The following is a 71,801-nucleotide window of genomic DNA, read 5'->3' as shown; positions in this document are numbered from 1 at the left end:
TTGAATCTGGGCCAGCCCTTTTTTAAAATTTTTTATTATTTATTATTTTTATTTTATGTGTATGTATATATTGCCTGCATGTGGATAAGTGCACCAGTGTCGTGCAATGCCGGCGGAGGTCAGAAGAGGCTGTTGGATCCCCTGGGACTGGAGTTACAGACAGTTTTTAGCTGCCATGTGGGTGCTGGGACTTGAACCCAGGTCTTCTGCAAGAACAACCAGTGTTCTTAATCTCTGAGCTATCTCTCCAGCCCCATGGGCCAGCCTTTCTAACAGTACCCAGTCTATGTTCAACCGACAGTGAATACTGGCTACTCAATCACAGTATTATTAACATTTTCAACATCACAGGTGCTCAACATTAATCTTTTACACTGAGTTCTCTAACACTGCAGATGACACTAAGGAGTTTACAGTTTCATTTAGATCTGTGAGAAAGATGAAAAAACTAACACTAATGGGAAATATGATCATGTGGTGGTCACTTGAGATGGTAGTGTTTCAGCTAGACCTGTTTATGTTGGGGAAAGGAGAATCTTGAAGGTGAAGGTCTTCTCTTGCATTTCTCCCTCCTCTCCTGCCCATTTAAAAAAAATATTGTTTTCTCTTCAATTATAATTTTTTACTTTAAGGGTTATTTTCCTCATGACATAATTGCAAGCAGGAACTGTTGGTTTCAAAGCCTTTATCCACATGGCCCTACTCATCCTTATCTGGCCACCTAAGCACTTGCCACAGCTCTGCCTTGGTCCTTTATACAGTGTTCAACTGCCTGCATGCATTTTCCACCCTCTTTATTTCTTTTCAGAGTCTTTCTGATTTACTCTTCTGAGGTGCCAGAGCATAGTGATATATGATTTTGCAGTGACTGCAGCATACTTTCCTTTTACAGTTTGGTAGACATTCTGTTCCTCACTCCACAGTCAATAGGAACATAATTCCTGTTCTCATTCATCAGCTTTACCAGTGTCTTGTCAGATCTAGATTTGAATCAGCTCTGTCTTCTTTCCGTATTGCTCTTGGACAAGTTTTTTAATTTATCTGTTATTAGTTTTCTCATCTTGCAGTGTGAACACTAATAACTATTCATGAGGTGGTTGTAACAAAGGAGATGAGTGTTATAAAGCCTCCAATAAGTTCCTGAGATAGAGTAAGTGCTCAATAAATGACTTTATTTATGTTTCTAGTCTCCCTGGTCATGACTTTAAGTCCTAATCTCCACATGGTCTCAGTAGTTGTTTGTATTTATCTGTTTAACCTGATTTTGCCTTGAGAGACCCAGTGATTACACAGACACAGAATCACACCATGATCAACAAAACACCATCTTCCCCTAATGGAGCTATGAGTCTGGTAGGGAAACTGGTCAGTAAACTCATACTTCTAAAATGCAATGGAAGGGCTGGAGATATGGCTCAGCAGTTAAAAGCACTAGCTACTCTTGTGGAAGACCCAGGTTCAATTCCCAGCACCCACATGATCCCTAACAACCATCCATAACTCCAGTTCCAGCAGGTCTGATACCCTCTTCTGATCTCTATGGACATTGCACAACACAGGTGCACTTACGTACATGCAGGCAATACACTCATACACATAAAATAAAAATAATAAATGAATTTTTTTTTTTTTGGTCTTTTTGAGACAGGGTTTCCTTGTAGCCCCAGCTGACCTAGAACTCACTATGTAGATCAGCTGGGCTGGAACTCACAAAAAATCTGCCTGCCTCTGCCTCCTGAGTGCTGGGATTAAAGGCATGCACCACCATGCCCAGCATGAATGAAATTTTTTTTTTAAATGCAGTGGAGCATGAAAACACAGAACGATGGATAATGTCCAGTGGTACTGAGAAGAAAGTCAAGTGTTTCATCTGGAAAGTGTAGGAAAAAAAATTCATTAAAGAGGTGAACGAAAAATGGAATTTCATTGAATGATATAGAAAATAGGGGCTTTTCATGCAAAGGGAACAGCATGCTTAAAGGTAGAATTTGGAGCAGCATTGTGTCTGGTGGTGACTGATTTGGCAAGCTGGCATGAAGTGGTTGCCAAAATGGCACTGGGAACTAGTTCATGGGGAGTCTTCTATGTGATTCTAAAGAGACTAGACTGGAGGTAGGAGGCAGTTACTGAAGTGCTTTAAGCAGAGAAATCCCATGATCAGGCTTGCATTTTAGAGATCTGTTTCTGGCAGCCTTTAGAGGAGTACTCAGAGTATCAGAGAAGCCCAAAGCAGGAGATTAAATTTCTGCTGCAATATCCTTAGTCAGAGATGAGGGGTAGCTGAAGTGGGGCATGATAGTGGGGGCAGTCTTTTGTGTGTGCCTTTGTATATTGTTTTACTTATATCTGTATCTTGTCTCTTCAGTGGCATTTGTAAACTCTCTGAAAAGTTCTTCAGTGTACTTTAAAATACTCCTTTGTGGGCTGGGCATGGTGACACATGCCTTTAATCCTAGCACCCAGGCAGAGGCTGGCAGATCTCTGTGCATTCAAGGTCAGCCTGGTCTACATAGCAAGTTTCAGGCCAGCTGGAGCTACAGGGAGACCCTGTCTCAAAAAGACCAAAAAAATTAAAATACTCCTTTGCAAGGCTGGAGAAATGGCTTCATGATTAAGAGCACTGGCTGCTTTCACAGAGGACCTGGGTTCAGTTCCTAGCACCCACATGGTGACTAACAACTGTCCATAACTCCAGTTCCAGGGGATCCGATGCCCTCTTTTGGTCTCTGTAGACATTGCACTACACAGGTGCACTTACATACATGCAGGCAAAACACTCATAGAGTAAAAAAAAGAAAATTTAATACTCCTTTCTAAGACCAACAAAGAGTAATATTAAGTGATGAGGAAGGACCGAATGCAGGCAAAAGATCAGAACTCATGAAAAAGGATATAAAGCTACTCTGCCATAATTATATATGTGTGTCACAGATAAGCAAATAAAAATGTAGTTGAAGCCAGACTTGATGACACACACCTTTAATCCCAGCACTCAGGAGGCAGAGGCAGGTGGATCTCTGTGAGTTCAAGGCCAGCCTGGTTTACATAGTGAGTTCCAGGACAGCTGCAGCTACAGGGAGACCCTGTCTCAAAAAGACCAAAAAAAAAAAAAATGTAGTTGATAGTAAAAATAAAAAAATCCTATGTGAAGTTCCATTGCTTCAGAATGGCCATTTAGCTATATAGAAGTTTACTGAGAGGCATAGAGTTTGGGACTGGGCAAGTGCTGTTTTAATCTAGCTTTGTGATGTTTTATTTTTGGGTTCATTATGATAAAGTAGTTTTATTTTTAAAACTTCAAAGATGAAAAAATATATTCCTTTGCCAGTAAAATGATAGGCCCATATTTCAAATACAAGTTTAATTGTTCATTGCTTCAAAGGCCTGGGAGCTCCTGGAAGTTGGGAGCCTTGCCTGGTTGGCCACACTGTCACCAGCTTCCCCCTTGCCACTTAGCACCTAAAGGACTCAGTAAATGGAAGCACCAAATTAAATGTTCATGAGCTCATGGCCAGGTATTGACTCAACTTGGAAAGACTTGCAAGAACCAGTCATCTGCTTTCCTCGGACCAGCTGTATGTACCGGTAGGATTAGGAACAAGACATTTCCTCTGTGTGCAGATAGCTGTCCTGTAAGGCAAAAGTAACACACCTAGACCTTTTCAAGCCAATGCTACAGTAGCCAGCCCCATTTCATCTTGTAACTTCTAACTAAAAGTAGTGGTCTATTCTCTGTCCCTTTAGGAGAAGCTCAGAGGTTGTTGATGTCCCCATAATTCATATTAAAATTCCTTTTCTTTATATCTCCCTTAAAGATAGAGTCAATCTGGCATGGTGGCACATACCTGTAGTCCCAGCACTCTAGAAGAGAGGCAGGGGGAATCACTGCAAGTTAGAGGCTAGCCTGTTCTACATAGTAAGTTCCAGGCCTGCCAGAACTACAAGACACTGTCTCAAAAGGAAAAGTAAAAATAGAGTCACTAATGGACCTCTCTTTCCCTTGTTGGAGATAGCCTGGAGCTTCTTTTACATTCTGGCCACTGGTTAATTGGTTTCTTGTGTCATCCTTAGCCCCCACCCCCAGCCCACCCTGGGGGAAGTTATTGGATAGATCCCAGCAGGCTTGGGAACAGCTTCCTGCCTCTGCAGCTGGGGTTATAAATAACCACCAAAGCTAAACAGTCAAATAACCACATTTTGAAAATTACTTTTAAAAAAATCACTCTGCTGTTTTAGTAGCAGTTCTTTTTCCAGCCCTATCCTTCATCCCCCCTTTTCTTCCACTTAATTTACCTCCCTTCCCTGATCTCGGCCCTCCAGGGAAGTCAATCTGAGCACAAAGCTGTCTTATGATGAAGACATCCTTTTCCATATTTGACGGGGCCAGGGCCCTCCAGGGCTGTAGTTATAGTTACATGATGTTGTTATGGCAGCAGAGGCCTCAGGGCAACATATGTTCCTCAGTGTAATTGGGTTTTCTCTAACAGACTGTCTCTCCTTGGGTTCTCCGTGCCCAAATTCACTTATAAAGAAGACCAGGGAATTACCATTATGGATGGGACTTCATTTTCTTGATTTCAGGAAAACCAAATTCCTTTTCTCTTTCTCAAAGTGGAATGCACATAGTAAGTGTGGATCGAGACTTTTAGATTGCAACCATTTCCATTTATTCATCAATCAAATATTACTGACCATCTGATATATACTAGGCATTGGACTGGGAGCTGAGTGCACACTCTGAATAAGTCATCAGCTTGAATAAGTCAAGTGTTTACAAGAGGGCTGTAAACATGCCTTTCACCTGCCCCTAGTCCCATCTGCCTTTTCAAAAATTATGAACCCATATAACACAAGACAAACTGATGAAGAAAATGAGACTTCCTTAATCCTATTGCTACCTCAAACCTCTTTTATATTTTTTTCTGAGACTTTCCAATTTTCCTTCACATGCATACATTTAACTATGTGTCCCCATTTCCATATAGGCATACTCATTGTCTACACGGCATTTCATATTTTTTTACATAAACCCCTTTATAACCAAAGTTACAATTTCTGTGTGAAATAATGTGCTCTAGGGGCTGGAGAGATGGTTCAGTGGTTAAGAACACTGTTCTTGCAGAAGACCCAGGTTCAAATCCCAGCACCCACATGGCAGCTGACAACTGTCCATAACTCCAGTCCCAGGGGATGTGACAGCCTCTTCTGACCTCCGAGGGCATTGTACGGCACGAGTGCACTTACCTACATGCAGGCAATACACGTATACACGTAAAAATTTTTAAAAAACTTTTTTAAAGAAATAATGTGCACTAATTCTCCTATTATTAAGGGCCACATATGTCAGAATGCTGCAGTGAGTGTCTGCTTGCACCCATGGCTCACTCCCAGTGTTTTTTTTTCTGCTTCATCTATGTCCTTTAGTTTTTCCCCCAAAGAGTTGTGCATATTTATAGTGTCACCACTAGTGTGAGAGCATCAACCTAAGATAATACCAGGATTAAATGTTACCAAAATCTTAAGATAAAAAAATTAATTATGTGTACATGTGTGGGTGTGTGTATATGAGTGCAGGTCCTGAGGAGGCCAGAGGCATTGATACCCTAGAGCTGGAGCTGTAGGTGGTTATGAACCACCTGACCTGGGTCTTGAGAATGGAACTTGAGAGCCCTCTGCAAGAACAGTACAAGCTCTTAACTGCTAAACCATCTCTCCAGCTCCAAATATTGCAAAATTTTTAGAGATTTTATTTATTGGGGAGGGGATGGGCAGAGCAATGGCTCAGCAGTCAAGAGCACTGGCTGCCCTTGCAAAGGACCCAATTTCAGTTCCCAGCACCCACACGATGACTAACAACTGCTGTAACTCCTGTCCCAGGGGATCCGACAGCCTCTTCTGACTTCCACAGGCATTGCATGACACAGGTGCACTTACCTGCATGCAGGCAATGCATGCATACACATAGAATAAAAATAATAAAAAATTTAAAAAGTATTCCATTTAAAAAAATCTTTTTAAAAATTGTATTATTATTTTGATCTTTATGTAGCTATAGATGGTCTAGAACTCACCGTGTAGACCAGGCTGGCACCTGCCTCTGCTTCCCAAATGCTGGGATTAAAGGCATGGGCCACTACACCTGGCCTAAAAATTTATGTGTATGAGTGTACTGCCTGCATGTATGTAAGTGCACAACATGGGTGCAGTGCTTGCAGAGACCTGAAGAGGGCATTAGATCGCATGGAACTGGAGTTACAGTCCGTTGTTAGCCACCATGTGGTGTTGGGAACCAAACCTGGGTCCTCTGCAAGAGCAGCCAGTGCTCTTGACTGGTGAGCCATCTCTCCGGCCCTTCTGCATGTGCTCTTTTTTTTTTTTTTTTTTTTTGGTCTTTTTGAGACAGGGTCTCCCTGTAGCCCCAGCTGTCCTGGAACTCACTATGTAGACCAGGCTGGCCTTGAACTCACAGAGATCCACCTGCCTCTGCCTTCCAAGTGCTGGGATTAAAGGCATGTGCCACCACGCCTGGCTCTGCATGTGCTCTTAACCACTACCACTGAGCCATTGCTCTCCAGCCCCATGCTTATTTTTTATTAGGCAAAGTCTACTGTAGCCCTCAAATTTACCCACCTCCTAAGGTGTGGGATTCCAGTCATGGACTGCCATACCTGTTTTTAATGCTGTGCTGGATATAGAACCCAGCACTTCACGCATACTAGGCAAGTGCTGTACCAACTAAGTCACACACCTCAAGCCCCTCAAAAGTGCTTTTGATTTTGTTTCTTGTAAGGATGCATTCCAGTCTTCTGTGTGTTTATTTTGTTTCCTTTTCTGTGAAATCATACTCATTCCTAATTTCTCTAATGGACTCTTGCTTTTAAGCTTAAATGAGAAATAGAGATTGGGGTGTGGGGGTGGCTGCATCGGAGCCACATTCAGTCACAGAGGCAGTATTATTAAGAAGGCACAACGTTTGCTTCATAATTATTTCTCTAGTAATTTCTGTTCCCTCTTTCTCTTTGGCCTCCCAGCCTACACTGGTGAACTCTGCCAAGGGTACATGCTATTACTAAAGAGTGAAGCTAAACAGAATGCGCAGATGACACAGACGAAAGCAGCGAGGCAGGTGATGTTTTACCTCAGAAAATACTGAGAATTCAGGGGTTAAGACCACTGGCTGCTCTACAGAGTTCAATGCTCAGTTCCCACATGGTGGCTAACAACTGCCTGTAACTCTAGCTCCAGAGGCTCCTACTCTCTCTTCAGGCCACCGCAGGCACCTGCACTCACATACACATACACATACCTTCACATACACACACACACACACACACACACACACACACACACACACACTATTAAAAAGAAATCTTTCAGGGGCTACAGGGAAACCCTGTCACAAAAAGACCACAAATAAATAAATAGATAAATCTTTAAAAAACAAAAGCTATAGTTATGGGCTCAGTGTTGGAGTTTTTACCCAGCATGTCTGAGGTCCTGGGTTCTATCCCTAGGACTGAAATAATTTTTAAAAGTTATAGTCAATCTCACCCACTATAAGAAATATGAAGATGTTTCTGTTGAAACCATTTTTGTGGTAACTTGGGAGAACCTTTAAAAAATTTCTCAACCTTAAGATTAAAAAAGAGCCGGGCATGGTGGTGCATGCCTTTAATCCCAGCACTCGGGAGGCAGAGGTAGGCAGATCTCTGTGAGTTCAAGGCCAGCCTGGTCTATGTAGTGAGTTCCAGGACAGCTGGGACTACAGGGAGACCCTGTCTCAAAAAGACCAAAAAAAAAATTAGAAAATAATCCTGCCAGCTCCTATTTTGTAAAATATGAGTCTTTTTATTTTCAGAAAGATGCTTTCTCAGAAATGGGGAGTAGGAATGGGTCCCTCTGAGTCACTTACACATGTTTATCCAAATTCCCTTGCAACTACTGTGTACCTAAATGTGAACCAACTGGCCAGCATGAGAGCTGCAAGCCACCATTAGGAAAAGCATTTTCTCCTTTTAGCACAAACTAACCTATACGTGGTTCAAATCTGCAGCCCTGGACTTTTCACCTTTGTACCAACCAACTGATTTCAGGCCAGTTTCAGAGATGTGTGGCACTGGGGACTGAACCCATTGAATGCAAGGCTAGTGCCCTAAAACTGAGCCATATATATATATATTCCCAGCCCTTCTTGCATTTTCTCTTTTGAAACAAGATCTTACTAAATTGCTCAGGATGACCTTGAACTCACTCTGTAGCCCAGACAGACCTTGAGTTTGCACTCCTCCTGCCTATGCCTGTGAGTAGCTGGAATTACAGGCCTATGTCATCAGGCCCAACTATGATGATTATCGTACCACTCTGGAAATTACATGAGGATGAATGGACATCTGGTCATTTTATTACCTGCCCAGCCTTGCCAGTAGATGTCACTACACCAAGCCATGTTCTCCAAAGATATGTCTAGGATAAAAGGAAGGACTTCAGAAAGAACAAGTTTGGCCAATATGACCTTTTTTTCCACATGGCTTCTTTTAGTGCATCTGGAAAACTAAATACATACATACATATATATATATATATATATATGCCTTGCCACAGAACTGTGACCTAACAGACCGTCAAGATCCAAGTCTCTGAGCAGAGTCTGAATTCTTATCCAGAGACCTTCTCCAGATTGGGTGGGGAGCACAGCTGCTGTGGAGAGGGAGGGAAAGCAGAGCATTTTACTAGGGGGTGCAGGTGATAGAGTTATCTAGGAACAAGGGTTATAGTCTTGGGGCTGTTCCAAACATCACTGCGAAACTGATACCTCAGGCAAAACACCCCACCCACCCTCCACCCTGCCCTTCTGTCCACATGGGCAGAGGCTGATTGATCAGTTTTGGAACTTTCTCTGCCACCCAGGAATTAGCTATACTATGCCAGGACACTGGGGAAATTCTTAGCAATTCAGACTATATCACTGCTCCTTCAAAAACCATATAAGCAGCATTAGTAATCTGAGAAAAAGAGTTACTTTTGGCTCTTTTTGAGAGAGTTCAGTGTGCCTTTCCACAGTGCGAAAGGCCTACAGGGTCCTACATGGTCAGTGTTCTCATTCTCCAGGCCCATCTCATATAATCCTCTGTCTCATGCTCTGTGTTGCAGCCTCGCTGCCCTTCCTGCAATTCCTTGGGGGGTGGGGGGTCTCTTCTCTTGCAGGACCTTTGCATGTACTCTTTACTCTGCCTGGAATATTCTTCCCCTGTATTCTGCTTCACCTATCCCCACTAATTTTTCAGATCTCAACTCAAACCCTCCTCAAGCCCTCTAGACTACATCAGGATTCTATTATTATTATTATTATTATTATTATTATTATTATTATATTTTGCCTGTTTTGAGACAGGGTCTCCCTGTAGCCCCAGCTGACCCGGTACTCACTATGTAGACCAGGCTGGCTTTGAACTCACAGAGATCCACTCCCAAGTGCTGAGATTAAAAGTGTATGAGCGTATTGCCTGCATGCAGGTAAGTGCGTCCGTGTCATGCAATGCCCACAGTGGACAGAAGAGGCCATCAGATATCCTGGAATTGGAGTTATGGACAGTTGTTAGCTGCCATGTGGGTACTGGGATTCGAACCTGGATCTTCTGCAAGAACAACCAGTGTTCTTAACCGCTGACCATCTCTCCAGCCCCATTATTTTATTTTTTATGTGTATGAGTGTATTGCCTGCATATATGAAAGTGCACCCGTGCCATGCTTAAAGATTTTTATTTTTTATTGTGTGTATATGTGCATGTCTGCGTGTGCTATGGGCACATCAGTGCAAGTGCCCAAGAAAGCCAGCTGCATTGGAATCCTGGGAGGTAGAGTTACAGGTGGTTGTGAGCCACCCCAGGTGGTTGCTGAGAATCAAACTCTGGTCCTCTGGAAGAGCAATACAACAATACATGCTTTTAAACTCTAAGCCTTCTCTCCAGCCCATGGGTCCCCACTTTTAGACTGATAGCATCCTGTCCTTTTTTCCTTCAGTTTGTAGTTATGCTATCTGGATATTTTACCTTCTGTTTTCCCAACACATACCCCAGATGGTGGGTTCCATGAGGACACTCCAGTCATCATTGCATTCATAGCATTTAATAAGGTGCATGGCACCTAGTAGGCATTGAATAACTACTGAGTACGTGAATGAATAACAAGTGGATAAAGGAAGCTAATTATCACGTGCTATACTCATTCATATAGCATTAGCATATAAAAATATAGTACCAAGGGGGCTGGAGAGATGGCTCAGTGGTTAAGAACGCTGGTTGTTCTTGCAGAAGACCAGGTTTGAATCCTAGCACCCACATGGCAGCTAACAACTGTCCGTAACTCCAGACCAGGGGATCTGACAGCCTCTTCTGATCTCTGAGGGCATTGCATGATGGGTGCACTTACCTACATGCAGGCAATATACACATGCACATAAAATAAAAAAAAATAAAAATTTAAAAAATATATAGTATTGGGCTGGGCGTGGTGGCGCATGCCTTTAATCCCAGCACCGGGGAGGCAGAGGCAGGCAGATCTCTGTGAGTTCAAGGCCAGCCTGGTCTACATAGTTCCAGGACAGGTGGGGCTACAGGGAGATCCTGTCTCAAAAAGACAAAAATATATATATATATAGTACTGAATTCTGGTTATTCTACTAAGGAAGACATCCAAATTAGTCAAAGTGGAAGCTCCCACATGAGGCCGAATTAAAAGAATTTCAGTAAGGTGGAGCTGAGTTTATTATAGTCCAGGTGTATGAAATACACAGGGATAGATGTAGATTTGCCTACCAAATGCCAAAGGTCATCACTAAAGGGAAACCTTTTGAAAACCAGGCTGCAGAGTACCCCCTCCCAAAGAGTATCGTGTATTACTCATCTACATGCTCCCCAAACCTAGTATGATACCTGACACATAGTAGGAGCTCAAGAAATGTGCATTGAACTATTTTGTTGTTGAAAGGAGATAGACTTGACTCCAGAATAAGGTAGTATGCAATTATTTACTTGGGAAACTCCAGAGGCCAAAAGAGAAAAGTGTGAATAGGGTCAAGAAGAGTTCCTTTACATGTACAGACAATGGCCACACAATGCAGTGTTTCAGGGACATTAGGGCTATTCAAGACCCATCCCTTGACCTTTTAAGATCATCCTTATGAAGGGCAATTAACCATGCAGCTCTCACAAAATGCATCTTCTTTCCACCAGCAGGAACCAAATTCTGAACTGTATAAATCATTGGCTGGTCTCACCCTACCCCAGGCTCCCATGTGATCTCCTTCCTGGCCTGCATACTCTTGGTACAGGCCCTGTTGATCTTTCGGGTATATACTGCTCTGTTTCCCACCACAGAAGGGAAAATCTCAGAAGGTGGTGTCCTTCAGTCAGAAGTAAAAATGGCTGCATCTCTCAGGGCAACCAGTGCCTAGACCTGGTATTCCTGAGTCCACAGCAGGGATGCCATTAGCCTTGCTCCCAAGATCCATGCAACCAGCACCCCTGGCATTTAGCCTACCATCCCTGGCACTTAACCCTATGGCCCCATACGAAAGGACATTTCAAATAGTTTTTCTTGGAGCCATGGAGGGTTCAAAAGAATTCTTGCACGTTAAAAAAATAAATCTTCCCAAACCAACAGCTATTGAGCTGCTCACCTCTCTTATTTCAAGATTGAAGATTTGTACAGACATCCATTAGTCTTATTCCAGTCAGTTCCACTGGTCTTATTCAACACAGAGCCAGAGTCTTGAGCCCCAGGAAAGGTGAAGGCTGTATGTATTCTGTCCCAAAGTTGCCATGACAGCATCAAGAAAATAAGTACCTTGACTGTTGTCAGCAGTGTGCTGAAGCTTCATGGAATAGTTTTCATCAGTCTTGAGTGTTTCCCTCTTTGCCTTCCCACCCAGCCCCTCCCAGCAGTCCATAAATCACTGTATTAAATACTGTCTTGAGGACCCTGTTCCCCCACTCCTACTTGGAGGCTCCCTGCCAGGCACAGGCTGCACACTAAGCAGGGAGCAAAGAGAGAAAAGCAGTGGGCAGGGGTGCCCATCACTTATCAAACAGATGCAGTGGCCAGTCACTGTGCCTGGGAGCATTTTGGCAGGCTAGGCAGGCAATGAAGCCAGGGTTTTTTGGCACTTGAGAGAGCGCAGTCCAGTTCGGCAAAAGTTCCCCTTACTTGGCTGCCCAATTTAGAGGTAGAGAGACAGAATGGAGGGGCAAATCCTTTCTCTTTTGATTTATACTGGTTGTAGAATTAAAACACACTTCCAGTCCTAGATAGATTCTTACCTCTCTTCTTTCCTACACTTCTCTACCAAGGCACCCCTCAGGCCTCCTCTGATGGCTTCTCTCTTGACCCCACAAAGAGCTCTCTCAGTTGCCCTGGCTTCTTAGGAGTTTTGGCTCAGTTGCTCTGCCAGGCCTTGATGAGTAGCCCCACCCTGCCACCTCCCTACTCTTTTCTTGGTTTCTCTTTAACATGAGCTCCCCTCCCCCATTCTTTGCTCCTCTTCCAAGGTAGGAAACAGAGAAAGATGGATTTCGCCCTAGCCTTGCCACTAAAGCACAGACAGAATAATATTTTAGTGGAGAAATATTAAGTCTTTTGCCAGGGGCAGCAAGATCTTACCAGACTCATCTCCATAAATCAGAATGTCAGAGAGTGTAGGTCTAGGGGGAGGTAGGGGGATGTCATGTCTAGTGTGGCATGTATGCCTTCCTAATGCTGACCCTCACCTATGGGTCAGGAGTGTACCTCTGACCCAGTACACTGTCTCAAGTAATGATTATGCACTGGGCTTTGAAAACAGGTGGAGCTGTCACTTCTTGCTGTGTAAACTTGCTGTGTTTCCTAACTTCTCTGAGCCTCAGGCTTCTCACTTGTGAGTTGGGGATAATTGTGCCTGCTGTATAGAGTAATCATGAAGATTGTGGGATAATTAAATGTGATAATGTATGCAAGTGGCTTACTGTCTTCTATGCTGTGTGGTAGGGGTACATGTCCTGTGGCCTGATGCTAGTGTTTCTGTAGGTCAAGGGCTCCTTGGGCTTTCTCTGGAATACAGACCCCTCATTGATTCAGGAATCCCAGAGGTTCTAATCTGGGAAAAAATCAGAATCTGATGTTGAGAGCCATGAAATTGACAGAGTTGTCTGTAGTCTGACTTTACATTCTGGGACAACTCAGGAAGCCAGAGAATTAGAGCTTTTGGGTGGGACTTCCAGAAAAGGTGCCAGTTATGTGGTATTATCAGAGTGGTGTGGAGGAAGCAAGAGCAAACTGTTTCCTACCCAAACAGAATACAAACCACTGTGTAGACTATGAGGCTCTTGCCAAACTTGAGTAGAAGCAGGAACTCTCAAAGGCAACTGGTGCAATGTACTAGAACATTCTAGGCCCCTCTGTGTACAGCAGGAGAAACCACTTACTCTGAAAACAATATTTTTCTAAGTGCCACCAGGTTACTAAGTGGGAACCGTGTTGATCTAGTACCTTGGGATTTTTTTCATTAGATAGACTTGGCTGTCAAGGCCATTTTGTTGAGCCAGAGCCATTTTGTGGAATAAATGTGTTGGGTACAGGAAATCCACAGGAAAAGCCAGGAATAGGCACCTAATTCAGTCAGGGCTGAAGAGTTGGCAGGGATATAAGCAGGCTTCATTCCTTCAGTCAAAACAGATTTACCAAAATGCTAATGAAATGTAATGTCAGGGCACCTCACCTACAAAGATCCCTCCCAAAGTTCTGCTCCTAATTCCACAGTTATAGTTGTTTTTTTCATTCTTTAAGGGGGACACTAAAAATAATTTTTTAAAAATTTTATTATTTTTATTTTATGTGTATGAGTGTATTGCCTGCATGTATGTGAGGGTACCCGTGTCAAGCAATGCCGTGGAGGTCAGAAGAGGGCTTCAGAGTCCCCTGGAACTGGAGTTAGGATGGTTCATAGCTTCCATGTGGGTCCTGGGAATTGAATCTGGGTCCTCTGCAAGACCAGTCAGTGCTCTTAACCGCTAACCCATCTCTCCAACCCCACTAAAAATAAAAATTTTTTTTTGGTCTTTTTGAGATAGGGTTTTCCTACAGCTCCAGCTGTCCTGGAACTCACTATGTAGACCAGGCTGGCCTTGAATTCACAGAGATCCACCTGCCTCTGCCTCCTGAGTGCTGGGATTAAAGGCGTGCACCACAACGCCCAGCTAAAAATAATGTTTTAAAGAAAGAAAGGCTGCTGGGCATTGTGGCACACACCTTCAATACTGCAGAGGCAGGTGAATCTCTGCAAGATCAAGGCCAGCCTGGTCTACATAGTAAGTTCCAGTCTCAAAAAAAGAGGAGGAAGAGAAAGAAAAGAAATAGCAGGAGGACAAATAAGAAGCAGAGAAAAAAAGGAAGAGGAAGGAGGAAGAGGAAGAGGGGAGGAGGGAGAGGAGGAGGAAGAAAAAAGAAGAACCCACAACAGCATCAGGTCTCACAAAACCTGTAGCCTTCCCTGCTTTCAGTCTTTTAGCCTTAAGTTTCAAGAGTGACCAGAAATATTAGAGCAACAAATACTTGACTGATGCCATCTCAACCTTGCTAGATGCAGTGGCTCGTTACTAATGCTGACAAGACAGAGCAGAGCTTATAGGACCCTTTGCCTAGAGGTGAATAGAAAGGAAAAATGTATATTTAAAAATGGCTTAGGAGACATTATAAAGCGGCCTAGAAGCTGCATGAAACGATGGGCTACAAACCAATCTCCTTAGTCCAGAGAGAATCATCAGTGTCTATCAGGGTCAGTGGAGGAACACCTGGAGAATGCAAACTAGAAGTGCAAGTTGAAGTAAATAATGATGAAGATGGAGTTATAGAAATGGGGAAAGCCTCATTTATCAAGCCACAAAAATCAAACCGAGTAAGAATCTATATTGGCAATCCACAGTTATTATTATTATTTTTTTAATGTGTTTTGCCTGTATGTATGTAAGTGTACCTGTGTTGTACAAAGACTGCAGAGGCCAGAAGAGGGCATCAGACAGAAGAGGGCATCAGAGACCCTGGAACTGGAGTTACAGATGCTTGTTAGCCACCATGTGGATGCTGGAAATCAAAAACCCAGGTCCTCTACAAGAGCAGCCCTTAACCCCCGAGACATCTCTCCAGCCCCCACAGTTATTTTATTTTATTTTTTTGCAAAAACCTTTATAGAGAATGGTTTTAGCTCCTAAAATAAGCTTTTGAGCCTATGCTTTGGGTGTAAGGGAAATCGGACTACAGACCAACATTCAAATTGCTCATCCCTTTTGTTACATTTATAATGTGTTTAATAAGATTTTGATAATACTGGATGCCTGACTTGGTGCATGGTATGAGGGGAAGAGAGAGGGGTTAGATGTGAAATCAGATAGAGAATTGCTGGGCAATTACAGTTTTAAATTTTTTATTTTATTTTATGTGTATATGCCTGAATGCATGTTTGTACACTGGGTGTGTGCCTGGTGCCTGGGAAACTAGAAGAGGGCATCAGATCCCCTGGAACTGGAGTCACAAGTGGTTGTGAGCCACCATGTGTGTGAGTGCTGGGAACTGAATCCAGGTCCGCTGCAGGAGCAGCAAGTGCTCTTAATCCCTCCAACCCCAGGCAATTACATTTTTTGAGGCAGATATGAAGGAGGTAAATGGGAACAGTGAAGACAGAACCCTAAAGCAGGAATGAAGCAAAATGTCTTCTGATTTACACACAGCCCCCCGCGAATGTACTGAACTAATATCACCTCTCCAGAGATTTTCTTCTCTGACGCTGGAGTGTCTAAGAAAGTTGGACATGGGGTACAGAGTACTTCCCCCAAGGTGCTGCTCTAGAAACCAGCCAGCTCCTGGAGGTACACAAATCACTTGGTACAGTAAACATAAATTGTATTTTTTTAAATGTTTTTATTATTTTCTATTTATATGTATGTGGGAGAGGGACATGCAGATGATTGTGGGTACCCTTCAAGAAAAGAAAAGGGCATTAGATCCCCTGGAGTTGGAGTTAAAGGCAGTTGTGAGCTGCCTGACCAATGGGTGCTAGGAACTGAACTCAGGTCTTCTGGAAAACCAGCAAGCACCTCAACCATTGAGTCATCTCTCCAGCCCCTAAAGTATGTTTTATTGTATTTTTAATTATTTTATTTTATGCGTACGAATGTTTTGCCTATATGTATGTAAGTGCACCCATGCATTCAATGCCCACAGAGGTCAGAAGATGGCCTCAGATCTCCCAGAACTGGAATTACAGACAGTTGTTGGCTGACACATGGGTGCTGGGAACCGAACCCAGGCCCTTTGCAAGAGCAAAACTGCTTTTAACCACTGAGTCATCTCTCTAGCCCCATTATTTTTTAAAAAAGATTTATTTAGTGTGTATGTATGTGTGTGGGGCTGGGCACATGCATACCACAGATTAGGTGTGGAGGTCTAAGGACAACTTGCTGAAGTTGGATCTCTTCTACTGTGTAGGCTCTGGGGATCAAACTCAGGTAGTCAGGCTTGGTGGCAAATGCCTTTCCCCAGTGAACCATCTTGTTGGCCCTGAAGTGTATTTTAATTCATTTTTCTGTGAAGGACCAACTGCGTGCTGGTTACAGCCAAAACGTGGGTTTTTTTGTTTGTTTTTTTGTTTGTTTTTTTTTGTCTTTTTGAAGCAGGGTCTCCCTGTAGCCCCAGCTGTCCTGGAACTCACTATGTAGACCCAGCTCGCCTTGAACTCACAGAAATCCGCCTGCCTCTGCCTCCCAACTGCTGAGACTACAGGTGTGCCACCACGCCTGGCTCAAAACATGTGTTTTAAGCAGGGCAAAACAGTACACGCCTGTAACCTAGCACTTGAGAGGAGAGGTAGAAGGACCAAGAGTTCAAAGCTAGTCTCTGCTATAAAATAAGCTGGAGGGCAGCCTGGGCTATATGAGATCCTGTATAAAAAAACAAAGGATACACAGGTTCTTCTTAGGAAGCTTATCTACTTTCAAAAACGAGAAATGCCATCCTAGGTACTCTAGAGTTCAAAACATGTCTTGCATCTCTCACAGTGACCTTTTAGCAATACCAAGAGGGCAGGCGTATATAAAAAGATTAGAAGGCTCGTCCTTAATCCCAGCACTTGGGAGGCAGAGGCAGGTGGATCTCTTCCAGTTCAAGGCCAGCCTGGTCTGCATAGTGAGTTCCAGGTAGCTGGGGCCACAGAGAGACCGTGTCTCAAAAAGACCAGAAGGCTCTCCCACTTAGCATGGATCTCTCATCTACAAATTTATCTAAATCCATTTGTTGGGGGAAAATGGTTAATTTAAATATAATTTATACATCATAAAATTCAATCATTATACATGCATAAGTCTATGTTTTTTTTCTTTGCAGTAAAATTGTATAATTGTGCATCATTACCATATCCCAGTTTAGGATCATTTCACCACCCCAGAAAGTTCCATTGGATCCATTTGTAGGTAATCCCTGATCCCACCACCAACCCTAGGTAACTACTGATCTGCTTTCTGTCTCTATAAATTTGCCTTTTCTGGACATTCTGTACACCTAGAATGGTGTAATAGGTTTAGTCTTCTGTGCCTGGCTTTTGTCATTTGGCATAATGTTTTCAAGTTCTAGCCATAGTGTAGCATGTATTAGTAGCCAGTTCCTTTTAATTAATGACAGTATTCCACATACATTCTTTTAGATGTTATTTATGTTTGGAGGTAACATTGAAGAGAATGCATTGAAGCTTGGTCCCCTTATCCTGCCTCTATCTGAGTGATCTTTGGCAAGTCCTTCTTTTAGATATCTGTTTCTCTATAACACAAGGAGATTGAATCATATACAGTCTGTGATGTCTCTTCCAGTTATTTTTTTCGGGTATAATACACAAAAGTAGACAAGTTTATCTTTAACAATTATCCCATTCAGGCCAGGCATGGTGGCACACGCCTTTAATCTCAGCACTCGGGAGGCAGAGGCAGGCAGATCTCTGTGAGTTCAAGGCCAGCCTGGTCTACATAGTGAGTTCCAGGACAGCTGGGGCTACAGGGAGACCCTGTCTCAAAAAGACCAAAAAAAAAAAAAATTATCCCATTCAGGCCAGGTGTGGTGGGGTGCCATACATCTTTAATCCCAGCACTTGAGAGGCAGAGATAGGTGGATCTCTCTGAGTTTGAGGCCAGCCTGATCTACATAGCGAGTTCCAGGCCAGTTGGGGCTACAGGGAGACGATGTTGCAAAAAGACCAAAAGAAAGAAAAAAAAAATTATCCCACTCATAGCGTATCCCTAATTATTATTAATTCTCTTTTTCTTTTTGTGGTGCTGGGGTTTGAACCTAGGGTCTCATACATTCTAGGCAAGTGTTCTACTACTGAGCTATATCCTCATCTTTCTTTTTCTTTTTTTCTTTTGAGACAGGGACTCACTAAATTGCCCAGGCTGACTTCAAACTCACCCTGTAGCCCAGGTAGGCCTCGAACTTGCAATCTTCCTGCCACAGTCTCCTAAGTAGCTAGGATTATAGGCCTACTGTGCCATGCTTAGCTTATAATTATTTTTAAATTTTTTTTTTTGGTCTTAGATAAAACTGGAACGTTGACAAAGAACGAAATGACTGTTACACACATAGTTACTTCAGATGGTCTGCATGCTGAGGTATTCTTTAGCTTTTAAATTTTTTTATTAAAACAACAGTATACCTTTGTTGAGAAACTTGGTGTTTTATTAATGTATGTGTATGACTGTATTGCCTACATGTGCACCTGTGTTGTGCAATACCCTCGGAGGTCAGAAGAGGGCTTCGGATCCCCTGGAACTGGAATTAGGACAGTGGTTAGCAGCCATGTGAGTGCTGGGATTTAAACCCTCTGTAAGAGTAGCCAATGCTCTTAACTGATGAGCCATCTCTCTAGCCCCACTTTTTAGTTTTTTTTTTTTGGTCTTTTGAGACAGGGTCTCCCTGTAGCCCCAGCTGTCTTGGAACTCACTATGTAGACCAGGCTGGCCTTGAACTCACAGAGATCCACCTGCTTCTTCCTCCCGAGTGCTGAGATTAAAGGTGTGTACCACCATGCCCAGCTTATTTTTAAATTTTTTAAAAATAAAAAAATTTATTTTTTGAGGGGGGGGCACACGTGAAGATCAGAGGACAACTTTCGGCAGGTAGTTGGTTCTCCCCTTCTACTATGTTGTTCCTAGGGAATGATCTCAGGTCATTGGGCTTTGCAGCAGGCTCCTTTACCTGATGAGTCATCTCACCAATCCTGCAATTACTTCTTAAAGCAATCCAATTATATCATTTTAAAAAATCTACCCAGGCTGGTTGTGGTATTGCACACCGTAATTACAGTACTCAGGAGGTGAATCTCTGTGAGTTCGAAGTCAGCCTGGTCTACATAGCATGTTCCAGGTCAGCCAGGGCTATATAGTAAAATGCAATCTGGAACAAAAACAAGAACAAAACCAAATAAAATCTACCCTGAATCAGGCATGGTAGTTCAAGCATATAATCTTAGCACTGGGAAGCTGAGGCAGGAGGATTAAGCATTCAAGGTCAGCCTAGCTACCTAATAAAACACTGTCTCAAAAAACAAACATTTAAGGTGCCCCCGTTTTTCCCATTTCTCCCTTAATAATACCCTTCTCCTATGTTCCCACCTCTCTTGAGCTCCTTCTTTCCCTTTATCCCCTAGGTTCCTTGTATACCCTTCCCTCCCCCCTCCCCTTAAAATAACCCCATTTTTTTTATCCATATCTCCCTTGTTAACACCTGTTTTCTACCATTCTTCTCTTTCAGATTCTTTCTTTTCCTTTACCTCCCTGGTTCCTTTTCATTATCCTGGTTCCTGTATTTATGTCTGAATACAAACTAACTTATAAGGACTTGGTGATAGGATACACAAATGCGGGAGAACATACGTTGTTGTTGTTGTTTTTTTTTTTCTGAATCTGTGTTACTTCACTTAGAATAACACTTTCTAGTTCCATCCATTTACCTGCAAATTTCATGATTTCATCTTTCTTTATTGCTGAGTAAAACTCCATCGTATAAGTGAACCACATTTTCATTATCCACTCATCAGTTGAGGGACACCTAAGTTGCTTCCATCTCTTAGCTATTGTGAAAAGAGCAACAAACATGGATGTACAAGTGTCTCTGCAATAGGATGAGTTTTTGGGGTATATGCCAAGGAACAGTATAACTGGGTCAAATGGTAGGTTCATTTGTAGTTTCTTTTTTTTGGTCTTTTTGAGACAGGGTCTCCCTGTAGCCGCAACTGACCGGGAACTCGCTATGTAGACCAGGCTGGCCTCGAACTCATAGAGATCCGCCTGCCTCTGCCTGGGATTAAAGGCATGTAGTTTTTTAAGAGTTCTCTATATTGCTTTCCATAGGAATATTGACAACTGATTGCTGCTAGATAAGAAACAGCTGATCTTCCTAAAACAAGGATCTCTAGATAGGTTGACTAGATTCAACAGACAGATAAGCACTGGGGAATGGCTGGGGGTGCCGACAACACAGTGGACAGTAACAGGGATGACACTGTGGGAGGGGGGAGGTTATGGGAGGGTGCCATTTGGGAAGTGGGTATATAGATGAATAAGATTGTGTGGGATGTTCTGTATGATATATACACACAAAAAAATCAATGAATTAGAAAAAGACATATTTGAGGAGGAAGCATAAAAATGTACTTCATATTAAATAGCAGAGATGATAAACATTACCAGTAAAATCTACCTGATGACTTTATATCCATACTCAGGTACTAAGGATCCGAGTGTAACTGACTGTGACTAGTAATAATCAGATACATAGAGATTAAAAACACATGTGCAGCGCTCGCTTCGGCAGCACATATACTAAAATCGGAATGATACAGAGAAGATTAACATGGCCCCTGCACAAGGATGACACGCAAATTCATGAAGCGTTCCATATTTTTCTAAAAGTACCCTGAATCAAGATGAGTGAGAAAGCATCCCAATAAACACATTTTGGATTTAAAAAAAACCCCAAAAAACACATGTGCAAACATCTAAGTGTTAGTAGCATTAAAAATGTAGGAAATAGCATATTTTAAAATGAAATGGATATCTTCTTTAAAGGGTAAAAAACTCATTCAATTTTATGTCTTACAGGGTTTATACTGAGTTCAATATTGTGAGAAAAAATTTTTTTTTGTCTTTTTGAGACAGGGTCTCCCTGTAGCCCCAGCTGTCCTGGAACTCACTATGTAGACCAGGCTGGCCTGGAACTCACAAAGATCCTCCTGCCTCTGTCTCCCAAGTGCTGGGATTAAAGGCGTGCACCACCATGCCCAGCTACAGCCACTTTTGAAAGAGATGTATCCTTGTTCTGGGATGTGTTACTGAATATGTTAAAGCTGTAATGAAATGCTTCTTCTAATCATGTGGTTATTAAATAAAAATTAAAACAAACAAAACAACAATAATGGAGGTACATTTTGTATTTTTATGGAGAGTCAATAGGTTACCCAGTGTTCTAGAATTTTAATGTTTTTGATCCCACATCTATTCTCTGCTTATTTGAAAATTTCTACCTTACCTTCTCTTGTTAAGGACAAGGAACTTTTACTTTTAAAAAGTTGCAGTTGAACAATAAAATTAGATTTCCACCAAGAGCAAAAGGAACATTAAGAAATGAATGTCCTTTAGTTCATGTAAAGGAAGAGAATAAGAGAGAGAGAGTGAGAACTAACAAAGGAGACAGAATGTGTGGGCCACCGTGAGGGACAAAATGTGTCAAAGAAAGTACGGAAGGTTGGAATTCAGGCCAGCTGGTTATCGTAGAAGTGAGAAGGAAAGAGTACAGGGAGAGAGAAGCTCCCAGAATGGGAAGAGGTGCTAAAGGATAGGAACCCCCCCCCCGGTTCTGTCCCCATAACCTCATTCATTTCCTCAACCCTCCTTTCTAATCCCTCTATGGCTGCTCTGCTCCTTTAGCTCTGACCCCATTTCCTCAGGATTTAGTTCCCAGAGGAGTCAGGCCTGACATTTCAGACAGAGGCTGAGGAAAGGAGGTAGGTCGGAAAGAGACACTGTGTGTCTGTGTCATCTTATATTCTGTTTTATTATTTTGGAGCTATGGGGCTGAAGACGTAAGCATGCAGACATTTACCAGGAAGTTGAGAGACAGTTCCCTAGGGAATGAAGACTATCAAGACTTCGCTAGTCTCTGCTGAACAGTGGCTACTAGCTGTCATATTTTGGAAGGCAAAAATTTCATTCTTGGAGCATGAATGAATGCAGAGGGCAGAACTAGAGGTACTCTGGTGTAGGCATGGAGAGGCCTTCAGAACTGGGAAGGTCTTTTTGGCTGTATCCTTTCTTGATCCAGTGGCCATCAGGATAAGGCCTCCCTGATGACTCTGATTGGTTAGAGTTCTCCCAGAACCTTTTATCCTTGGTAGTCCCTCAGGATCCATCAGCTTTTAAGGCTCCAGGAGCTTTATAGAGCCTGCCTGGGGAGTGGCTATACCTCTGACTCATGTGTATAGGAAAAATAACTCCAGTTCATTGAGTGGCAACTTGTGGCAGTTGTGAACATCCCAGGAGCAGTCTGGGGTCAAGGGGCCTCCATGTTTGCTATTAGAACCCCTTAAACAATTTAGTGTGCTATAGGTGAAAGACTATCGATTCAATTGGTGCAGGCAATTTATTCCTCTTTTTTGATGTTTTTGAGTGCCTGATTCTGACCCAAGGTGCTTTGTTTTGAAACAGGGACCTATGTATCCCAGACTGGTCAAGGATGATGAACTACTGATCTAATCTTTTTTTCTCCACTCTTCAGTGCTGGGATTATGGGCATATACAACCATGGCCAGTTTTATGTGGTAGTGGGGATAGAATCCAGGACTTCATGCATGCTAGGCAAGCACTCTATCAACTGAGCTACACCCCCAATCCTCTGACCCAAAATCTCTGAAAGCAGAAACCAGGTTATGACTCTCAATTGGAATAGTATCTAGCCCAATGCTACTCCTACATACAAGCTTCAAGCCTGCTGGGCTGTGACCTTCAAGTTAGGAACCACATGTTTTTTTTTTTCTTTTTCCTTTTAATTAATTAATTGTGGTGCATGTGTGTGTGTGTGTGTGTGTGTGTGTGTGTGTGTGTGTGTAGGTTCAGAGGACAGATGGGAGACAGTTCTCTCTTTCCACCATGTGGGTTCTAGGGATTGAACTCACCTCATCAGGCTTGGCCACAGGTGCCTTTGCTCACCGAGCTATCTCCCCAAACCCTGGAACCACATCTTGAACATGATTGCTATTCTGTAGTGCCTAACTCAGACTCTGACCCATAGTGGTCATTTCAACAACTCTGTAGAGTGAATAAATGGCAATAAAACTGGTAAGGATGATAGTAGAAACAATAACAGGCAAAAAGATGCTTTGTATAGAAGGCATCTCCCCTTAGCATCGCCCAGTTTCTCTGAAGCCTTGACTGTGGACTCTTACATTAGTAAAAGCAGACAAGGGACAATCTTCAGATGAGGTCTTTATCTTCCCATCAAGCCCATGCCAGAGGAAGCTATCAGGGACAGAGATGTGAACAAGAGACAGCTGGTTGGGCATGATACCTAGTAAAGAGAGAACAAGAGTTCTATGCATGCCTGCCCTCTATGCCTTCAGCTAGGGGCAACTTCAGTGTCTTTTGCTAGCAACTTATCAGGAAAGACCATAACTTTCTGGACTCAGAGATTCAATTCTTCAGCTGTACCGTCTTTAGTGGCATTTTTTTTCCAATGTCCAGGCACTCAATCATGTTACCTTAGCTTTGGAATGAAGTTTAAACCTTGTGTCTTCTAGACTACTCATCTAATTCTTCTTTCCAATGTGTGAATATATCTATTAAATAAGGTGACAGTTTACCCTTAGGCTAAGTCTGTAAGGATGATGAAGCAGGGGTGATTCTGGCACAGAGAGAGGAAGCCACTTGCCTAATATGTTTCAAAATACCTCAACCCAAGGCTTTTATCACTATCACACATAAAGCTCAACCAATTAAAAGCCTCTCATCATTGTCTGAGACGTATAAGGATATATGTACATGTGAGAGGTCCTAAAATAGTATGTATTATCAGACAAAAATTCAGGAGGCCACCCAGTTCACCCTTTTGCTCTCAGGCAACCTCAATGGTATAGAAGTTGAATGTTGGTTGGGGTCAAAGGGCCTAGGCTGTAAGTCCCAAGTCTTCTGTTTACTAGCTGGAGGATTTTGGGCAAGTAGTCTAGCCACTATAACCTCTTACAGAGAGAAGACTAATATTTTTCATTTTCTACTTTCTATGTCTAATGTAAGAAATAAAATGATGCATGTGAAAGATGTAAAGCACAAGACAGATTTCCACACAGACCTGGATCTTTGGAGAATCTATATAAAATATAAATAATAATCCTTTTATGTTCATGAAAATGTTTCATAAGTCTAGAGATCAGGGCTCAGCTCTATAACCAGGCTGCCTGGGTAACCTTGAGATGTTGCTTCTCTCCAAAGCCTCAGTGAAGAAATGATACCCCCTTCACAGATGTGGTCATGAGCACTAAATGAAATCATATATGCACAGTACTTGACATGTACCTGGCATAGAGAAAAGAATTCAATGAACTTTAGCTGTTACTATTATTGATTTTATTAGTGAGGGTGTGAGGCAGGGCAATGCAATAAAATGTGATAGAGGTCTGAGCTAGGAATCAAAATGACTCACTTTGAACTTCAGTTTTCCTACTTGTACCATGACAGGAATTTGTGCCCTGCCCCCATAGTCATGAGGATTTTTCTGTTCTGCTTCTTCTTTTTTTTTTTAATTTAAAGACAGAGTCTCACTATGTAGCCATGGCCGACCTGGAACTTGTTATGTAGACCAGACTGCCCTCAAACTCACAGAGATCTACTTGCCTCTGCCTTCTGAGTGCTGGGACTAAAGGCTGATACCACCACACTCAGCTCTTGTATTTTTTTTTTTTTCAGTCTTTTTGAGACAGGGTCTCCCTGTAGCCCCAGCTGTCCTGGAACTCACTAGGTAGACCAGGCTGGCCTTGAACTCACAGAGTTCTGCCTGCCTCTGCCTCCTGAGTGCTGGTATCAAAGGTGGGCGCCACCATGCCTGGCTGTATTTTTTTTTTTAAGTGTATGAAATTGACACCCCCCTACCCCTGTGCCAAGAATCAAACCTAGAGCCTTGAGCATGCTAAATAAGTGTTGTACCACTGACCTCCATTCTGAGACCTGAGATATTTTTTAACCTGGGCTAAGTTGATAATATGAGTTTTTCATCAGTTCATCAGGGTTTGTTCATTCCTATCGAATTTGATAAGATTGTCCTCCTCATGGAAAAGGAGTACAGCTTTCTTCATTTAAAAGAATCTGCATGTCAGATCTTGAAGCAAATCCTTCCAACCTGAGCATAGTGTCTTTGCAAAGAATGTCTTTCTACAGAATGTTCCATTGCCTCAATTTGTTCTGTGTACGTAAGCTAATTTTAATATTCAACCAACTCTTGAATTACCACTTTGAGTATGATCTGCTTTCAATATTAAAATCCCCTGGTGACCCTCGCAGCACGCTTCCAGTTTACCTCCTTTTCTCTGATTAGTTAGTGTGGCTTCAAGGGAATACCTTCCTTTTAACATTAAACCGGGCAAAAACCAAAAATAGAAAGATAAATCGGTAGCAGGATCAAAATTAGAATTCATAACTAAATAGAATCTAGAGGGAATAAGCCAATTACTTGGATGGTCCCTTATCACAGACAATCCAGGGTTGACTGATTTTGCATTTTTTTTCCACATATAGAACAAAATGCCGAGAGTAATATTTTTTCTCTTGAGAAGGAATACATTTAATAGTACCTTAAATACTGTCTCCTTCATCCCCCAAATACCTTTATATATATTATAGTGTGTGATTTGCACAACTGCATAACTGTATATATTCTCTTTGGGGATCATCCAGACTGATTTGTAGGTCAGAGAGCAGTGAGCAGGGAAGACCAAGATTTACTAATGGGGTCACGATCAAACTTGGGGCAAATTTCTCACTTTGTACTGCCGAAGTTGACTTACAATTGATGGCTCCGAAGGGAAATTCCCGTTAGGAGGCTGGAGAGATGACTCAGCTGTTAAGAGCACTGACTGCTCTTGCAGAAGACTGGGGTTCGAATTACACGGCGGCTAACAACCGGCTGTAACTCCAGTTCCAGGGAAATCCAACGCCGTCTTCTGACCTCTGCGGGCACTGCATGACATGGGTGTACTTACATACATGCATGTATAACCCTCATACACATAAAATAAAAATAAAGTTAAAAAAAATTAAGTCCCAAGTTAATTTAGCAACAAACAGCTGTTTTTATTAAGGCTGAACCAGCCTCCGGAAGAGATTCGGAAACGTCAAAAAGACAAATGTGGGTGTCATATGAGGCAAGGTGGCCCTTAAATGCACGGAATTCAATGCAAAGTTCATGCAAATGACATGCAAACGTTGTATTAATTTGTAGAATCTCAGCTTGGAGTTTGCAAGCAGCAATGAAACCTTATAGGGATTTAAAGCTGATGTTTTTAGACTTTCTCAGTCCCACTACAACTCAACTGCTTGGAGTCTGACACTCCGCCCCCTATAAAGATTTCACTAGTGCTTGATTCCAATCCACATCCAGCCCCCGCCCACTAAAAGCCTGATGTCACGTGGCATCATATTTGCATACTACCTGGGACAGCGTGTGACGCTCCCACTCTCTGAGCCTTCTCATTGGCGGTTCTGCAAAACCAGCCCTCTTCCTGGCGGACCAATTAGTGGCCTTCAGGACGTAAAAAGATTAGGAGGAGGTGGGGTCTTGGGGGGGGGGGGTGGATGGCTAGGCACGTCAACCAATCATCCTCGGAAAAGAAAGAGCCCCGCCGTGGATTGGTTGAGGGTGAGGTCCTGGGCCCCTGTAGGCCAATTAGAGGTCTGGGCTGAGGCCTGGCTCCGCCTACAGGGCCTATAAGTAGCGGTGCAGGGGTTGGGGGCTGCGTGGGGCTCGCTGTGGGGCCTAGGCGGAAAGTAGCCGGGCGGGCCATGGCTGGGGCCGCAGCGGGCGGCAGAGGCGGAGGGGCCTGGGGGCCGGGGCGCGGAGGGGCCGGGGGGCTCCGGCGGGGCTGCTCTCCACCAGCGCCCGCTGGTTCCCCCCGGGCCGGGTTGCAGCCGCTCAGGGCTACGGTCCCCTTCCAGCTGCAGCAGCCGCACCAGCGCCGGGACGGGGGTAGCCGTGCAGGTGAGCCGGGTCCGGAGAGGGTGCTGGGGGAAGGACCCGTTGGGGGAAGGGGTGCGTTTGAGGGAAAGGGTACCAGGAGAAGTGGACCCGGATGAGGGAAGAGAAAGGGGGCGCGCAGCGTGCGCGAGGGCGGAGAGAGCTAGGTCAAGCAGCCGCTAACTTGGGGAGCAACGCCAGGACCTTTGGTGCTGGGAGTCGGGCCGAGAGGTGAGGACCGGGCAGATGGAGGCTGATTTCGGGGGGCGTAACCGAAAAGTGGTCAACAGTCGTCCCGGACTGAGAAGCGCAGGGGTCGGGGCGAGAAATGATGGGGGCGCCCTGGGCCGAGGGCTTCGCTGGGAGCCGGAGCCGGTGGGCGCTGGACGCTTGCACGGGGAGGGGGAGGGGCATGGAGGAGAGCCCGGTTGAGCCATGTGTTACTTCTCCAGCTTGAGTTTGGCCCCAGCGTCCTTTCCTACGGCTCTGGAGTTCTTTTCTCCACCGCTTCACGTGCGCTTTCCTTTATGCCCCCTCCTGGAGTAGATTTGATCTCAGCCCGTTGGAGTAAGTTAGTTTAACGGCTTTTACTGTGGTGCAAACGCCCCGCTGTTCCCGATTCCCTACATTCCTCTCGGTGTGGCCCAGAAGTTGTATGTTCCCAGATCATTGACCTGCTTAATATGGCTGTCTCATTCCAATCATCTTCTGCGTGTGTGCATGGGTATAGGACTCAGGCAGTTTGCACCCTACTTCTCCCCCTCACACCCTCAAGGTAGCTTTGACCTGAACATTCCCAGCCAACGTGGCAGTGGGGTGAGGGCTACAATCAAGTATGCTGTGGCAAATACTCCACTTTCTGAACAGTGCCGAAATAGTTTCTTAATAGCAGCTTGATGTGGTGGGTGTGGGGAAACGAGGGAGGAGCAAGTTTAACCTTGCTTTCACGCCCAAAGCTGTGATGGGACCCACAAATGCAGGCAATTCTGGAACGGAAAAGGAACCTACTTGCATGAGGAGGTTGGCAATAAGTTGAAAGTGAAGCTTGCATTTGATTCACACCAGATGTGAAAAGATCATTGCACACTTCCTAAGCCTGAGTCTGTACCACATGTACAGAAGTCGTGGTCCCTGCCATCTTAGCGCTTGGCAACTTCTCTAAACCCCTCTCTTAGGCTTTTTAGAGATTACTGAGCTTAGATGTTACATAGCCCCCTCCTGAAGGTATTGCTGCTACAGGAAGGAGTCTGCTAGGCAGGAATGGGCTTCATCAGGTCTTTGAGGTAGAAAGCCAAGTCTGTCTGGACCTCACTGTATGTGTTAGTATCACATCCTGGAACACAGAAACTTGGTCAAATCTGGTACCAAGATGGCGACTGAGTAGTAAAAGTATGTGTAGAATCTGGTGGTGTAGAAGACAATACCCAGACAAACTCATGCCTATCATCAACTATAAAGCAAACCACAAAGACTACAAACCTGTTGGTTTTGTTTGGGCTTCCCTGAAACCAAGGAAAGTTAGCAGAGCAGCAAGCGCCAGAACCTTAGTCACTTTTAGTAGAAATCAACAGAAAGCTTTGCCTGTGTAGGAGCTAGAAATTGTTTAGCAGTCATATTTTAAGAGCAGTTATTCTGTGACTCCCACAGAGCTAATATTAAAAAGGAAAGCACTGGTGACTGCTGTGCAAAGGGGGAAAATGTAGAGTTGGATGCTTGGGTTTTCTCATGGCCTGCTCCTTTTGCAGGGTCAGAAGGCCCTAAGACATTGATAAAAATATTGGAAACTGGAGCACTGCATAGGTTGTCAGATGACTTAGGGCAGAATGAATAGATTCTTATTATGTATTGGATTGATCCATTGTTTCTCCACCTATTAATATCCCAGCAGTATTAAAAAGACATTTGCGCACGCCTTTAATCCCAGCACTTGGGGGGAAGAGGCATGCTGATCTCTGTGATTTTGAGGCCAGCCTGGTCTACATAGTTTTAGGTCAGCTAGAGCTACATGGTGAGACACTGTCTCAAAAAACAAACAAAAAACCCAAAAGTAAAAAAAAAATAAGACATTTGCCTATGGGTAGGATTATCTATAGATTTTCAGTAAGGTAGGAGAGGCGAGGATAAAAGGACAGAGTAGTCTGAACCCCATTGGTCATCTTTGTGGCTAGATACTATTAGGGGGCTGGCTGTACCTGAACTTCGGCTGAAGCATAGCAGGTCTTCTGCATGTTAGCATCAACTTTTATGCTATCTTCAGGTTGTTTTTATTCTTTGGCCTTGGGAAGTGACAGGAGTGGTTTCCTCTAGGCCATTAGGACATTTGTAACATAGGAAGATTCCTTACTATCACAGACCCTCATGGGAATGGCCTTGGTAGCCTGGGTTTTGAATTCAGGTTCTTGGATTTAGTAGCTGGTGTTCTTGGAAGTTTCTTGACTTTTGTGTCTTACTTTCCTCATCTGTAGACAATAATTTCTACATCATAAGATCCAATTGAGTTAATAGAGTCCTTAGAACAGTGCCTGGCACACGCAGGGTGCTATAAAAAGCTGTGCTGCTGCTTGTATTGCTGTTACTCCCTGCACCGTGGTAGCCACAGCCACGGTGAGAGCACTGTTGGCGAGAGCCCATTGCCTTTTCAGGCTTCAAAGAGCAAACCCAGATTGGTCTGAAACCAGTAGTGCAGGTTTCAGAATTCCAGGGCCTCCTTTTGCATTTTTATTCCCTCATCTTTTAAAATGAGCTTTTTAACTGGACCACAAACCCAACTGTTTAAAAAGCCATGTATGTGAGCTGGGACTGGGTTTTAGGAACAATTAAGTGTCTCACTGTTTCTGTTTCCCATCCCAAAATATTGTAATACTGCCTGTGTAGTTATCTCGTACCGCACACCCTGCTGTGTTCTTGACAAGATAGATTAGGCCTTGTATAAAGGGTTATGGTGCAAAGAGCGGGTTTACCTTCTGCAACCATTCATCCAGAAGGGGATGTCTTCATAAAGTGAAGAACAGCTTCATTTTTAAGAGCCTGGGCTAGGAGAGAGGAAGGCTGGGAGAGCTCAGAGAAAAATGAGGGCTAATTCTTCAGAAAGCTAAGAGCCACTTGTGGGTAATTGAAACCCAAGATAGATTTCTTACTACAGTTGCCCCCTGAATTAAATTCTCTTCTGTGTCTGAGGCCAGTTGGAGGCTGCTGACTTTGGGCTCTTCTGGGACCAATGATGGCTAAAACAGGATTAGGAAGTGAACTTTTCTAGATTCCAGTCTTGCCTATCTTGTTAAGTGCTCCATATCCCTAGAATAAAAATAATGGTTTTGTTGTTTAGTTTGAGGTACTGGAGCTTGAACCCAGGGCTTTGTATGTGCTAAACAAACATCATGACAGTGAGCTATAGCCCTGCCCCATGAAGAGAGCTTTTATTTAAACTTTGCTAATCATTTCTCCAGTGGACTTGAAAAAACCAAATGCTGTCATAGAACCATAATCCACCAGAACCTTCTTAAACCAGGATTTGGTAATTATAAAATTTATAGACCATATCTGACCCTGTGCTTGTTTTTGTAAATAAAGTTTTATTAGAACACAACCACACTCTTTAGGCATTAGCTATGACTTTTTTCATGTTGTCAATGGAAGACTTGAGTTGCTGTGACAGAGGCTACCCTACAATTCTAAAATATTCACTATGTGGCTCTTTTTACAAAAGTTTGTCTCCTTTGTCTTGAACAGTGTACCTGACTCTTACTTGTATGTAAAGATCAGTTTCAAATGTGCGTATTGTATACTTCCTCATAAACTCTTAAAAGGGCAGAACAAACTAACAATCCTGTATCCCTACTCTTATTTTAGGCAAAAGGAACCATCTGTTTCCAGTCAATTCTCAGTCTTTGTGGCAGATTAGTATGTGTGAATACCGACTCCCCACCCCCACAGTTGTCAGGTGACATGTGTTCAGTAGACATAGCTCATTTGAATTTATATAAAAGCTTAACTGTTAAGCAAATTTGTTCCACCTCTGCCCTTACGGCCCCCTCCCCTCAACCTAACAACTCAAACTGCGGAGAATACATTTCAAAAGTCAGATGGAAATCACTTGAGGCATATCTCCTGTTTTGAATTTTTCTCATTTACCTTTTAGATTTCTGAACAGATCATTGATGGCTGGTAGTAGTCATAGTTGCCCTAAAACATTAGCTTCCCCCCACAGGGACATAGGGAGGGTCAAATGTCGATTTGGCTCCCTGTGTGGCTGTTTCATGATTATAAGGCAGCATTGTTATTAGCAATACTATTGCTAATTATTAAACTCCTTTGCTTGCACTGTTTTCAAAACATGGCCTTTGGGGGATGAGTGTTTCAGTAGGTATGAAATCATACCAAGAAGACTATATTAGCGGTCCTGAGAGAAAGCGCTCATCAGACTGTGGGCCTTCTGGTCCATGGTGCCATGAACAGCCTAAATAGAGTTGGAGTTTTCTTTGCCTAGGAATCTTCTTGCTATGATGAGGCTTGGAGGTGCAGTTAAAATCCTTAAAGAGCCACAGTTTCCCTTCTGTAACCTGTGATTGAGACAGCTTCTATTTGGCCCTTCTTCAGGCCCTTCCTAGCCAGACACTGCTAACTGCTGCCTTCCATAGCTTTGCCAGATCCAGGCTTGTGGTCAGTAAAATGCTTTGCTGAAGGATCTGACCCTTAAATGTTATCAGCAGTGACATCCTTGAAATGAGGGGCCTCTTATGAGAGTTGCCTGCTTTTTGAGTACCCAGAAGAGTGCAGGTCCATGTATTCTTCAGGTTTTCTTTGGATAGCACAGGATTAGATAGTACGGGACGTTCTTACATAGCACAAAACTAAGAGTCTTAAACCTTTAAGGTCAAAAGAGGAGGAAGAACATTGTGAGGTATGGTGGTCAGAGGACATTGTTCTCCCTTGTTTCCAGATATGAATCCTAGGAAATCTGAGGCAGAATTACAACATTTTCATAGGAATGAGCTGGAGACATGGATCAGGGGTTAAGTGTATATACTGCTCTTGCAAAGGACCCAAGTTCAGTCCCCAGCACCTATATCTGGCAGCTCACAACCACCTGTAACTCTGACTCCAGGGGATCTGATGCCCTCTTCTGGCCTCTGTGGGCACTTGTACTCAACGTGCACATAACTTGCACACAGATACACGTACATATATACATAATTAAAATAACCGCTCAGCTGTTAAGAGCACTGACTGCTCTTGCAGAGGACCCATGGTCGATTCCCAGCACCCACGTGGTGGCTATGAACCATCCTTAACTCCAGTTCCAGGGGAGTCCGAAGCCCTCTTATCTCCATGGCATTGCACGACATGGGTCCACTCACAAACATGCAGGCAATACACTCATACACATAAAAAATAAAAATAATAAATAAAGTATTAAGATTTTTTAATAATGATGTACATTTGAGTGTTTCCAAAGTAGTTGGTGGACTTTGTAGTCAAGAGAACTCTGCCTGCTTTGCTGAAGTCAGTATATACTGAGTCATGTGGTGCTCCCTAGAGCCACACTATTCCTTGATCTTAGTGGAACTGGTAGAAATGGAACAGCCACTCTAGGTTCTTAACAAGTCTCAATGGAGCCTTTCTGCCAAGAGATTCAGACTTCACAGTGCCACATTTCCCAGCAGGTCTGATTTTGGCATTCTTATAGTCACTGTCCCCATAGTTCAAGCACTGTTTGACACTAGCTCAAGTGTTCTGACTGAACTTCCTCTTGTTCTATAGGTAGTACAGAGCCCTTTTAAGGGCTGGCAGGGAAGTCGTGATGTTTCTTTCCCAGTTCAGAACACAGGTGGATACTGCAGTAGTTACTTGTCTTGTTGCTGTGACAAAATAACCTGACCAAAAAAGCACCTTAAGGAAGGGAGGGTTTATTCAGGCTCATAGTTAAGGATCCAGTCCATCATGGCAGGTAAGCCATGGTATTGCATCTGAACTTAGGAAGCAGAGAGAACTGAATGCTGGTGCTCAGCTAGCTTTCTCCTTTTTTTGCAGTCTGGGACCCCAGCCCAAGGAATGGTGCCACCTGTATTTAGAATCTTCTCACTTCAAACAACTTAGTATAGATAATCCCTCAGACATGCCCAGAGGTTTGTCTCTTCAGTAATTCTAGACCCTGTCAAGATGACAATCCATATTAACCATCACAGTTAGTTTAGGGAGTGTAGACAATCTTTTCATGGCTTAATAATTTCTGCCCTCCTCTGAGGTAGAAGTTCCTCTTCCCTGTCTTAGAGAGAGTAGAGAAGAAAGAATAGAAGCCAAGGGATCTGAGTGGGAAGTGTAGTCAGCTTTTTCCTTTGCCTGAGTTGTAGCCTCACAGAGATCCCATTATTTGGTTTGTAGGGTATAAATTAACCAAACAGCCAAATCTGTTCACATGGTTAGGTTAAAAACAAATCCTGATCTCAGAGAGGAAAGAGTTGAGGATGCTCCTTGAAGTTCATAAATTATCTGTGTTCCTTCAGCCATGTGGCACTGTGGACGGGCTTTTGTTTCTGGGTACAGCTAGCTGTGAATATGAAGACCTCCAGCTCACAGTGCCCACTGGACATTTTAGCTTTCTGGCCCTTTGCTCTCCCTCTAGCTTTGGAATCATTTAAATGCTTATCCTTAGGCCTGAATAAGCCTTAGTTGACTTTCCTGTGTGGGAGCACCACAACCAATCAAGGGTGGCTTTAATGAACTTAAAAGAATGCTATCAAAGTATTTCATAATAGGAAAACTTCAAGTCCAGCCCTGGGGGACCTGGAACTGAAATCTTGGCCATGTACAGACAGTTACCTTGCCCTGTTCAAGTACACAGGTCTGTAGGTTTGCTCTCAGCCCCAGACAGCTGACACTGGGGGTGGATGGAGCGCCTTAGGCTTTGCCTGCCTGCACATTAACAATTTGTACTTCCAGCTCCCTAATAAAAGGGGTGTGTGTGGAGGCCTCAGATTCTTTTGAGGGATTTGGTAGCTCTCATACAGTTGGTCTATGATTGAGATTTGGGGAACACTCTATTGGAGGCTGCCAAAATGTGGCATCTTAAATGCTAGACAGTATTTGACAGGGCAGATGCTTCCCCTCTGACCACAAGCTCCCTATCTGCTAATGGTAGGCAGCTTGTTCCAGGGAACCATGATTGTAGGGGGCATGTTAGTCTGCCACCCGAATCCCTTTTCATTTGATCAAAATGAAGACTTTCAGGAGAGCATTGAGGTGTTGAGATCAAAGATAGGATTTGGCACACAGCTCTAAAAGCAGATGGTATGGGGGCTGGGAGAGTTGGCACAGTGGTTAAGAGCACTGGCTGCTCTTGCAAAGGACCTTGGTTCGGTTCTCAGTACCTGCTTGGTGGTTAATAACTGTCCTTAACTCCGGTTTCAGGAGATCCGACACCCTCTTCTGGCCTCCTCAGGCATGGTTCGCATGCACTTCATACATGTAGGCACAACACTCATACACATAAAATTAAAATAAATTTTTTAAAAAGCAGATGCTGGCCCATCCACAAGTTAGAGAAGGTACAGGATGAAGGGGTATTTGGTGTGGTAAGGCTAATTATAGAGCTTCAGGGTTGTTTTGAGTTTTTTATTTTTTTTTAATTGGTCAATGATCAGGACAGGCAGCTTCTCTTACCTTACTCCCTACCCCTCTTCCCTCCTCCACACTCCCTTCCCTTTAGAGTTTATATGCTCCATGCCTGTTTGATCATCGATTGCCCACGCCACTTTGAGAGAACCACTGCTGATAACACGTGTATGTTCCCTGCCCCACAGCTGCGGGCTGGCAGAAACCTGTTGTGCTGATGATTGGGAATCATCTGTTTAACTCAGTGCCCATCAGATATGACACAGGGTTTGGGAGGTGGGTGTAGATAGCGTGTAGATGATGGAGAGCATGCAACCAGAAGGCTTTCACAGTAAATATGACATAGTCTGGGTGGAGACAGGAGAGGAAGGCTGTGGGGGCCACATCCATGAGGACCAGCACTTCTTAATGCGAGGGAAGCACTTGATGCTTTCTCAGGTGATCCATCCTCCATGTAGGGTAACCCCTAGCACCACAATTCCCACACTCCTGTTGGGAAAGGAGCCTGGGGCATATGATCTGTCTAAGCATGTTCCTCATCTTGCTTTAGGGTAACTGGGACTGGGGTCATTGTGGTATGTGATAGCACCCAATAAGGAGAACATCAGAGACTTGAACTCTGTGAGAAAGACCCGTCTGTGGGAGCATTGCTTGGCCTGCTTCTTGGAGGTATCCAACCCAACACCCCTCCCCTACGTCTGCCTACAAGGTCATGGGCAACCCTTTCCTCTCTGTATAAAATTCTTTTATATTCTAATGCCCATATACTTATGTGAAACCTTTCTTTTCCAGTAACTTCCCAACCTCATAAGGTAAACTCTTATTATAACAAATATTATAAAAACACTTGTATATAATAAAGCTGTTTCCATGATTCATATAAATACTTTGTTGTGTTGTTTATGTGTTTGTGAGTTTTGTGTCTTTAAATAAAAAACAAAAAAGAAGAGCTGGGAAATGGCTCAGTTGGTAAAGTGCTTGCTGTGCCAGCATGAGGAGCTAAGCTCAGATCCCCAGTACCCATGTGAAAACTGGACACAGTGGTGCACATCTCTAACCCCAGCACAGGCAGGGAGTAGAGATAGGCAGATCCCTGTGAAGCTCATAGGCCAGCCAGCTTAGTTGAATTGAGGAGTTCCAGATTCAATGGGAGACCTTTCTCAAAAATAAGGAAGAGGGTGATGAGATGGCTCAGTGGGTAAAAGTGCTTGCCATATATATTGATGACCTGAATTTGATCCCTGGGTACCACTGTTAAAGGAGAGAACTTCCAAAAGTTGCCCTCTGACTTCCACATGCATACTGTAACTTGCATGTTGTGTGTACTCTCTCATACTCATCATACACACACAGAAAAAATAGTAATAAAAAAAAAAAACTTTTTTAAAAGGTGGAAGCCAGGCGTGGTGGCGCACACCTTTAATCCCAGCACTTCAGGGCCAGAGGCAGGTGGATCTCTGAGTTTGAGGCCAGCCTGATCTACATAGCAAGTTCCAAGCCAGCTGGGGCTGCAGGGAGACCCTATCTCAAAACAATGAAACAAAACAGAACAAAAACAAAAGGTAGAGAAACAATTGAGGAAAACACGTGAATTTGACCTCTGGCCTACACATGTATATACACAAGTACACAGAGCAAGAAACAGAGAGAGAGAGAGAGAGAGGAGAGAGAGAAAACAATATGTAACTTTCCTGGACCATGTGGTCACTGTTCATGTATTTGTTCCCCTCTAAAGTAGAGACTTGAGTGCTTGCTGTTTGCACGTGAGCAGGGAAAGAAGCAGATCTTGTGAACTGTCATCAAGTAGCAAGACCTTTTGTTTTCTCATCTCCAGCCTCCCCTGCTTTCACAGTTGCCTATTGTCAAGCAGAACATCAGACAAAAGACTGTGTGTGTGTGTGTGTGTGTGTGTGTGTGTAGTGTGAACATGTGGGTGTCAAGTGTAGATGTGTGTGAAAAGCAAGCCAACAGTAAAGCAAATGGCATATGTGTTCATATGCAAATCTAGGCAAAGATTTTATGAGTCCTGTGTACTCTTGCATCTACAAATTTCAAATAGTTTCCAAATAAAATGCTTAACCAATGAATATATGCTAGCCTAATTTGGCTACCAGGAGTTCTTTAGAATGCAAGTTTCTTCTACATCCTGTAATATCTCTTATTTGCCCCCATTTAACAGATGGAACAGTTGATGCCCAAGAAGTTATGGGGCGACCTATCTTGAGTTCACATAGAGTGTTGGGGTGGAGTCAGGGTTTTGACCTTATTAGGCTGCTTCTCAGGAGACTACAGCTTGTCCTTAACTTCTCCAGCTGGACAAGATAGGCTTCAGGCCCTGGGAACCAACTGGGTGCCCAGTGTCTGTGTGCAAGTGCAGCCCTGCCCCACATTGACAGAGCAGTAGGGTCAGCAGGGTTGCCCCTAAGTCCTGCCACACAGAGCATGCTCTGGGTGTCCAGGTGCCTTCTGGAGGAAGATGCCTCCTGTCTCAAACTGAAACTCTCTTCCAGTCTTCTGTGCCACAGCCATAGAGTAACACTGCTGTGCAGTATTACAGGAGAGGGTGGAGGGGCAAATCAATAAGGGTTTGGTTTAGAAAGTGATGCTAGGTTATGGCCTAGGTCAGATGGCTTTCCTGGGCTGTGTACCGGGTAGTTAATCTACCCTCCATCTTGTGATTGTGGTGGGCCTCGGGAGTTTGTGTGTTTTAGTGTAGAACATTGCAACGAGTGGGACAGGAGTTAATTTTGTTCACAAAGCAAGGCTCTTTTTGGGCCAACTTTTTCTTAACTCCAGGCCTAAGGAGACCGCACCTGGGAATCCCTACTAAACAAAGTTAGGGGATCAGGCCCTGCCTTGTCCCCAGCCCTTTCCTCTCACATCAAACTACCTTGGGCATTTGTCTGTGCTCCTTGGAGGCACTGAGTCATTCTTACCATTTTTGCCTATGCTTTAGGGAGTGAGTGAGCTCTATTCTACTTATTTTGGTAGGTTGATTCAGGTTCTTATTTTGTTGCCCAGGCTGTTGTAGAATTTGCAGTCCTTCTGCCTCTGCTTCCCGAGTGCTGGTATTACATATATATATCACCATGCATGCTCTGCCCTACTTTACCACTTAACACTGAAAAATTAGTTTTCTGGGGCTGGAGAGATGGCTCAGAGGTTAAGAACACTTGCTACTTTTCCAGAAGACCAGAGTTCAATTCCCAACACCCACATTGGGTGGCTCACAACCACCTGAAACTCCAGCTCTAGGGGATCTGATGCCCTCTTCTGGCCTCTATGGGCACCTGCACACACATGTACATACCACACATAGACATGCATGTACATACACACAGACATACATGTATGCAGATAATTAAAAACAAAAACAAATCTTAAGCTTCTGAAAATCTTAACTTTTGGTGTGCATCCTTTATCTGAGGTGCTTACTGTTGCTGCCATAGGTTTGATTAACCTTGCTGTGGTTAAGTTCCTCAAAGGATTTTTTTTTTTAAGTTATGCGAAATAGATCCATGAGCATTTACTGTGTGATCACTCCAGCTTGTACACTCAGATTGCTTGTCCTTAGGAAGTGATTGAGTTAAGCAGACTTCCTCTACTATTCTCTGATATCTTGTTTATATAGTCTGCGCCTGTATTCTCCACTTTTCTGTCTTTGTCCCGAGCCAAGGTGACTAATGAGTGGATGGCAACCAGAGTCAGGGTGGGGAGCAGGAGAAAGGTGAGAAGAGACTGCCCCTAAATTCTGGGGGTGGGGAGGCTGTTTGAAACTTAGATGCCTATATAGGAGCCACTGTGCAAATGACACCGCTGTCTGCTTAGGAAGTACTGTGAGGGGCTGGAGAGATGGCTTGGTCATTAAGAGCACTGACTGCTATTGCAGAAGACCCAAGCTCAGTTCCCAGTACCCACATGGCAGCTAACAACCATCCTAACGCCAGTTCCAGGGAATCCAATGCTGTCTTCTGACTTCTGTGGCCATTGCACAACATGGGTGCACTTACATACATGCAGGCAATACACTCATACACATAAAATAAAAATAATAAATATAAATTGAAATATAAAAAGAAAGGATTATGAACAACTGAGTCTACTTTTCTGTGTCTTGGAAACCGGGATAGGAACATATGGGTAATATATATCACATACTGTATCTCTGGATTCAGTTGTCCTTTCTGCATCCAAATAAGCCTTTTCTTTGCCTAACTTAAAAGAAGTTGACATTACCATGAAGCAGCTGGGGGATGGGGAGGGAGTGTGGGAGAATGTCACCTACTTTCTAGTGATGAGTATTGCCATGACCTCCTGCCCTTGGAGGCACATGTGGAGATGTCTCGGTAACCCTGGAACAGCTTTCTGTTAGGAAGGCCTTAGTGGCTTCCTTCTCTCCCATACAGTTCAGCCAGGCTCTTTCCAGAGGGGCCATCTAGTCTTGCTTTGCAACTGGCTTACCCTGGAGGCACTGCATAACCTTTGTGCCTCTCAGGAAATCTGACCAACTGGCAAGACCAGGACTTCAGAGCAGGGGCTGCCCTGGAATGTTGCCCAGCATACTTTGGGCTTTTTCCACAGCCAGGGCATAACATGGGAATTTGTCACTGATTCCATTTCAATTCTGGAAGGTCAGGGCACATGTAGGAGCCACCGGGTGGGATGTAGAGGTTTGTGAGGTATCTCTTCTGTGAAGTTAAGGGGCATAGGGTAAAGCTTGAGTGAAGTGATGATCAGAGTCTTGCTACTTTCTGTAAGCTGGACAAGAAGGTTCATACAGATTTTTTGGCAATTAATTGAATCCAGGGCCTCAGACATACTAGGCAAATGCTCTGCTACTGAGCTATACCTCCAGCCCCTTCACACAGGTTTTCACAGATGAGAGTAACCATGATAGGATCTTATTCCAAAGGCAAAGCAACTTAGTAACTGTCATTCTTGACTCTGAGGAACCTATCCAAGCTTTGTTCCTTATAAGCATCCACACCCTAGAGCAGAATGAATCAAAATCAGAGTTAAGAGCAGAGCATGGTGACAGAGGCCAAGCTTACTTTATGAGCTATGAGCTAGTCAAAGATTATATATTTTTTGTTGTTGTTGTTTATGGTACTGGGATTGCAACCCAGGACCATTCACATGTTAGGCAAGTGGTCTCCTACTGAGCTATATCCTCAGTCCAAAGAATCTTTCTGTTCTCTTTTGTGAACGTCTCTCAATTCGGAACCATCACTTCACCCCCACCCCATTGTGTGTGTGTGTTGGGGGGGTGTTGCACATGTATTTGCAGGTACACTTTCTGCTTATGGAAGCCAGAGATCAATGACAGGTATCTTTGATTGATTTCCACTTTATGTTTTTAGACAGAGTCTCTGTGAACCTGGGGTTCACTGTTTTGGCTAGGCTAGCTAGCTAGCTGTATAGTCCCTGGAATCCACCTGTTTCCACCACCCAGTGCTGGTATTACAGGCACATGTTACTACAATCAGCTTTTACATAGATATTGGGGATCTGAGCTCAGGTCCTTATGCTTGCCCAGTAAATACTTTATAGAGCCATCTCACCAACACTTTGTTACTTATTATTATGTATATATGATGTTTGCTTGTGGGTGTACACATGCCACAATTCCCATGTGGAGGTCACAGGACAACTTTGTGGAGTCGATTAGCTCCTTCCACCTTTTTGTGGGTTCTGGGGATCAAACTCAAATTGTCAGTGTTATGTAACAGGCATTTTCCCCACTGAACTATCTTGCCAGCTCATTTTTTTGGTGTGTGTGTGTTTTTGAGACAATGTCTCCCTGTAGCCCCAGCTGGCCTGGAACTCACTCTGTAGACCAGGCTGGCCTAGAACTCACAGAGATCCGCCTGCCTCTGCCTCCCGAGTGCTGGGATTAAAGATGTGTGCTACCATGCCTGGCATGTCTTTCTTTTAAATTTAATTTATTGTTGTGTATATATGTGTGATTGTGAGTACAGGTGTGCATGTGTTGTGGAGGTCAGAGGACCACTTTCAGGTGTTGTCGCTCTTCTGTGGTGGGTTCTGGGGATTGAACTCAAGTTGTCAGCCTGGCAAGCACCAGGCCGCCATCTCACCACCACCCCCCTTTAAAAAAACAAACAAAAAAACCCACTAAGTCCAGTTAGCTCTGCCTGCATGCTTGTGGGTGTGAGGCCATTCACTGGAGCATAGGCAGCCTTCTAGGGGCCACAATCCCAAAGAAAAATGATTCTCCCTCACTAAGCATCTATCAGCTGTGAAGACCTCCTCAGCTATGAGTGGGGTCTCATGAGCCTTTCCCTCATCCATGCTGGAATTTTGACTGGCTTGATCTTGTACAGGACTTGGTCAGGTAAGCACAGCTGCTATGGTTATGATGGCCATGCATGTCCAGAAGACAGCATTTCACAGCATTCTTCCTCCTTACTAACATTTTCTAAAGTAATTTGGACTTTTCTGCCTGTTTTCCTTTTGGTGGCATTTAACTTGTTCCTCTATCCCCTGTGTTTCCTATAAATGGAAAGTTAGTTCTGAAGTTTGATTAGATTTAGCTTAAGCCTTCCTAACAAGAACATTTCAATTAGGTCTGATAGCACATGTCTTTAATCCAGGACTCAGGAGGTGTAGAGGTATGCTGATCTCTGAGTTTGAGGCCAGCCTGGCCTACATAGCTAGTTCCAGGCCATCCAGGGATACATAGCAAGACCCTGTCTTTAAGAAAAAAAGGTGTGGGGAGTGGCGAGAGAGATGGTTCAGGGGTTAAGAGCACTGGCTGCTCTTGCAGAGTACCAGGTTTGGTTCCCAGCACTCACATGGAGGCTAGCAACTGTTTGGAACTTCAGTTCCAGAGGATATGGCACCCTCTTCTGGTCTCTGTGGGCATTGCATAGCACAGGTACACTTAATACATGCAGGCAATCAAAAAATAAAATTTAAAAAGAAGCATGGTGGTGCACGCCTTTAATTCCAGTACTTGGGAGGCAGAGGCAGGTGAATCTCTCTGAGTTCAAGGCCAGCCTGGTCTACATAGTGAGTTCCAGGACGGCTGGGGCTACAGAGAGACCCTGTCTCAAAAAGACCAAAAAAAAAAAAAAAAGAAAAGAGAATTCATGGATAAGGTTGTGTACGTCATACTCTCACCTTTATGAAGCAGAAAGAATACCAGACTGTCCATTCTAGTTATGCTGTCATTGGGAAGAGGGTGCTGGGGATTGAACACAGGGTCTCACACATGCTGTGCCATTGAGCTGTACCCCCAGCCTAGTCCCGCTGTTTGATCACTTTAGATGATGACCACCAGATTTCCCACTGTAAAAGTACATTATTCTCCTTTAAGTGGTTTATGGGGTGATACTTTGGCATTATATAAATATTCTGTTCCCCACAGCCTTTGACTCAGTACTTTTAGCATCTGTTAACTCTTCCTGATTGAGATATTACTTCAGGAGCTTTTATAAAGACAGTTTTGAATTAACATTAATAGGAGTGAATATTGACATGTTCAACAACAGGAATAACAAAAACAATTCTCTTTTGATGGAAAGGCAACAAAATGGGGCCATGGTTTTGTCAACACTCATAAGTGTTTTTGTGTAACTTGGATGATATGAAATTTAGTTGCTTAAACATATATTGCTGTCTAGAAGTTTTCTGGAAGCCAGGAAGAAAGACTGGGTGGAGCTAAAATTAATAAAGCAGAAATTTTGGCTACTTGGAAATACTCGATAATCTTTTTCCCTTTCTTTCCTTTTACTTGCTTTCTGCCTTCCTCACTAGAAAAAGTCTCCCTTGCTTTTAAATTATCTTCATCCTCCCTTGGCCAACCTAATATGCCCAGTGGCTAAAGCAATTTTCCTGAGTCCTAGGTAGGATCATCCTAGCTCTTAGCAAGGGAAAGAGCTAGAACCTTCCTGCTCACAGTATTTCCTGAATCAATATATCCAGGAAGCCATGAAACAGTTGAGTTTGACTAAAATACAAGTGTGGGAAATGTTCTTCAGAGACTTTTATATAGGGAATAAAGGGCTTCACTTTGCACTCAGACCTTGGAGAAGTCAGTTCACCCTTCTACATGGAAGTAATACCTACTGTTTGTAACACCACGGAGGCCCTGCCCTGTGGAAGGATGCATGAGGGAGTGTGGGGTGCATGTATTCAGAATAGGAACCACAATTGTCCTCTTGCAAGATTCATTGTAGATGAATCTCCCCAATCTCTGGTTCTTCCTATTTACCTTAAAAGATAATTTAAGGTCTGACTAGGAGCCATGATTTGTTTGATAGGAATCAGATTAGATAAAAAGTGAAGATAGGTGAAAGGTATCTGTCCTTGAATTTATATGCCTCCAAAGAATTTATTACTTCTGAATAACCATGAGGTGAGGACTGTTTTAGAGGAGGAGGGTAGGCTACTCACTGCTATTCTTATGAAGGTTCACTTGATCCTAAAGGAAAGCACACTGTAGTCAGCCAGAAACTGCTGGTGTTGTGTTGTCTTGACAATGCTGAAATCCTACAGAACTCCTCTTCAGAGAATTCAGATAAAGGGTGAAAAGTTCACATTACTTCCTTTTCTTCTAACTGCAGTTTCTTGAGAACCAAACAAATGTCACAGGCACTGTACCCTGCTCCTTTGATGCATGCACATATGCTCAGGGGTTACCCTTTGCCTCCTGGATGAGACACAGAGTTAGCATATTCCTTAGTTTTTCCCACAGTGACATCTCCAGAAAGTTTTCTCTTGGCCCATCTCTCCAGCTGCCTCCAGATGTGGTCTGCATTTTGGGAAGTTAGACGTGAAGCCAGAAATGCTTTCATTGGCCCTTGCTTGAGCTGTACGCTTAAATATGGTGTCAGTGATTGATGGAGGGCTTGGCTGAGAAGTTCTTCATGTATACACAAATACTATTGCTCTTTTTTTCCGGGCCTTGGTAGGGGAAACATGATGTAAATCTTAGGTTTTTTTTTTTGTTTGTTTTTTGTTTTCCCTCTTTTGAGTCTAGTATATTTGAGTTCTCCCTATTAAGGTTGAAGTTAGGTTTGATTCAGTGTTGAAAGAAATGTTAGTTAGGGTTGGAGTATAGTTCAGAGATATAGAGTGCAATCTCCATCACTCAAAAACAACAAAGAAAACCTGCTCCAAGCTCCAGAGTTAATTTACTCAGCTGGGAGGGATGGGGTCTTCCTGGGCTTCTGACCCTTGTATAGTCATATTGGGTGTTTCAGTTTCACCCACAACTTCCCTCCAAAACCCACATGTCCCTGAGTTCAGCAGTGAAGTGGCCCTCAACCATAGGGAGCTCAGGAGGCCACCTGTGCTGTTTAATCCCAGCACCTGTCCAGAAATAAAAAGATAATCCCTGAGAGGCTGCTTGCTGCAGTTCTGTTTTTGGGGAAAATGTTTAGAAATTCTGAATCTCTGTCTTATTTTATTCTTGTCCAGATTATCATTTCTCATCAGCAAGAGTGTTGTTTCACAGTGGACACGACAGGACAGGGTTGACCCCCTTGGTGTCCATCCATACTGCCCTGGCACTGACTGCTTCTCCTCCCTAAGTGAGGATCATTGACTGAAAAACAAAAGCAAGCATAAGCATGCATGTGGGTGTGGAGAAAACTCAGCACTGTGGTGGTGATCTCTGGGTGATACGTGTACTTTTCAGTTTTTGGTTTTTACTTATCTGCATTTTTTAATTTCCTGTAATATATTCATAGCTTTTGATATAATGTGTTAATTTCTCTTTCAGAGGGGAGGTGAGAAGCTAGTACTGAGCCTGATGACATGAGAAAATGACTCATAACTTGTTTGTTGAACCAGCCAGTGGTTGAGTTTTTGCCATGTGTAAGATCTCGATACTGCCTCTTCTTCATTCTTCTTGAGGTGTACTGGGATGACTAGGGGCATGCTGGTGGAGAGGTAAAGAACCCTGTCTTTCCAGCCTAGGCTTCTCTCTCCTGCATTGCCTGAAAGACAGTGAAATGTTTAATCCCAGCACTTGGGAGGTAGAGGCAGGTAGATCTCGGTGAGCTCGAGGTCAGCCTGTTCTACATAGTGAGTTCAGGTCTCTTGGGACTATAAAACAAACAAGACACTGAAATGATGGAATTATCCCCCAGCTGCCCAGCCAGATCCATGATCAGGGACTTGTTTCTCCTGATAAATTTCTTGGTCTCACCCCTGGCCAAACTGAGATGAGCAGCCGGAAACACTTTATGTCCTTTCCCATCTGTGGCCTTCCTCCTTCCCCTGACCCAAATCCTGTCTTTCTGAGAACTGTCACTGCTTCTTCAGGCTCCTCTGCTGAGGGGATGCTGTTGTGGTTAGGTCTGAGTTGATTTCCAGTGAGGCATATTGGGAGCAGATGAACTGGTGGTTCTTCTCAAAACACCTTTGCTGGGGAAGAGTAACCCCCAAGGGATGTGGGTGGTGGTAGGTAGCTGACACTGATGAGGTGGTGGCATCAAACCTTCCCCTCTGTCACCCTGACAGTAGCTTCTTGTCTTACACCTCTTGTATCAGCAGAGACTATCAGCACTGGTGCTTAGTAGGCACTCAAGCCTACGTATTGAAGGCAATCTACTGTGGCATGCTGGGCCCCTCTACCCTTAGTTCAGTGCCTCATCTGCTGTGTGTGCTCTTGGCTGTGTTGATGGACCCTTAACAGGCAGGCAGACACATGACTTTTTGTCCTCTTCATTCTCAGCCCCTCTCCCTGAAGCCATACAAGTATAGCAGTTGGGAGACAGAGCCAAGTGGCTTTGGAAGATAGCACCTAAGGCTTCTTATCTCCAGTGTGTGCTGTTTTGTTTTATTTTATTTTTTCTATTTACTGTTGCTCAAGAACCAAAGCATCTGCCACCGCTCAGCTGCATAGTGAAATGGTTTGGCCTGGTGCCAGTCTGCCTTGCCAGGTGGCTGAGCTGTGGAGGCTGCTGTATGCGATGGGCCGATAATACCCCACGGTGCTGTAAACAGGACACTCCACCCTCTTGCAACCATCTAGCCGGTGCCCTAGTACAAGTTGCTTTGTCACAGCCTGTCATGTTATGGACTTCTCTTCTCTGACACAGGAGCTGATTGTGCTCTTCCCTCCCCATTTTCCCAAATCTAAAAGGGGCGCCTTCCAGAAATGAAACCAGTTTATCTTCCAGCCACAAGGAACCATTGTGACTTCTCAATACTCTCTGTCCTTTAGCTGTAATCACACTAGTGCAAGGCAGAGCCCACTCCCCAGATCTTTCTGGTATGCCTAGGAAGGGATAAACCCATAAGCCCCTACCACAGCTACATTCATTTGTGAGATTTCTAAGGGATGCTCTCAAGCGGCAGAACCTAAGTGCTGACATGCAGCTACTGATAACCCAAGTCTACAAGCAGCTTTATTGATATTTGTTTATTTGAGACAAGGGATCACTGTGTAGCTAAGGCTGGCCTGGAACTCGTGATCCTAATGCCTCTGCCTCCCATGTGCTGGGATTAGGCATGTGCCACCTGCCTAGCAATAAACTCTTGATCTCCTCCTGGCACCATTAATTTCAGACAGTGTCCAGGACAGCATTAGACCATCACTAGTAAAGGAAAGGGCTTTGACAGAAAAAAACATGTATCTTGCCAGATCTAGTGGCACAGGCCTATAATCATAGGTACTCAGGAGTTTGAGGCAGAAGGAATGCAAGTTAAAGGCTTTTCTAGGTTAAAAGAATGAATTCAATGACACCTTGGGCAAATTAGTGAGGCCCTCTCTCAAAAACAAAAACAAAAAACAAACGAAAAACTGAAGGGATCAGGTGTGCCTCTTTAATCCCCGCACTTGGGAGGCAGAGGCAGGCGGATCTCTTGAGACTGGGGTCAACCTAGTGTACATAGTTCCAAGCCAGCTCGGGCTGCAGGGAGACCTTATCTCGAATGAATGAATGAATGAATGAATGAATGAATGAATGAAAAGAAGAAAAGGAAAGAAAAAAGAAAAAGAAAAAGAAAGAAAGAAAAAGAAAGAAAGAAAGAAAGAGAAAGAAAGAAAGAAAAGTGCTGGGAATATAGCTTAGTGGTAGAGTGCTTGCCTTGCATGTATGAGGCCCCAGGTTCAAACCCCAGTACTGCAATATACCTTCTCAGATGATCCAGAAAGCACAGGCCTACAAATCCTGTGGCTTGAACTTACTCAGCACATACTTCGAAATAGTCTCCTTTTCCCCCACTCCCTTCCCTGTACCTTCCCAGGGAACAAAAGCATGCTTGCGTTTCTTTTCTTTTCAGCATCCTTAGGCCAACTTGGACCATTGTGCCCTTTTGGCAGAGGGACAGCAGGTCCATGAGGGCTGACTGCATGATGGCTGCAATCACACTAGAGTGAATATAGCTGTCAGACCTACACTGTTCATATTGAAGCCCCTCTCAGATATCAGGAGGCCTCACTGTGTCTGCCAGTCTGTATCCCCTTTAAGGATGTCACATAAACAGTCAGCATCTGATTTTGGCTTTGATTTGTCTTCCATTTGGGGGAAATTGATACCTTGGTTTAGCCCTTAATCAGTTTTGGTGCTCAAAGCAGCAGGTGCTTGCCAAACCATGTGGTCTTCGGGGGCGGGGGTGGAGGTGGTTATGAAATAAAGTAGATTTTTTTTTTTCCCCTGTCAAGAATCTAATCTTTTAAAGGTGCCCTCTCCTTTATTTCCTGGGCATGAAAGAAACATGGTATTTTAGTCTCCTCAAAGGGGCTGGGACATGCCAAGAATCTGTGGATTGGGGAGGGGCCATGAGCCTTGCTAAGGGCTCTGAAATAGAAGGTAATTCTACCTTGTGGCTAGCTAGGAGCTGAGCCAGCATCCTGTGCTGGGATGTGGCTGCTGCCCTGGAGATAAGACTGGGGCCCAGCTGTCTTCTCATCCAAGGAGGAGAAGTGAGGCAGGCCCTGCAGGTAGACTTGGTGCAGTGCGGTCTTTGTAGGTCTGCTGGTAGGTAGGGAGGCAGGGCTACATTCTGCATAGACAATTTCTCTTCATTCCATTCTCTCTTCCCTCCCCTCCCTTCCTTTAAATCCTATATATATGATATATATGTATATATCATATATATGTATAAATCATATATATGTATATATATCATGTATGTATAAATCATATATATATATATATATAATATGTTATTTGTCCCTTAGGAAGGTATAGGGGAGGGAATGGGGAAAGAGGAGACTATTACTGATCTAGGCAGCCACAAACAGACCAACCGAGAGACAGACACAGATACAGACACAGAGAGAGGAACAAGTCAGGATCTCCTAAGTCCAGAGTCTTCATGAACAATTTTGATCAGAGGCACCTGGAAAGAATGTAAAATTGAGCAGAATAATGGTTGAATTCTCATAACACTCCAGGATTCTCAGTGTTTCCTGGACCCTGTGAGTAGTGTGAGGGAAGCACCACAAGGGCTGTTGTCATTGAAATTGGACTCCAGTGATTGTGCCCTGGCTAGGGTGGGTTTTGAAGGGTGATGGAAATTGATGTAAAATGGGTGTGGTTACAGTTGTCCCTAGGCGATAGACTCCTGTGACAGATTTCAAAGACCTCCATAAGAAACAAATGAGGTGCTAGAGAGATGACTCAGCAGTTAAAGCACTTGCTGCTCTTCCAGAGAACCTGGGTTCGGCTCCCAGCACCCATATGGTAGCCAATACCTGTCCTTAATTACGGTTCCAGGGGATCCAACGCCCTCTTCTGGCCTCCTCCTCTTCAGGCATGTACATAAGTGCACAGATTTTTCAGTTTTATTCAAGTACTTGAATACATGCCAAATGCCAACTACACTGAAGATACTGGGGGATGCAAGGATAAATCAGAGCTTAACCTCGGACTCAGGCTCTTTGTATCTAAGAGTCACCAATAGCTGCACCCCAATAGGGAGGGCAGTAAGGGCATGAAGAGTACAAAGTATACTGAGGAAACCCAGAACCTTATGACTCACTCCTCACAGGGGATTCCCAGGATCGGGAGGCTTTGGAGAAGGTGGAGGCAGTTGGGCTGGCCTGGCAGATGGCTCAGATTTCAAGACTGGGCAGAGGAGAGAAGGCTGGGTCAGGGTGGGGAATGGTGTGGTCTGTACTTTGGGATCTAGAAGACTGAGGTGCCGAGGACAGGTGAGTGGGGCCAGAACATGAGGCCTCTGACTGCCAGCTTGGAAAAGGTCTTTAGAGAGTTTTAGCATAGAAATGTTAAGATCATTTCAAATAATATGTTGCCTGGCATGGTGGTACATGTCTGCAATCCCAATCCTTGGGAAGTAGAGGCAGGAGGATTGCAATTTTAAAGTCTGTTTGGGCTATATAGAGAGACCAACTAAAAAAGCCATAAACAGGCTGGAGAGATGGCTCAGCAATTAAGAGCACTTACTACTATTCCAGAAGACCTGAGTTCAGTTCCCAGCACCCACATCAGGTAGAATTGCCTGTAACTCTAGCTCCAGGAGCAATGATGCTATCTTCTGACCTCTGTGGTTACCCTTACACACATGGCACTCGCTCATAGGAATGCACACACATACATATAAATAAAAAATAATTTAAAAAAAAAAAAAAAACCTCAAAAACATTCTAGGCCAACATGGGTACCATAGTGAGATTCTATCTCAGGAAAACAATCTCCTCCCAGGTATGGAAAGGAAGTGAAAATATATAACCAAACAGTATTATGGTATGATCCCATTTTCTTATTCTAAAGTATATGTATATATAAATTTAAAAAAACATTGTGTATGAGTGTTTTGCCTGCATTTATATAAGTGGACCCATGCAGGCGATGCCCACGGAGGCCGGAGGAGGGTGTTGGATCCCCTAGAATTGGAGTTATGGATGGTTGTTAGCTGTCACATGGGTACTGGGAATACCTGGGTCCTTTGCTAGAGCAGCAAGTGCTCTTAACCACTGAACCATCTCTCCAACCCCTAGAAGTCATTTTTAAGTTCTAGGCAAACACATTTGATGGGTAAGGAAGATGATCTAGAAACATGATAGGGAGTAAATGAAAAACTGAGAATGAAGGTTGGCTGTGTGGTAGCATTGAGGATCTCCATATCAGAGAGGAACCCTTGGAATGTCCAGGAACATAGGAATTGGCTAAGCAAATTACTGTTTATCAACCCAGCTTGGGGTATCATATAGTTTTTAAAAATTACAAATATGAGCCGGGCATGGTGGCCCATGCCTTTAATCCCAGCACTTGGGAGGCAGAGGCAGGCGGATCTCTGTGAGTTCAAGACCAGCCTGGTCTATAGTGAGTTCCAGGACAGCTGGGGCTACAGGGAGACCCTGTCTCAAAAAGACCAAAAAAAAAAAAAAAAAAAAGACAAATATGGGGGCTGGAGAGATGGCTCAGCAGTTAAGAGCACTGACTGCTCTTGCAGAGGACCCAATTCGATTCCCAGCACCCACATAGTGGCTATGAACCATCCTTAACTCCAGTTCCAGGGGAATTCAAAGCCCTCTTCTGACCTCCGTGGCATTGCATGACACAGGTGCAGTCACATACACGCAGGCAATACACTCACACACACAAAATAAAAATAAAAAAAGCTGGGCATAAGTTTTTAAAAAAATTTTTAATGACAAATATGGGGGATAGAGAAATGACTCAAGGGTTAAAAGCACTGGCTGCCCTTGCAGAGGACCTGGGTTTGGTTCTCAGCACCTACATGGTTCCAGGGGATCTGATGCCCTCTTCTGACCTCTGTGGTCATTGCACAACATGGGTGCACTTACATACATGTAGGCAGTACAGTCAGACACATAAAATAAAAATAACCAAAAATTGGCCAGGCATGGTGGTGGTGCACGCCTTTAATCCTAGCACTCAGGAGGCAGAGGCAGACAGATCTTTGTGAGTTCAAGGCCAGCCTGGTCTACGTAGTGAGTTCCAGGCCAGCTGGGGCTCCAGAGAGACCTTGTCTCAAAAATACCAAAAAAAAAAAGACAAAAATTAAAAAAAATAAAAATGACACATATGCCAGGTGTGGTAGGCCTTTAATCCCAACACTCGGGAGGCCAGCCTGGCCAGCTGGGACTACGGGGGGAGGGGTCCCTGTCTTTAAAAAAAAAAAAAAAGAGACATGTATAGATCATTGATACTTAGATTTGGGATTTTGAAATGGGTAGAACAAGGCAGAACAGAATGTAGTATGTTTTATACTGATTACAGGCCTGTGAAATATATATAAATACTTAAATTAATTTTGAGAATATCATTTTGTTGATACCTTTTTTCAGTTGGTACCATAAATAATGTAAATTTTGCCATTTTAGGCATCTTAGGTTTACAGTTCAGTGGCATTAAGTACATGCAGCCATATCATTTCTAGAATTTATCATCCCAGAAAGTCTGTGTCTATTAAACAATAACTCCCATTCCTATGCCTGTAGTCACTTCTATTCCCTTTCCTATTCTAGATGCCTCATGGACTCATACAATATTTGTCCTTTATGCCTGACTTATTTCACTTTGTGTCATCTGTGTTGTAGTACAGGTTGCTTCCAGTTTGGACCTAATTACAATTGATGCTGCTATGATAATGGGTGTACCAATAACTTGTTAAGTCTCTGCTTTGAGTTTTTTTGGGGGAAGGGGCATCTATACCTAGAGGTAGAATTTCTGGATCTATGTTTTAACTTTTTTGAGGAACTGCCAATCTTTTAGTGCCTTTTTAATATAAACCTCTTCAACTCTATTTATACTTACAGTTCCCAGTTCTTTCTGCTTTGCTTAATATACACATAAATTATTGAGGGATTACTACAGATGTGAAAGCATTTTGTTCTGTTTAAAGGAGAGCCTTTATAGATCTTCAGATAGTGGAATGTTTTGAATGTGGCCATGGAAAACAGGGTCAACCCAGACCACTGAAACTTCCAGATGATTCCAGAGCCCTTACGTTTTATCAACAGTTTCAACTTTTGCTTTCTCCCAGAAATCTTTAACCAAGGTAAAATGAAATGAATGCATTTATAATTGCCATATACATTTTACCATTTAGATAAAAGGCAGAGGAAAGAACATAAGACTTGTGTGTTTTCCTAAATTGGATTCCTTCCTGGAGTTTATGGCTTCCTCCATTCCTAGCTTTCCTGGAGCTGCCTGGTGCTAAAGGAAGTAGGAAGAATCCTTCAAGCTGGGCACAGTGGTACACACCTATAATCTCAGCTCTTCAGGAGACAGAGGCAGAAGGATTGCAAGTTCAGAGTAAGCCTGGGCTATATAGCCAATTCCAGGCCATCCTGAACAGTATAGCAAGACCCAGTCTCAAAATAGAGTTGTGGCATATAGATCAGTGGTAGAATGCTTACATGTAGAAGGCTCTGGGGTCAATCCCTAGTCCTGCAAAAAGAAAAAAAAAAAAAAATCCTTGACTGAATGGAGGGGAGTTTGTGTATATGTAGACACCCTGGAATGGATGCAGCAGGTAGGAAGGAGGGCAGAGGAGGAAGGTCAGAAGATAAGAGGGAAGACAGCTTGTTTAGTGTGCTTGGGGAGTTTTCCCTCTAAGGATGGGAAACAGAGCTCCTCCTCAGAGTCTCATGGTGAAAACTTGGGAGTTCCTGGCTCATAGTCCGCTAGAACAGGAAAAAGAGGACATTTATAAAGTAACCTCTAAATCCAAAGTGGAATGGTAAAAATTGTTCCCAGTTATAAAGTGAAGTCAAGGGAGCTCTGGCCAGACAGGATGTACTTTCACTGCTTTGAGTTCTTTCAGAAGGTAAGGGAAGACATGGCAGGCAGGCAGACCCCCTGGAAGAAAGGAGGCTGGTTGCCACAGCTCCTTCCTCCATGCTGATGTTAAGGCGTGTGGGCTGTGCTCTCTTTCAGCCAGTGTCCCATGTTCGGTGGCCCCAGAAAAGTCAATGTGTAGGCCTCAGCCACCCCAGGTCCGACGTACATTCTCCCTGGACACCATCCTCAATTCCTACCTTCTGGGCCAGTGGCCACGAGATGCCGATGGGGCCGTCACCTGCTGTACCAATGACAAGGCCACCCAGGTAATGCAGCCATCTCCCAATGGGATCAGGTGGGTGTGGGAGGGCCGGGTGATGAGGCTTTTGGTCCACTCATTAACTGACAGTCATTGGAATGATTTGTCTTGGGTTTTAGTTGTTTATATAAGCTGCTGTTTACCAGCTTGTTTTTCTTTGTAAACTTAAATGAAAATGAGTTTGCATTCCACCTGCCTGGTGGAAGAGAACGTCAAGCTGAAATTTTCAGTGAGTTTTCAGGGTTCATGTGTAGGTAATCCACAGCTGACTTCAGAATTTGGGTTTTTAAAAATGAGTTTTGCCTTACTGAAATTAAACTAAAGCCAGCATTCAGTCAAGTTGTATTCCCTACGAAGCTGGAGGAAGTAGCCAAAGAGGTGCTGAGCCAGGATAGACCCCCATTAGCAGCTTGAGTGGTGTATTTAGATCACAGAGAACTGCACGTTGTCAGCAGCCAGTCTAGGGTTCCAGGGCACCCTAGAACCAATCCTACGGAGCTCAGATTTCTCTCCTTCACTAAACACTTGGGACAGTTTTTCATGAAGAGTCCTGACTTGGAAGGGATCTCCATAGACCATCCAGTCCATGTGTCCATTTTTGGATAAGACAGTGTTAGCTTGAGCAAGAAGTCATCTTACCTGTGAAATGATATAGTCTGACTCAGTACTTAGTATTCTTCTTTTGAGTACAGCTTTAAGCTGATTCCTGTTCAACTTCAGAATGAATGAGTTGTTCCTGGATAGGAAGAAATGGTAGAAGAACACCCACTTGGGCTCAGCCCTCCAGGCTAGGTAACAGGTGAGACAGGGCAAGGCAATTCTTCCTTTGCATACAGAGTGGGGTGTGCCCACTTTGCCACTTAAATTCAGTATGATGGCCGATGGACATGGGCCCCATGCCCTGTGTAACTCCCTCTCCTTCTCTGAGCACATCCCGTCAGTTCCTTTCTTCTTATGAGATGGATTTTCAAATGTTACTAATGAATGTTTGAATGCTGAGTCCTGTTCTTCTCATGTTGAAATGAGGACAAGATTTGGCCTCTCTGAGCCTGGCTTCCAGTCCCCTGAAGGCCAGTGAACAAACAGTAAGGGATGTCATGGGGCCAGATGTCTAGCAAGGTGTAGAGGAGCAAGATTCTCCTGGGAATGCCGCATTGAACCAACAAAAATTACAGCAAGTTTAAAACAGCAAGGTAACATCAATGGCCCCCTTAATGTGTGGGAATAGAAGGGTACATGGAGTAGGCCCACTTCCTGGGAGCATCAACACTGTTTCCCCTTCATCCTTTGACAAGGCGAGTTATGCTTCTCTCTCATGGGCCTGGGAGTACAGACTCCTTTCTCTTTGGAGGGGAGTGCTCAGCCCAGATAATGGACTTAACACAGAAGGGCTTCCTATAGGAATAGGGCTTGAAGTTGCTTTGAATATGTGAGCTCATGAGCATCCTTCTTTGTCAGACATTAGGCTCTGTGTGGCCCACTTATCCCCATCTCTGTCACTTCCTGCTGCCAGCCTTCTGTGAAGCAACCATCCCACTCCTCACATAGCATTCTCTTTGTCATCCCAAGGAAGGGCTGGCCTCAATCGTCCCCTGGCTGGGTGGAGTGGCCCTGGTTCTCAACTGCATGTTTTTGCTCCAGCTCCAGCTGCAGGCCAGATCTTTTATATAACAAGTCTGGGCTTCTTGCCACAGTAAGACAGAGGTCAGTGATGTGCCTTCATGGGTCTGGCAAGGCCCAGCCCTCTAGCCTTCCTTTTTCCCCGGGATAGGCTCCAGCCCTCGAGGAACTCTTAGCAACCTGTCAATATTGTGGCTGCAGGCAAGAGGTGGGAGAATTCTGATCAGCATAAGCATCCAAACCAAAATATGTGATCTGCCGTCTTCCATTCCTGCTCTTCAGGGAATTTTCTGCTTCCAGGTTTGGGCTCTGTTCAAATTCCTGCTTGAGGCCCCTGGCCTGGCACAAGCTGCCTTCTTTAGCAATGGTATTATACTGTGAAGGCCTAAGGCTTAACTGCCATCACCCCCCACCCCTGCAAAACAAACAGACAAACAAACAAACAAAAAACCCTTGGCCTTCCCTCCTGAACACTAGGAGATCACCCAGAATGCATGAATAGAGATGGAGGAGGAGTTTCACGGGGGAAGTACAGGAGGTGTGGAGAAGAGGGAAAGGAGAGAGGCTGGATCTACTGACATCTTTGAAAGCTTGTTCATTTATTTCCTTTGTTATTTTGTTGTGCTGGAGATGGAATTCAGGGCCTTGAGCGTGCTAGGCAAATACTTGCATCCTCAGCTCATTAAAAGCTTTCAACTGTTAGGAATGGATGGATGCTAAACCTTCCCAAACTGTTTTGAGCAAGCCTTCTATTCCTACCCTATCCCTCACCAGGTGTCCTTTCTCTCTTAGCCATAGCTATGGAGTGATTTATTGTCTGTTTTATCCACCCTAACTAGCAGACACTCGTTACTGCTCACTTACATGCCCAAACTCCCAGTGTTGGAGACCACATCAGCTCTGACACACCCAGGGGTATGCTTTGCAGTGAGTTTAACAGCCACAGTTGTGGCTAGAGACTAGGAAGCTCCTTCCTCTCAACCCCTTAGAGGGAACAAGGGCCTTACCCATTCCAAGCCAGTGTCAGAGCTAGGCAGCAGACACAGAACACTTGCCATTAGAAAGCCAGGTATGCTATGTACTCAAGGCCTCTGCATATGGCAGAGGATCTATATAGGGCAGAAGATGGATTAAAAGCCCTCAGCTCTTGAGTCTATGCCAGTGTTGCCAACAGTCCCAGGATTCCCTTCTTGGCTGTGTTCTAAGCTTTCAGCAGGTACAGAGCTTAGTACTCAGACAGCTCTTAGTCTGACATGGGAGCTGGGTTCCTCACATATTTGAGGCAAGAGGAACAAGCAAGTTATAGGTGGCTCTTAGTTGGGGAATTAGCTCTTCTAAGGAGGAGGAAGAGGTATAAATATGGTGGATGGGAAAGAAGTGCTCTGGAAACACTGCTTTGTTATTGTTGGTTTGTTAATTTTCCGGGACTGGGGATGGAACTCAGGCTCTTGCACATGCTAGCCAAGCACTGTACGCCTGAGCTTCATCATCAGTCCAGGATGTCTTGAGCCAAAAGGAACAATGTGAGAGGAATGGCCAGGTTCTCTGAGATGAGCCTAGTGAGAACAGGGCCAGGAAGTGGTAGGAAGACCCCTGCGTTGGCATCACCATCTTTTGTAGGACAGGCTTTGTGTCTGGGTGGAGGTTTCAAGGATTGCCTGGGTTTGTCTGAATATGTTTTCTCATCTGTGGCCCACCCTTCCCCCACGCCAGGCCAGTTGGTAACCCAGAGCTGGCCATCGAGTGCTTTGGGCTGGCCCCTCCCAGGGCTGGTGATGGCAGTATATGCCAGGAGCTGTGGTCACCCCTCTTTCTCTCTCTCTCCCTTCTTGATATGCAAAGCATTTGCGTCTTCTATTCTTCTGAAGGGAGGAAGTGGTCTCACCACAGCTGGCAGGACTGTTTGAACAGAGTTCCCCAACTGGTGGCATCCTGCCCACAGATGGGTCCCTGGGTACCTGCCCTACTGGGCCCCACCCCAACTCTGCTCCTCTCCTGCCCCATTTCTGCTGTATTTACAGGTAGGATGGAGAGGCCTCTGATTTTTTTCCCCCATTAACTCTGATTTATCCTTTGGGGAAAAAATAGCCTAAGTCTTTGACAGACCTCATGGAGCATCCCAAAGGCCAGAGGCAGAAGTGGGCTGCTAGTTAGAGAAGACTTCCTTTCCTGTCTTTTTCCTACCTGTGGCAGGGAAAGGGTCCTCCCATTTCCTAAGCTAATACCTCAGTGCTTACTGATGTGATAGTTCAGTGTGACTATCACAGGCCTTTAAAAACATTTTTCTTTGTGGGTGTGAGGGCCTGGGCACAGCGCCTGTTTTCCAAACTAGCAGCCAAGACCAGTGGTTCAGTATATGGTTTGACGACATCAACAAATGTTTGAAAATGGAACCACAATGGAAAATGAGAGGGTCACCTAGTCACTGTAGGGTCAGAGATGGTGACTGTGGACACCTGCAGTCACAGAGTTCTCAGTGCTGGCCAGTGGACCAACCCTCCAGAACCTTTTCCTGCTTTTTGTTTGGCCAGAGTCCTAAGGGACTGGCTCCCTGCTGAATTGAGCTCATCACGTGGCTACTGACCATCTCTCCCCGGCCAGGCCCCACGCTGCTCTTCACTTCTAGCAGGTACAATGGGTAATGTTCCCAGGGCCCAGCCTAGCTCTGCAACTGAATATACCCAGAAGGCAAGGGCACTGGAGACATTGAGGGCCTGACTCTTCCTGCCTCTGGTCATGGAGTCCAGATAGAAATTCAGCTGGTTAGAGGCCAAGAAAGACATTCCATCCTTCTTCCTTTTATTGCCCTACTAGGCAGCTCTTTGGGAAGCCATCCTCTACACCCATGCCTAACTATCCTTCCATATACTGTCCTGGAACCTTGGAATCTCAGGCAAGTCACCCTTGGTCTAATCATGACCAGTTTTACAGAATCTGAGCATCTACTGCACATCCGGCTGCTCCACTAATGGTTGGTAAGCAACCCCATGTCTCAATTGGCTACTCCCACTGGCCAGGGTATGAAGTAAATCCTTTCTAGCTCATGAGTCCTCTGATAAACATGGCTTTTTGATCTTCTATTCCTAAGCTCTCCTCTGCTTTTGAAGGGACCTTTAGAATGACCACTTATACTGCTACCCCATAGCCTGTCCTAACCCTGTCCTGATGACCTCCTTGAGGGTAGCCTTCCTAAAGTCATAGCTGTGACTTTACTGTGCCCTAAGAAGACTGTGATCTGAACCATTGTGGTGAGACTCAGAAAGGAGGATCTTGAGCAACCAGGAGAATGGTTCCCCCACACATCTAGTACATTTGAAGGAGCTGAAGACCATACCTTCCTGCATGCCTATCCTGACAGCACTCAGGCAAACCTGCTGTGTTGGGTTCCTCAACCTGCTCTAATAGTTACCTCAGACTTAGTGGCTTAAGACACCAGACGTGCATTCTCTCACATTTCTGGAGACCAGAAGTCCAGGTTCGGTTTCAATGGACTGGTACCTACATATTGGCACAGCTGTTGAGCTTTTTACTTTGCTTTTTGTGATAAGATCCTTACTGTGTAACCCAGATTGACCTTTAACTCACTGTGTAACCCAGGCTGGCCTTGAAATAGGAATCCTACTACCTCAACTTCCCCAGTGCTGGGACTACAAGTAAATGCTACCATACCTGGCTCAGGACGTTGCTGGGAAGTTCTCTTTGCCTCTTCCAGCCTATAGTGTCTGCTGGCCTTGGTTTGTAGCAACCTCACTCCAGTCTTTGCTGTGTAGTCATACTGCTTTATCCTTTTCCACATGTGCACTATCTCCATTAGCCCTTCTCTTGCAAGGATACTTGTTAATGGCCTTTAGGGGCAAACTCAGGAATCCAAGAATACTCTTCCTATCTCAAGATCCTTAGTTGTATCTGCAAAATCTTTGTCCCATAAGGTAGCATTTATAGGTTTCTGATATCTTTGCAGGGGGTGGTTTTCATGTTTATCCCCTCTCCCATTTATTTATTTTAGGGGATTCAGGATATGGTTGAAGGACTGGTTAGAAAAAAATAAAACCATTTCATGTTCTTACATACCCCCACTGAGTTGACACTTCATAATTCACCATTTACACTTGCTTTTGCATCATAATTTTCTGATATTTTACAGTGGGTATGTGTCATTTTATAATGAGAAGATTCAATACTAATATAGCCAGTAGGGATTAGGAAGCATAAGAAACTGCTTGGAAAATTCCCAAAAACATAAAATAGAAAATAAAAATTGTCCACTGACAGATACTACTTAGATTTCCAGTGTGTGACACTTACTGACCTGGCCTCTTCTATACCTCTGTTCCTACCTCACTCTGTTCCCACCCTGCTGACTATCTCAGGAGTCTTTTGTTTTTGTTTCTTGAGATAGGTCTCCCTGTAGCCCCAACTGGCCTGGATCTTGCTATATAGATCAGGCTGGCCTTGATCTCATGGAGATCCGCCTGCCTCTGCCTCCTGTGTGTCTGGTCCATCTCAGGAGTCTTAAACATACTAGACTTGCCTTGCCTGTGGTTTTTCCCATTTGCTGTTCCTTCTATCTGGATCACTCCTACCTCAGAGATCCAGGCAGCTCACTCCTTCACCTCCTTTCCACTTTGTTCGGAAGTTGCCTGGCCAATGAGGATTTTACTGGTGATTCAGATCTCATCCTCCTGCCCAACGTTCTTGTTGCCTTGTTTGCTTTATTGTTCTCTTTTTTTGTGTGTCTTTTTTTTTGAGACAGGGTCTCTCTGTGCTTTATTGTTCTCTTTAGCCCGTCACTCTGAAATTTATTATTACTGTTTTTTATTTTTATTTATTTATTTTGTTTATTATTTTTATGTTTCACAAGTGCAGCCAACTTTGTCTTAGAGAGCATTTCTATTTGACTTTCTAAAACATGGAAGTTCATCTTTTAAAAAATATTTTATTATTTTTATTTTATGTGTATTTGTGTATTGCCTGCATGTAAGTAAGTGCACCCATGTCATGCAATGCCCATGGAGGTCAGAAGAGGCTGTCAGATCCCCTGGGACTGAAGTTACAGACAGTTGTTAGCTGCTATATGGGTGCTGGAATTTGAACCTGGGTTCTGCGAGAACAGTCAGTGTTAATCACTGAGCCATCTCTCCAGCCCCTTAAATTTTTTTTTATAAATTTGTTTTTACATGTATGTGCTTGCTAGTCCATATATGTACCAAGTCCATGCAGATCCCCACAGAGGACAGAAGAGGGTGCCAGATCCTAGAACTGAGTTAGAGGCAGTTGTGAGCTGCCTATTGTGGATCCTAGGAACCAAGCCCAAGTCTTCTGCAAGAGCAGCAAGTGCTCTTAACCCCTGAGCCATCCCTTTAGCGACCCCCATATCACTCTTTAAACTGATCCCCAATTAAAATGTAAACTCAGAGGTCAAAGATTTTTGTTGTTCTATGACTATTGTGTCACCAACACATGGAACAATTTCTGTCCCACCATATGCATTCAGGGACTCTTCACTGAGTGCCTGAGTAATGCATGCTCTAAACCCTTCTGCACAGAGGAGAAAGAGCAAAGAACAACCAGCACAAGGTAAGGAAGGTGAGACAGGCTCCCCGATGACAAGGCTGGGGACGACTGTAAGGTGGACCATCTTAAATGAGGAGACCAGGCTTAGAAGTCAGTGGGTGAGGTTAAAAAAAAATTAAAAAGGAGATGGAGTTGGGGTTACCTATGCAGGACAGAGAGCCCCTGGGATGAAGGATGACATGGTGATGCCTATGGTAGGGGTAGATGTTGAGACAAGGTGATGCCCTTTACATATACACAGAGTGGCAGTAGTTGGGGAAGGCGTGGCTGAGAAGAGAAAGGTGGGAAAACATTAGGAGAGGGGATGACCCCAGCTGCATTGACTTTTGCATCCTTCCTCCATCCTGTGCCGGCCCACACATCTCCTTCACCCCCTCACATATCTCAGAAGGTATTTGAAAATTTTAAAGGTTTTAGAAGCCAGTGGCAGCTTGATTGAGGCTGTTTCTCCTTGTTCTCACTGCCCACCTGTGACCACAGTTTCTTCCTGGAGGAAGTGAGCATCATCCCCTTTGGTTTTTGCCACCCCAACTCCGTGGTTTTTGCCACATTTCAGAGGTGACAGGAATGTATGGGACTCAGCTATGCTTGCAGCTCTGGCAGTCTACAGGCTTGGCTTAGGCACACCAGAAAAGGACATGGGTGTGTCTACAGAGACCCAGTAGCCAGGGAGAAATGGGCTTTTCCCTCTCTATCAGTGTGTGTAGCAGTTCTTCTGAGGTCTGACACAGCTCCTTGCTTTACAGAGATTTAAGGACCAGCATCATCTGAGCGCTCTGGGGCACACACTTCTAGCTGCCCTTTTGCTAAAGGAGGAATGGTAGGAGTGGGATCTGAGAATGTTCTCCCTGGTGGTGCCAGAGTTAGGACAGGAAGTTCAGGAAGTTAGGGCATTTGTCTAACCCTGGGCATATTTCACAGCCTGGTAAAGGTCTTACTCCTGGGCAGCTGCAGACAGGAAGTGCCAGGGACCCAGTACACAGTGGCCTTTCTGCATGCAGCTGTCGCATATGGCAGTCTGCTTTCACAATCCCGGCTCAGACTGCCCTGCGAGCTTCTGTTAGCAGCTGTTGGGTGGTGAAGAGTCGTGTTTTCCCTACTGATCCTCCCCCTCTCTGTTTGCAGCAGCCTCTGGGGGAGGTCAGCAGATCTCTTGGAGGAGATGGTTCCCAGGCCCTTGTGTTTTTGGCAATCTGTGCACAGTAGTCAGAGAGGAGCTGGTCCCACTGGAGTGTTCCCCTCGGCCCCTCCCTTGGAATGGAAGTAGGATGGTGATGGTGGGGAGGAATCTTGGCCAGTTGGAGTCAACAGCTTCTGCTTTGGGGGGGTCTATCCATCTTAGGTCTTTTGTGTTCAAGAATCGGAGGAGAGGGTGGGGGAAGGGTGACAAGTAGAAAGGAGTTCCCTATGAGAGGCAAGGAAGGCCCATGAGGAGGAGATATGAGTAGACCAAGGGGTCAGATCAGTGCTGGGTTCAGAATTCTTGCTCATTCAGAGGAGTTTGGGGTCCTCAGCACTCCCTCTGTGTGACAGAACAAGCTTGTGGCATCATGCTACACAGGAGCCTCGTGCTTCATTGGGGGCACCTGTGGAGACCTTTCTCCTGTTTTCTCATGGGAGGTCCTGTCTGATGACTTGTTTTCCATGGGCTCCCAGGCACCTGGGCAGAGGGAAAGAATAAAGGATGCAGGACTTCCCTGGGCCTGTGCTCTTCTGAAGCTGGTTGGGAGAGGGACAGTCATTGGCCTCACCACTGAGGTGCACCTGGACTGACTGAGGCAATAATACTTGTATGCAAGTGACAAAAGAGTGGATGAAGATGTAGCTCTGTGGTAGAACCCTGGCCTGGCATATGCAAGGTCCTGGATTCTATCACTGGCACTGAACACATAACTTAAATCATAAAAGAGGGGCGAGGTCAGCCTTGTTGGACCTTGTGGAAGGTTTCCTGGAGGTTGTAAATCCAGATGAGGCTATGCAGGTGTTTCTTCTGCCTGGAAGAATCAAAGCAAGCTGGGTGTGCCCACAAGGTTGATGAACAGATGTGAGGAGGCTTCACAGGCCATCAGCTCTGCTCAGGAAACCCTGTGGCTGCTTCCTGGGCCTGCTGCGGAGCTGCTCTGTCTCACTATATGTCTTTCTACAGACGCCCCTGTCCTGGCAAGAGCCAGAAGGTGAGTGCGTCAGCTCCTGCATGCACAAGCGCTCGGCATCCTGGGGCAGCACAGACCACCGAAAAGAGGTAACTGCCCTCTCTCTGCAACCTCTCTTCCATCTCCTAGCACTAGCTCTGCCCTGGGGACAGCTATGCTTTCAGTGTCTCGTGCCTCCTCCTGCCAGCCTCCTTCTGAGGGGATGGCTCTTCAGCATTGACTCCCAGTGCCTCCCAGTGGCTTGGTGTTAGGAGTGCAGACCCTCTTGCTAGAGACAGTGGCAGCTGATGCTTCCAGCATGTTGTCTCTGGGGAGTCAGGGAGACAAACAAAATGTTTGTCTCAGTTTGCTTTAAAGTTGGACTCAGATGAGTAATTCAGAGACTGAAAGAAGACAGGGAACAAGCCAACCTTATTTACTATTTAACTATCATACAGCTAGTCTTTTAAAAGAAGGGAAAAATAATCCTGGGTTCCTGAATGCTTGGTCTTGGCCCTCTCTTTGCCCTAAGAGGGCTGGCTGGAACCATTGAGACTGAGGAGAGAAAGCAATAGGCTAGAATTCTAAAGTTTCCAAACCAGCTCCTTCTGACCTGTCACATGGCAGCTCCAAAGAGAGCGATAACTTAGTAGGACTTATTGTTGCCCCTTCCTAGAGGAAAGTTGTTTCTGTTCTTCTTGATGTTTAGAGCAGAGATAAAATGTGAAGTGATACTGCAAGGATAAAGATAAGTAGAAATGTAAACAATTCTTGAACATCAGAGTAAACAGATTTTGCACAGTTAGGGTGGTAGTCATGTTCAAAAGCACATTCTTGGGCTGGGAGATGCAGCTCAGTAGTAGAGCAGTTGTCTAGCATGCATGAGGCCCTAGGTTCAGTTCCCAGCACTGAAATTAAAAAACATTTTCTTCTTGGCTATCTTCACAAGTTTTATGGCAGTAGGCAGCATCCCACTCAGGTTACAAAGGCCCAGAATTAGAGGTATGACTGGAATAATATTCAAAATTATCTGATTTTTTTTTTTGAGACAAGGTATTGCTATACAGCCTAGGCTGGCCCCAAACTTTTGTGAGTTTGCGGCCAGCCTGGTCAACATAGTGAGTTCCAGGACAGCTGGGGCTACAGAGAGAAAAAACAAAAAAAAAGCGGGGGGAGGCTAGAGAGATTACTCAGTGATTAAGAGCACTTGTAGAGAACCCAGGTTTGGTTCCCAGCACCCACCTGATGGCTTACAGTGGTCTATTAGCACCGGTTCTAGGGGATCTTGTGCCGCCTTCTGGCCTCTGTGGGGACTGCACACACATGTGCACATACATGCAGGCAAAACACTCATACACATAAAACTAAATAAAATCTTAAAATGGGGAAGATATTTCCATCCTTCTTGGTCTCAGAGCCTTTGGGATACTTGAAAATATCCTTTGAGGAATGAAGTACTATTCACACTCTGAAACACTGCCTTCAGATTACAGGTGGCTCATGTGGCAGCTAACAACTGTCTATAACTCCAGTTCCAGAGGATCCAATGCCCTCTTCTGACCTCCAAGGGCATTGCATGACATGTGTGTACCTACTTACATGCAAGTGATACATTCATATACATAAAATAAAATAATTAAAAAATTAAATAATAGTAAGTAATAGTAAGGTATCTAGTTCGGATGAGGACTGATCTTCATGGTTTCAGTATCACTAAGCTGTTTTGAAATGAAGATTGACTTCCACGTTCCTTTTATCTATCATGGACCTGTGGCAAGGGCCACCCCTAGAAACAGGGACCAGTGTACTTGTGCTTTGTCTTACCTTCCTTTCTCCTCTGTGTCTTTGGCTACTAGATCAGCAAGTTGAAACAACAGCTGCAGAGGACGAAGCTGAGCCGCAGTGGAAAGGAGAAAGAGCGAGGCTCCCCTGTCCAGGGAGACCATGCTGTGCGGGGAGCAGCAAAGGTATGCTCTCCCCCCTGATCCCCCCTGACCTTCATGGCAGACTTCCCTGATGCGTAAAGTTCTCTCTGGCCTTCCAGCACTGAGCCACACTATGTGTTTTTGTGGCTACATGGATAGCCAGGGAAAGTTTTCGTCCAAAATTGGACTTGTCTGAGTGACATTGGAAGAGCCTCTTGCTTTTCTCATTGCCTTTCTCCTCTACCCTCATCTTTGTGCAATTTAGACAGTGACTCTAAAAGCATACTGCAGGAATCTCAAAGTTATGGCTCCAAGAGAAAACCCCATTGAATGGACCTGTTGGAATCTGCAGCTTTACCTAGTTCATCCTTTGTTTACTTGCTCATGCTTTGTGGACATGGCCATCATTCCTAGTCATAACTGATAACTAGACAGGGTTTGGTAGGGGCTTTCTGTAACTGCTTCATTTGTCTCTCCTCAGGTGTCCCTTCCCAGCTTCCCCCCAGGGTCCCCTGTCCTGCGACTTAGCCCCTGCCTACACAGGAGCCTGGAAGGGCTCAACCAGGAGCTGGAGGAGGTGTTTGTGAAGGAGCAGGGTGAAGAGGAGCTGCTGAGGGTGAGTGGTGGCTGTCCTGAGTGTGCTGATAGGCTGTGCCTGCATGAGAGCAGTTAGCAGTGTCATTCTCTGGGGCCTTTCAGGCTGTAGCTCTGTAAGCAAGGGCATATAAATGCCTGCCTTCCAGAAATCACAAATGCAGTTCATTTGTGTCATGTGGACACAGGAACAGCAGGGCGGGTAGGTGCAACTGGGAAAGGCCTTGTGGTGGGGATGGGCACATTAGTTACTTGTCTTGGTGGTGTGACAAAGAACCTGACAAAAGCAACTTAAGGAAGGAAAGGTTCATTTGGGCTCACAGTTCCAGGGTACAATCCATCATAGTGGAGAAGTCATGGTGGCCAGACCTTGAGGCAGCTGCTCACATTGTATCCGCAGTCAGGATGCAGAGAGCAAGGAATGCTTATGCTCAGTTCGCTTTCTACTTTTTATTCAGTCTGGGACCACTGCTTATGGAATGGTACTACCCACATTAAAGGTGGGTCTTCCTACCTCAATTAACCTAATTTAGGTAATCCCTCACAGATATACCCAGAGATGGTTTTCATGGTGATTCTAGCTCCCATAAAGTTGGCAGTCAAACTTAACCATCACCCATGGGCAGACAAGAGGGTTCCCAGCTGAAGGAAACTGCCAGCTCACTGGCCCCCGAGTTGTGGACAACATCACTGGCCTGTGCCTCAGCTCATGCCACCTTGCTTTCAGGTCACTACTTCCCTCCATCTGTCTCCATCTGGTGACACGCATCCATCTTCATGCCCAGTTGCCAAGTATAGCCTTCTCCCTGCCTACTCCCAGGCAGAATTACATGCTACCTTTTCTGCAGTTCCGAGCAAGTTTTATACTGACACGGCACAATTAGGGAATGCCAGTTGGGCAGTATGAACATAATTCTAATGGGCAGAGACGTTAGTTTACTATTTACCTACTGGCTGATTTTTAAATTGGACATATGCAGGATTTCATATGTACCCAAACACATGCATACAACTTAGTGCCCTGGGGTCCCAAATACTATCAAATGTTTAAAAAAGGGAGTGATCAATACTTAATCTATGGTAACCATCTGCATACTTGTCCTTATAACTTGTTTGGTTTTTTTGAGATGTCTTTATAACTTGTGTAGTATTCTGGTACCTGGCATCTGGCGTGTCACCCTGTGTACATCAATCACCTTTGTGTCCCAAGGGCCTGGAACACAGAAGGTTGCTGATAACATCACACAAATGAACATGACTGTACATTGGACTGACAGTGCCATGAGGGAAAAGAACAAAGTACTATGGGAGAAACAGGGTTGTTTCTCCTAGACTGAGCATAGGTCAGGAAACAAATGGCTTGAGGAAGTGGTGTTCTGTTCGCCAGGCTGAGAGGAAAGACCCATGTCACAGGCCAGAGAAGGTCCAGGACTGAATCTCTTCTTCCTCATTAGATTCTTGAGGTCCCTGATGGTCACCGGGCCCCAGCTCCTCCTCAGAATGGCATCTGTGACCATCCCTTCCTCTTCCTGGAGCCAGGGAACTTGGCCAGCTCTCCCTCCATGCCCCTGGGATCCCCCCAGCCTTCTGGCCAGTTCAGCCATGAGGAGCACCGGGGTGCCACCGAGGAGCTGGCATCTGTCCCCAGTGACAAAGGTAAGTTGTGGAGCCGAGGCGCTAGAGCTGGCTCTGGGCTACAGGAGGGACTCCACTTTGCTTCGAAGCAGTTCTAGGCCTGGCATTGTTACAGAGCAACCAGAATCTCTTTGTGAGTCATCATTCTGCATGCCATACCAGTGATAATAATGGCCCTTTGCAGCACATTCTGACTTGTAGTTTATATAGAAAGTCTCTGTACCTATACTTTTACTGACTCTTTACTGGGATCCAAAAGTGCAGCTTTTCCCATCCCTGTTTTTTGGCTGAGGTTCAGAGTACCAAGGTTAAAGCAGGGCATCTCTGTCTAGGGGTCCACTCTTCTCATGTCCGAAAGGGCTTCAAAGCAATTATAAATGAAGTAACAAAGTATGGTCCCTTACTCAAAGTCTTACAGTTTGACCAAGACTGACACCTCAGCTTTCTGACTCCGAATCCCCAGTTTCTTTTGTGCCTTGACTGTTCACTGAGAGTAAGGCAGGAATCCTACTAAGGCCCTTTGTTAGAAAGCACTGTTACCCACACCACTGATTTGATGCTCACAGTAACCCATGAGGTGGGCTGGGCAAGAGCCTGATCCAGCAGTACACATAGGGAAGTAAACAGAGGAGGCGTAAGTGTGAGAGAAACAGATAAAGTCAATATTTGCAACCCAGGCCAAGTATAATCACAGGATGGAAAAGAGAGGAATTTTATCCTCTGGGTGGGGTTGAGTCAAGGTTGCTTCATGAGTTGGTACAGGAGCATTCCTTGCAAGGAGGGCTAGCTTTTCTAGAATATGGAGGGGAGGAAGCTGTGGTGCTCCGAGCTGGGAGTGCATTACTCTCAGGAGAAGGCAGAGGGATGACAAGTAGGTTCCTTTAAAATCTGGAGATCCAGGCTCCTGGGAGTACAGGATTGATAGAAGATGAAGTCAACTGCTTTTTTCCTTTGGTGATGGTGCTGGAGATAGGACCCAAGGCCCCATACTTGCTTAGCAAGTACCCTACAACTGAGCCCCTCCCCCCGCCCCCCAGCCCTCAATCGTGTAGAATGTGAAGCACACCAGCCTGATTAGCAGAGCCACCTGGTCTCTACACAGAAGGCTTGAGCTGAGGAAAGCAGAGGCTTTCCTTTGTCTCCACTGACTTAGTCCTCTATTTGCAGCCTCCTCTCCAGGCCACCCAACCTTCCTAGAAGATGGCAGCCCATCTCCAGTCCTTGCCTTTGCTGCCTCCCCTCGGCCCAATCACAGCTACGTCTTCAAACGGGAGCCCCCAGAAGGCTGTGAGCGAGTACGAGTGTTCGAAGAGGCCACGTGAGTACATCCCATGAATGGGGCATAGAAGGGGGCACAGCATTGAGGGTAAGTGCTGTGTCATCCCACCTGACAGGCCCTTCTTCAGTCTTATACTCTCTTCTGTCTAGAGGTGTTGTCAACCTCAGATGATCAGTCTTGCAGATTTTCCATGATAAAACTTGTTGACATTACCTACTCTGAGCACTTACATCTTTGCTTATCATTATCTCCATAGAAACCTGCTCTCTGCCCACATGCCAGCCACAAGCGCAGGAGGAGCTGGAAGGGGAAGAGATCTGAAACCTAAGCCCTTTGTTCCTCTTATTTTTTTTCCCATCTCTAGGGAAGGTGTGAGGATTTGCTAGACCATAATGGCAGGGAGGAGAGAAAGAAAGAGACAGAGGACAGAGGGGGCGAGAGAAACAGAAACAGAATGAACGTACCAGTAGTCCTTTACCCCTGGCTGTATTGGTTCCAGTGTTGCAAACTTTCAGATAGAAAACTCTAATTCTTGCAAGAAAGAATTATGGAATATTCTCAAACCCTATTGGATAGTTCAGAAGCCATCTGCTGATCTTTTTCTAGTCCCCTCCCATCAGTGGAGGTTGGAGTACAGCCTTTCCAAAGACCACCCCATCTCCCTTGTGGGCCTTGGAGAGCTTGTTACATTTTCTCTTGTAGCTTCCTATTCATCTAGATAGATTCACACTGGGAGTTGTGGTTTCGATGGCAGCCATGAAGTTTAGTCATGATGTGGGAGTGAAGATTTGGCTGGGTCTGGGTTTCGGGCATTGAGGGCACTTATTTGTATCTCAACTGAGGGAAAAGACGACCTATGGCAGTAGGCATTCTGGGAAAAAAAAACTACTACTAGCAGGGCTTTATTACTGTTACTGCTGCTGCCTGGAGATCCTCAAGCCCCTGGTCCTCTGAGGCATTTATGGAGGGAAGAGACCAGTTCCCATGGTTTATGCATACTGGGCTTTTCTGGCCTCACTTACTCCACACTGTAAACGCAGATGGAAATAAGGCAATGGCCGACCCTCATTCTGTCATAGACTGTGAGGCCACAGCGGGCACACTGTCATCTTATCTGGCCCCTTACTCTGCATTAATCCTTTAAGAGGAATGGTATTTATCAGTTATCTCCTAAGATCTCCTGGGCTTCATTCATTTTACCAACTTTCCTACTGCAAATTCCTTGTATACAGTGATTTTTTTTTCTTCCCTATACTGGGGAATAGAACAGACCCTTGCAATTTCTAGGTAAATGTTCTACCATGTAGCTACATCCCAGCCTAAGAGATACTTTTAGTTGTCATAACTAGGGAGATGGGGGACATAGAACTGCTGGCATCTAGTTGGTAAAGTCCAGAGATACTGATAAATGCCCTGTGATGTACAGGGCAGTGCCTCTGTACCCTAGTCCCTGCAGCAGGGAATCACTGAACCCTAGATGTCAGCAGGGCTAAGGCTGAGAGCCCTGCTTTAGGCTTAGAATCACAGAAGGTCACTGTGCCTGGATCTCTGCTTTCAGACTAGTGATCTGCCCTGAAACACCATTTTCTGTTGAAATCTTTCACATGAAAAGGCCCCTAAGTTTCAGTCTCCTCTTATAGAATCACAGTGTTACAATATTAGCCCTCCTGTTGAATCATGTTGAAAAATAGTGGATAGGCCCAGGGTGTAGTTCAGTGGTAGAGACCTGCTAGATTGAGAACCCCAGCAACCCCAACACTGAAAAACCATGGCAGCATCAATGAGAACCGAGGGACCTGAAAAGCTGGAGAGCTTTTCAAGTTGTCCAAGTTACTGTCCTCTTGGAGCAGGGACCCAGCTGCCTGACCACCTGGCTGACACAATCTGTCACCCTCTCTCCCTGACTGTTTCTCTCTGTGCTTGTGTGTCTGTGTCTCTCTCCATCCTCCAGGTCCCCAGGTCCTGACCTGACTTTCTTGACTTCCTGTCCTGACAAGAACAAAGTCCATTTCAACCCAACCGGCTCAGCCTTCTGCCCTGTCAGCATGATGAAGCCCCTCTTCCCCAGCATGGGTTTCATCTTCCGTAACTGTCCCTCCAGCCCTGGCTCACCTCTTCCCCCTGCCAGCCCCAGGGCACTGCCTCGGAAGGATCCAGAGGCTTCCAAGACCTCGCCATTGCCATTTGAGCCATGGCAACGCACCCCACCATCAGAAGAGTCTGTGCTTTTCCAGAGCTCCTTGGTGGTCTGAGAGGGGGACACACATAAACACACAAACACACACTTTACCGTGGAGACCAGTGCCTTGGTGGCAGGCTCCTCATTAGCTCCCTGAGCTGGGGAATGAAGGAGCCCTTCCCTCTTGGCTTTTGAGCACTTTCATTTATTGTGTCAAAGCCCCAGGTCCTTTGTGGTGAGCACCAGCCCCCAAAAAGGGAGGGGACCCGCCTTCTCCACTAGCAGTTCGGCAGCTCACAACTCGCACCTGTGTACCTGCTGCTCCCCTCACTTGTGGGAAGATCTTGAGTCCCCTGCCCCAGGGTGTGAGTCCAAATGACTTGTCATGAAATAAGTTGGCTGTGACTGAGAGAAGGGGATGCCACAGACTTCCTTCCCTCTCCACCTCCAGAGATACAGAAGAGCAGACCAGAAGATAGCTAGTCCATCCCCATGCCTCTCTCCTAGAGGAGCTGACCAAAGTGGCCCTTGGGCCAGAACACTTGACCAATTCAACTGTTGGCTAGGTGGGGAACCATGTGTTTTTCCCAAGTGGCATTTCATCTCACTTTCACCCTGACTAAAGATTGTCTTAAGTAGCAGCCCAGTCCTAAGTGGGTGATAGGGAAGAGGGAGAGCTGGCATACCTCCAGGTGGCATGTACTGGTTCCATATCCTCCACGTGCCCCAGAACTGGGCTGGATTAGAAAAATGCCTATTTTTCTTATATTGATGTAGAAACTCTATTTTCTCCCAAAGACACTATTTTTGCAGCTGTTTGAAGTTTGTATATTTTCCGTACTGCAGAGCTTACACAAAATTGAAGAAGAATGTTAATGTTCGAGTTTTCTTATCTTGTGTTTAGAGGTTGTTTTTTGCAGATCTTGTTAATAGACCAAATAAATAAGTATTCCCAGCAGCTTGGGTTTTGTTTTATATTTGGGGTAGGAGTGGGGTGGAGACGGAAGGTATTATAAGATCACTCCATCTTGTCTTCAAAAGATGCAGCTTCCATTTACAACACAATGCTGTGGGTCTAGATGCTGTATGGATGGGTTTTACTGGGGACCCTTCACAAGGATGCAATAACACACCTGAGGTCTGTTTCAAGTAGAGACAGCATGACGTCCCACAAGTGGATATAAGAGTTGTTGGGGGGCTGGGCTTGGTGGTGCACACCTTTAATCCCAGCACTTGGGAGGCAGAGGCAGGCGAATCTCTGTGAGTTCAAGCTCGGCCTGGTCTACATAGCGAGTTCCAGGTCAGCTGGGGCTACAGGGGGACCCTGTCTCAAAAAGACCAAAAAAACGGGGGGGGGGCTCATTGGTGAAGACAGGACATGAAGATGACCAAGGAAAGACAGTTTGACCTTGTGGGTACTCCCTGCCCTGGCAAGGGATGAGACCAGGGAATAGCATTCAGGTGGACTCTCCTGGGACAGCTATAAGGATGTTTTAGCTCCCACACCTACATCTCAGTGAATTCCCACACCATAGTGTGCAGCCCTGGAGAGAACAAAGAAGCTGCTCTTGTCCTTTCTTTCAGTGTAGTCCAGCACTGCACTGTAAGAGCTCTTAGGCTCTTGGGGAAAAGTGGGATAACCATCCCAACATTCTGATAGTGCATTGAATGTATAAAGCATTTCCACAAAAGACACAATTATTTCTATTCTATTGGGTGGAAACTTTACAACCTAAGGGCAGTCATAATGGGTAAAATTATATCTAGCTCAGAAGACCTCTGGACAGACTTGCAACCCAGGCTACCCCAACTACCATTCATGGGTTTGGTAAGCACCAGATACCATGTTTGGTGCTTTACATGAAATATCATTGGCAATATGACAACCATCAGATGAGAGAAATATGGTAAGTCCTACTGTGAATGAGAGAAGGTCGAAAGGATTGAATCACTTCCCAAAGGAC

General features: G+C 44.7%; 1 protein-coding gene and 1 non-coding gene across 2 annotated transcripts; both read left to right on the top strand.

The window, feature by feature from the left end:
• The first annotated feature begins 20,864 nt into the window (after nucleotides 1-20,864).
• On the top strand, nucleotides 20,865-20,971 carry LOC115071312. The gene has a single exon (XR_003850406.1). It is a non-coding gene; the product is annotated as a U6 spliceosomal RNA (small nuclear RNA).
• Nucleotides 20,972-27,082: 6,111 nt separating this feature from the next.
• Fam117a (family with sequence similarity 117 member A) lies at nucleotides 27,083-70,795 on the top strand. Its single transcript, XM_008838321.3, has 8 exons — nucleotides 27,083-27,303; nucleotides 52,737-52,906; nucleotides 62,240-62,335; nucleotides 64,082-64,192; nucleotides 64,632-64,766; nucleotides 66,199-66,400; nucleotides 67,547-67,697; nucleotides 69,610-70,795. Exons 1-8 carry the CDS (start codon nucleotides 27,108-27,110, stop codon nucleotides 69,908-69,910), a joined length of 1,362 nt encoding a protein of 453 aa, XP_008836543.1. The 5' UTR covers nucleotides 27,083-27,107; the 3' UTR covers nucleotides 69,911-70,795.
• Nucleotides 70,796-71,801: the final 1,006 nt, after the last annotated feature.

This window comes from Nannospalax galili, unplaced genomic scaffold (genome assembly GCF_000622305.1).
Source record: "Nannospalax galili isolate Female #2095 unplaced genomic scaffold, S.galili_v1.0 scaffold95, whole genome shotgun sequence".
NCBI classification, from domain to species: domain Eukaryota; kingdom Metazoa; phylum Chordata; class Mammalia; order Rodentia; family Spalacidae; genus Nannospalax; species Nannospalax galili.
Note: the sequence above shows the minus strand (reverse complement) of the source record. Positions and strands in the feature narration are given on the sequence as shown.

Coding starts and splice junctions, on each gene's coding strand:
- Fam117a (XM_008838321.3), top strand. CDS start 27,108: ATGGCTGGGGCCGCAGCGGGCGGCAGAGGCGGAGGGGCCTGGGGGCCG. Junction 52,907..62,239: donor CCAATGACAAGGCCACCCAG/GTAATGCAGCCA, acceptor GTCTTTCTACAG/ACGCCCCTGTCCTGGCAAGA. Junction 64,767..66,198: donor GTGAAGAGGAGCTGCTGAGG/GTGAGTGGTGGC, acceptor CTTCCTCATTAG/ATTCTTGAGGTCCCTGATGG.